At 27.3% G+C, this 72,089-nt stretch overlaps 5 protein-coding genes and 1 long non-coding RNA gene across 7 annotated transcripts; 4 read left to right on the forward strand and 2 right to left on the reverse strand.

The window, feature by feature from the left end:
* Window positions 1-10,399: 10,399 nt before the first annotated feature.
* LOC112697647 (fatty-acid-binding protein 2) lies at window positions 10,400-14,796 on the reverse strand. Its single transcript, XM_025750904.3, has 10 exons — window positions 13,800-14,796; window positions 13,148-13,370; window positions 12,518-12,593; window positions 12,283-12,385; window positions 11,969-12,037; window positions 11,399-11,435; window positions 11,225-11,299; window positions 11,082-11,133; window positions 10,898-10,942; window positions 10,400-10,816 (listed from the first exon to the last, which is right to left on the reverse strand). The coding sequence occupies exons 1-10, from the start codon at window positions 14,315-14,317 to the stop codon at window positions 10,719-10,721; spliced, it is 1,296 nt and encodes a 431-aa protein (XP_025606689.1). The 5' UTR covers window positions 14,318-14,796; the 3' UTR covers window positions 10,400-10,718.
* Window positions 14,797-18,516: 3,720 nt separating this feature from the next.
* LOC112805951 (uncharacterized) lies at window positions 18,517-19,248 on the forward strand. The gene has a single exon (XM_025848267.1). It carries the CDS (start codon window positions 18,517-18,519, stop codon window positions 19,246-19,248), a length of 732 nt encoding a protein of 243 aa, XP_025704052.1.
* Window positions 19,249-26,319: 7,071 nt separating this feature from the next.
* On the forward strand, window positions 26,320-31,542 carry LOC112697648 (conserved oligomeric Golgi complex subunit 8). 2 transcript variants are annotated; one of them, XM_025750906.2, is made up of 13 exons: window positions 26,320-26,623; window positions 26,791-26,943; window positions 27,541-27,689; window positions 27,808-27,885; window positions 28,022-28,115; window positions 28,216-28,290; window positions 28,420-28,716; window positions 29,024-29,091; window positions 29,174-29,228; window positions 29,386-29,524; window positions 30,286-30,470; window positions 30,665-31,017; window positions 31,197-31,542. In XM_025750906.2, exons 1-12 carry the CDS (start codon window positions 26,351-26,353, stop codon window positions 31,001-31,003), a joined length of 1,905 nt encoding a protein of 634 aa, XP_025606691.2. In that variant the 5' UTR covers window positions 26,320-26,350; the 3' UTR covers window positions 31,004-31,017; window positions 31,197-31,542. The 2 variants fall into 2 exon arrangements, with proteins under 2 accessions (XP_025606691.2, XP_025606690.2); XM_025750905.3 differs by lacking the exon at window positions 31,197-31,542 and having other exon boundaries at window positions 30,665-31,188.
* A 7,427-nt stretch (window positions 31,543-38,969) lies between these two features.
* Window positions 38,970-44,246, forward strand: LOC112697649 (uncharacterized). Its single transcript, XM_025750908.3, has 12 exons — window positions 38,970-39,622; window positions 39,718-39,779; window positions 40,227-40,277; window positions 40,388-40,414; window positions 40,539-40,643; window positions 41,376-41,483; window positions 41,640-41,711; window positions 41,825-41,875; window positions 42,256-42,318; window positions 42,408-42,532; window positions 42,917-43,112; window positions 43,305-44,246. The coding sequence occupies exons 1-12, from the start codon at window positions 39,430-39,432 to the stop codon at window positions 44,016-44,018; spliced, it is 1,767 nt and encodes a 588-aa protein (XP_025606693.1). The 5' UTR covers window positions 38,970-39,429; the 3' UTR covers window positions 44,019-44,246.
* A 4,422-nt stretch (window positions 44,247-48,668) lies between these two features.
* LOC112697650 (uncharacterized) lies at window positions 48,669-50,299 on the reverse strand. Its single transcript, XR_003151271.3, has 2 exons — window positions 49,619-50,299; window positions 48,669-49,020 (listed from the first exon to the last, which is right to left on the reverse strand). It is a non-coding gene; the product is annotated as an uncharacterized lncRNA (long non-coding RNA).
* Window positions 50,300-70,097: 19,798 nt separating this feature from the next.
* Window positions 70,098-70,454, forward strand: LOC112697652 (uncharacterized). Its single transcript, XM_025750914.3, has one exon. It carries the CDS (start codon window positions 70,098-70,100, stop codon window positions 70,452-70,454), a length of 357 nt encoding a protein of 118 aa, XP_025606699.1.
* Window positions 70,455-72,089: the final 1,635 nt, after the last annotated feature.

Below are 72,089 nucleotides of genomic sequence, written 5' to 3' on the forward strand. Positions count from 1 at the left end.
TTTAGAGAATCAAATGTATGTGATGCTCCATAAGTTAAATGTCATTTTTCACACAAAAATACACAGCAATCTAATGTAAAAAAATAATAAAAATAATAATAATACTTCAAATAGATTTCTAAAAATTTGGTCATCCAAGAGATTTGCCTCCCAAAAAATAACTAGGTTCTCAGTCCCAAAATTATTAGATATATGTCATATATGTCATCGGTTTAGGTTTAGCTAATTTACATAACACTTTTTCTCTTACGGAAAAGATATTAATATGACATGTCAGGTTTAATGATACGCGTTGTTTCTAGGACACATAAATTTCTGTACACGTGGTCAAAACGACATCGCCTTATGGCTACTCCAAACGATGTTGTTTTGAATGAAACAAATTAATTCCCAACCTTTGGCCTGAAAGTTTTATAAACTTAGAGTTTATCTTTCAACTCTCTTATAACGTAATCCATGACTGATCTCTCTTCTGTGCTTTTGACCAAGACCATTATAGACTGAGAGAAGTTAATTTGTGATGGTGATAGGAGGCAATACGTCGACAACAAGTAAGCATCGTGGTGGGAGATTTGCTAGTGATAGGTTGAGCATTGAAAGCACTACTTTCGGTGGTAATAGGCGTTTTATAAAAGAAGAACACCCTAAGTGCAAGTGCAGGATGTATGCTATAATCACTCGGTCTAAGACAGTAGAGAACTCAAATAGAGTCTTCTTCAAGTGTCCTTACTTCAAGGTATTTATAGATTTTGTTCAATGTGAAGATCTTAATTTTAAAGAAATTTGTTAAGAATTAGATGGTGATTGTTGGATGTGTTATTCTGTCTGCAGAAAAATCAATCACATTGTGATTTTTTGCTAATTTGACGACATTTTTAGTCATGTGAATGACGGCGTAGCAGATCGAAGTGAATTGGCTTGTTTGAATGGTTCTTTGGATGGTGCAGGTTTACATAGTGGTTTAGATGAGAGAGTTAAGGTATTAAAAGAACTGATATTTGAAAAAAAAAAATGACAATGTTGTTAAAAAAAAGTAGAATTTTTATCTTTGTTAGTGGTTTAATGTTAAGGGCATTTGTAGTTGTTTTTTGTTGTAATTTTGGTGGAGTTTAGAATTATAAATTTAGTTGTTATTTCAAATGACCTGATAACTTATAACATATGAAATGACTATAATGATATTTTGGTAAATGTGACATTGTACATATAATCTCAAATTATAAGATAAGAAATACATAAATTAAGGATATACTATTTTGTATGTAAATTAAAAAAAATATATAAAGTATCTAAACCATAGATAATAAAGTATTTTAAAATATAATATCTCATAAAGACATAGAGACCATATAAGTGTATCTTATAAACCTATAGATAATAAAGTATCTTAAAATAGAATATGTTAAACAAATAACTTAAAATCTTAAGCAAGAGCATCTTAAACAACAAAATATGACCATAAATTATTTACCATACAAGGCTAAAAAAGTAGGTTGATTTTCTTGAACAAGTCACACAAGTGTTATTTTAAAAAAAAATGTTTTATTGATAAGTAGTTATTTTTTTTTTAGAGATATTTAGGCCTGGTATAGGAATGAATTTAAAGAATCTGGAAGTTGTGCCACTTGTTGCAGTTATCATTGTCTCTGTAAAGACATCAACTGGTCAATTCAGTCTTACTATAGTTTACTTTGGATGCTTAAAAAGTTGCTGTGGAGGTCTAGCATGCACATTTGCTTCTTTAGTAGGTACATTCTGAGAGTCCAAAACAAAAAGATATCAGGATTTAGTGCTAGGGATAAATGGTGAAATACATTATGCATATACACTTATACTTGCAATATTTACATTTATTCCAATATCTGTTTAAGTGACTCAAACTCCATGTTCAGTTGAAATTGCACCTCCCCAAATTCTGCACTTGAATTAAACTGAAGCTAATCAAACTCATTTCTCCCATCATCACTTAAATCTTTAGGAGTCAAAATTGTTCAAATTCATACTTAAATTCAATGTCTAATTTAGGTAACAACTCCACACCAAGTTTTTCATCAAGTTTAGCAAGCTTATGGACTTTGATGTAGTTTCATTAGCACCAACAGGTGTAGCATTATTTTTGTTGTCACTATGAGGTCTATTAACAATTTCTTCTGTTCCAGCAGACCCTGTATTACTTCTATTGGGCTTAATAGGTCCGTCATTTTTCTTTTTTTGAATAGATGGTCCAACTCTTTCTTGTCTTTTAATGCTTGTCTTTTTTGACTTGTCATTGTCCTTGTCCTTGTCAATTGGTCCATTAGCAAACTTACCAACTTTTGATTTCTTATGTAAGGTCTTCATTGGAGATTTCTTCTTCTCATTACTCTTCCCTTTCTTACCACCTTTGACTGACTCTTCATCTTCACTTGAATCCGAAAAACTATATCCAGAAAGTCGGGACTTCTACAATTCATCTCCTGCATACTCATACCCATCATCACTATTAGAACTCTCAATATCTGCATCATTGTCAACACCATCATTCTCAACACTAACCTCTTGCACATCTACCTCTTTACACTAATATTATCATCATCATTATCAATAAACTTCATATCTTTTATGATTGGATGGTCAAAATAGATCTAGAATTTGTCAATATCCTCGTTTAGCATCTTGTTCTTTTGTAGAGTTCTGATCTCTTTATCTCCATGAATTAGATGAAGACCATATTTTAAATTAGCAGAAGTAAGATCATACCAATACATTGTCTTGTAGTCATGGTAATTCAAGGCCAAAAAAAGTTTCTTCAACTTAAAGAAACATATCAAGTCAATGTATATTGCAAAAAAAAATTTGACTTTTCCATTGACGTACACAAGTACCCCTTGTTGTCTTTAACAAAACTTCTACCGTAGTGAAATACAGGTACCACGCCTTCACTCATCTAAATATCAAAAAACAAAAATCTATCACAACTTAACCAAACAAAAAACACAATACAACATCATCAAAACGAATTCAAATTTTTTAACACCTACATTGTTAACGTTATTATGAAATGGCAATCCCTAAACCATTTTATATCTCTTACTTAAGCTATATAAGCTACATACTATCTTTAATCTACTTTATACATGACATGCACGTTTATCATATTTCACTCTTCACTTCCAATTTAATTCAGAAAAAAGTTTATTAACAATGGCGATATACATGACACACCACTACCAACCAGTTGTCGTCAACTTCGTCAAAACACTGTTACAGATTTCAGTCAACATTAATGGATATGAGGAAGATGAAGAGTTAGCTTGTAAAAAATGGGTAATAATTTTGGGTATCAAGTAATTTTATAAAGAGAAAGGAAAATGATGAATTTTTTTTATAGAAAATCCCCTGTTTAAAATGCTATCGTATTAAATCTTTTATGTTAAAGTTGGAGACTAATTTATCCTATTTAAAATAACATCGTTTAGAATAGTTATAAAATAATATTTTGGCCACATATACAGAAACTAATATGTCTTAAAAATAATATATATCATTGAACCTGATACATTACACTAATCATCTCCATATAAAAAAAAAAGTGTTTTGTAAATTGACTAAACTTAAGCTGAAGACATATATAACATATATTTAATAATCTTAAAAATTAAAGACCTACTTAATTTTTTTTGAAAAACAAATCTGTTAAACCTATTTAAAATATTATTAAAAAATAAAGAAAAGGGTGATGCTATATTCACTCATTTAAAATGACAGAGACTTCAATATTATTGGCTGTGCGACATTTGAATATGAAATGCAGTACAAAGAGTTGGATAGTGATGAGGTGGAAATGAAGTGTGGATTGGGTTTGTGAAATGTGAAGCTTATCCGAACACATAACAAAACTCAATACTCAATTGAATATTGAATTGAAGAAGCAAACATAAGAAGGCCGGTGGGGCCCTTCCCTTGAACTCAACATTCAACGCCCACCTTCCCAATTTTGTAATTTTATTCTTTTATTAAGAATAATAAAATAATATGAGACATTATATCTTAAGAGCAAGTCTTTTAAGGTTAAAAATACAACAAACATTTAAATTGGTCCCAAAATGTTAAATCAGACACTTTAATGTTTAATAAATTTTTACTATTTTAAAACTTTTTAAAATAAATTTTTATCTATAAAAAATTAATTTATCTTATAAAAATATTTGTCAAAAATTTAATTATTTTATAATAAATTTATTAAATATTTATTTATTTGATATATATTAAAAATTTGATAAAAAGACTAATTTATTTGACATGTATAATTTTCAAAAACTTTTAAAATAATAAAAAATATTAAAACTAAAATATTTAATTTAGAGTTTATTAAAACTAATTTAAATATATACTCTTAAAAATATATTGATATTTTAAATATATTTTTCTATGCCTTATGTATCCAATCTCATCAAGCTAAGGAATCCAATAAATATATAAATAAGGGAATGATCTTTCTCTGAATGAGTGAATGAACAATCATACTATCTTGAACCAGATTCAATAGCTGATCGAATTTATTACTTGAAAAATAATTTGTAGCAAACTCCGATAAATTATATTGTGTTCGGTAGTCTGTTGGACTCCTGGCGGAGAAATTGTTGGAGGTGAGGGCCGGAATTTGAGTGTTAAAGTTGAGATGGTGTGGAATTAGCAGTTGGAGTCATCTGTAAAGATATTCCGATATTAAAATAAACGTTTGTATAAGTAGGTGACCAATTTAAATAAAAGTGATGTATATGATGAGAGGGATAAGTTTCTCTCCTTTATTCACTATCTGTTTTAGTGATCTTTTTATTTGAATCTTACCTTTTAAAAATTTTCGTCAACTGTCCGAATCTTCTTTTATAAAGACTGGATTACGTCGAAAACATCTCGTCATACAGACTAGATACAAATCCATTTAATAAATTTCTAATTTTTTATTGAGTTGAGTCAGAATATATTATAAATCTATTTTATTAAAATTAAACGGTAATATATGATAAACTTATTTTGATAATTAAATTTAATCAAATTAGTTTACTAATTTATTAACACCATAAACATCAATTAAAAAAATAAGACACATAAAAAATTAATTAAATTTAATTACAAAAATAATTTATTTTTCCAACATTTTTAAAAACAAAATCTGATTACCTGACCTAACCAATTTCTACTCAAACATGGCTCTATATGTAAAAATATTTTGTTGCGTGAAATGCAAGATAAAAAGGATCTATCTATTTTCTCAATCTAGTAATTACAAGCACATATTATCTCTCTCTCATTTGTGGTAAAAGGAGTGGCACAACTCATAAAGCAATTAAAACCTAGAAATAAAATAGATAAATAGCACTATTTATACGCACATGCCTTAAAATTGAAGTTGTACTCTTTATAGAATTTCAAGGACCACAACCCACTGTATTTATTTATTTAAACACACATTGACATATATAGGCATATAAAAGAATATTATTCATACACAATATTTTTTATATCAGTATAAAAAAATAGTTGTTATTAATTAATTAAAATAATTTAACAAATAAAAATATATATTTAATTATTAAAAAATTAATATAAAAAATATTTATTATTAAAAAATAAATATAAAAAATTATTAGTAATTAATTGTGTATTTTAACGAGACAAGAAAAATAAATATAAACAGGATTACAATTCTCTAAATTCAAATAATATATATATATATATATATATATATTATAAAAATTATAAAATCAATAATAATAAACCCTTCACTCTACTACTTTTTTTTTTTTCATATTAGGATACCTAAATTTAGGGGTGTATATGGGTCGAAGCACACCGGGTTTGGCTTAACTCAAACTCGATTCGAAATATAGACCGAACCTAATTTTTAGATCATAACTCGATCCTAGACTCGATGAAACACACCTTTGGGTCGGGTGAAAATCGGATAAAAATCGGGTGAAAATCGAGTCTTTAGCATGTAAAAATCACCTAATCTCTAACCATTATTTCACAATTCACATAGTAAAATTCACTTAAAAAAATATAACAAGAATCAACCATTCTTTAAAATTAAAGCATAACTGTAATCAATACTAATATTGTCTAATAACACCAAATATTTAAATCAATACAAATAACACAATATTATGTAATAGTCTAAAGTATTATGCATTTTAAACATAAAACATTAACTTATAATCTTATAATAACTAACAACACAAAATATTAAGGTTTACAATATTTAAACTCTACATAAAAATAGCCATCATCCATCACTAATAACATAAAATATTAATTATGTATGATGACTCGAACTATGACTCAGATCCGATCCAAAATAATGACCAGACCTTTTTTTGAAATTTTTACTCGATCCTAAATCCAATAAAATCACACTAAATTAGTCCTTAAAATGTTCAAAACTAAATCGAATCTTCAAGTTGGGTCAGGTCATGGACACTCCTATCCAAATTGATATGAAGAGAGTGAGAATGTGATAGGATAGAAATTAGGAACTTATATAATTCCAATTTCCATCATCACGTGGTGGCGGTGGTGAGGTTTGGGGAAGTCACCATCATATACCACCTTTTGTTTGTTGTTAACCTACACGCAAATGCTTCCTTTCTATTTTATACATTTCTTATTTTATTTGTGAAACATGCTTGAGGAAACCAAAACCATACTAATTATGGATCTACAACTACAATGCATGGCTAGAAAATAATGTATCCTCTCACTTTTTGCTCTTGTTTGATTTTACAAAGTATGATTTCACCTCTTACAACATTTGTTTTACATATTTTCTTTTAGTTTCATTTAAATCTTTATATAAAGTGAAATCTACTTACAAAATAAATTGATATAAAAATTTAAGGGAATCTATTTCTTGTTAATTTATAACTAATTGTTTTATACGGATGTATTTTTTCAAAGATTGAATTTCATTTTGGTTCAAATTGAGTCAATTTTCATAAATTTAATTTATGGATATTCATGATCTATTCTAAATCAATCTTTTTGTTTTAAATCATGTCTAAAATTGACTTAATTTATTTTTTTAGTCAAATTTGGATCAAATTTTAGGTTGGTCCAACTTGACTATCCTACGTTAAATTTTTTGAGAAGTATATTATTCAACAAAATCAATGATAAATTATCCTTTTATATTAGAACTAATAAATTTTAGATTATATAATATTTATATTAAAATATTTTGTTTTGATATACATCTTGTATAATATAATATCTGTTGAATGTTATCTGTAATTACTTTAAATTCATGTACATTGTTTGCACAATGTGTTGACTCGGTTTGACCAAGTCATTTTCTAAATTATTATAAGTGGAGTTTTTGTTTTTTGTGGGGTCTAACTCAACAATTCGAGTTGGCCAATTTTTTTTGGGTCATAGAGTTGGTGTTTCGAAAACGATCCAAGATAACACTTCAGCCAGATTAAAATTTAGCTCAGCCTAACCCCATAAATAACCCTAACAAAAAATTGAGTGGTCAGTTCACTCGTTCACTTCAACATGTGTCGGGATTCGAATTCTGCTTTGTACATGCAGCAATTTATTGGCCAGCAGCAGAACTTTAAATGGAGCTCAGATTCATGACGGATTAGTTTTTAACCTGTGAAAAATAAAAAAATTGACAAAATATAAAATAAACCAATTTGAATTGACTAAGTGGTTTGCTTACTTATCTTTATCTGCTTAAACAAATATCGAGAAATTTAAATCTCACATTATGTATACAACAACTATCTGGAAATTTTTTTTGTCATGCAACTTACACACACTGTCTAAGATATTCTACTTAAAAGTTCATCTTGTACAACTTATGCCATTAGTACAAGACTCCAACCACCAAGGGAAAAAACTCCTTGAAATCTCACATGAAAATTCCTCATTTTTCTTCTTAACCTTTCTTTCTTTGCTTTTTGTTTGGTAAGGACAAAAAATCCTCTATTCATTTTTTTGCTGCAAGTCTTTACTCTCAAACCTATACAAGGCTCAAGCCCATACCAACTTTATCAAGCTTGTACCTGACAAGATGACTTGACAAAACTTACTTTTTTTTTTTTTTTTTTTTTTGGTCAAGGACTTGACAAAACTTACTTAAATTGCTTTTCGTTCAAATAAAAAAAAAAACATACAGAAGTGCTGGACCATAGAAGGGAGGAAAAAGAAAAACAGTTAACAACGATGGAAAGACATGGAATACCAAAAAATAAAAGAGAAATACCAAAAACAAAACGATGGAAAGACATGTAGAAGCTAATTGACCATTTAGCCAATTGATATTAGAATTGGCTTTTCAAAAAAAAAAAAAAAAATTGGTATGATAGGATTTGGCATATCAATTGACATACGAACTCTTTGTTTTTGATATTGGAATGTCAATGGTATTTTTTTTTTAAATGTGAATTATTGGGATGTTATTATTAAATGTGAAACCGTTTAATTAGAAAAGTAAAAATCAGATTGTTGGATTTGTTAGGGGTACAGAAATTAAACCGTCTAATTTGTAAAGATATAGAAATTGGACTGTCTAATTTGTGAGAGGTATAGAATTTATATTAAAAAAAATAAAAAAATTGATTTACAGAAATTGAACCTTTCGATTTATGTACTTTCTACAATTTTAAAAAATACAAAAATTTATAATGTTAAAATATATCACTACTTTTACTTTCATACCCAAAAAAAAACGCCATTGAAATACATGAGTTGAATAATAAAATTGTGAATTCTTAATAATTTTGTTGTGAAATTATAGTCCGACTAAACCAGGCCTAGTGGAGTTAACAGTCAATTAAGAAAAAGGTTGTTGAGCTGAGACATAAAAAAAAAACTGAGTTATTTATATGTTTAAAGCAAATTTAATACTATTCTACGAATTTATTTATTCACTTACTGGGGATAAAATTTAGTCTCCTTTTATTTGTACTATGCATAATAACTAAATGATAGTATATATTTATAGATAATTTTATAGCACACCAAACGTATTTTTAGAATCAATTTACATACATTTTTAGTATAAAAGAATTTTACACAAACAACTAATTATTTGTTGTCACATAACAAAAGTAACTAATTTTTAAATTTATTATTTAAAAAATTATCTAGATACAAAAATTCGATTGAATAACCGTGTAAAATTTTTTATATTGTTAATTCATCAAAATTTAAAAAAACCAAACCAAGACATTAGGTTGGAAAACCTCCAAGTTGGTGTCATAATCAAGCATGTGCATTTTCTAATGTCGTTATTAACCAAATAGGACTACATTCAATGAATCTAGATTTTTAGGGTTTCTACAAATATTTCAATTCCAAAAGGTATGCACCAACTCATGGCAATTAAAACATGCAACAACTTGTCCCTGATAGAGAACAGGTGTTTGTTATGATGCTTAAAAGATATTGCCTAATTGTTAACATAAGTTAAATAATTAATTTTATATTTTAAAGTATAAAAGTTAAAAACTGAGTATTTTAGAACTATTATAAAAGATAATTTAGACAATAATTAGACACTAAACAAAAGACACCATAAAATTGGCCTAGAGAATATAACAACAGCAAATTTCAAGGGAAAAAAATCACGAAAACACACATGATTTTATAGCTTACAAAAGGTTGAAGCTCAACAACAGGCTGGATACTTCATATTTAACATTTTCTAGTTCTAACATTATAATTTCTCAAATCTGTCATAATTGTCATGCTCAATAACGTTCACTTTGGAGCAAAAAATTTTATGTTTTACTATTAAAAAAATGATAATTTTTTTTGTCAATCCAAAAACTACAATTTTTTTTATTTTGTCTGTTACGTATTTTGTACTTTTCTTTTGCAAAACTTGCATAACCCTCCTCTGTTAAATGGAATATAAGACTTATTTTATGTAACTATAATATTCTATTGAGACATAACATTTATGGATAACCTTCTCTTGGCCATTGAACCATAACCGGAGCTTGAGACAATTTATATAGGCCACAATAGTCAGTTGAAATTGAACAGAGATCATAATAAAAGATAAACCATAATACTATATCCCAAGCAAATTTATTTGTAAAATCAATGATATGAATCTTTGAACATATAACAAATATTAAAATTTAAAACAAGGCTTGTATGAAAGCTATACTTGTTTTGATGATTGAAGGCAAGATTATAAATTAACTTACACCATTGAGTAGATGTTTTTGTGAGTCTTATATTTTGGACTATAATGTAAATATGTAATCCATGATAAAAACTAATATGTAATAAGCCATGTAGAATTTTCACACAAATTTATCCTATGGCCTTAAGAAAAAAGCCAAGTAAATCTAGCCGGTTTATCATTAGCAACTTGAGCAAACAAAAATAAAGATTCTGATTCTTATCTAACCTTTTTTTTCCCATTCAATTGCTAAAATATGATTATACATCTGGATGAATATGCGCATCACTTTGATGCACATCAATCATCAATGAATTTTCCAATAACAATTCAACTTTTGCTATGCCAGTGGCTTACAAATCTTGAAAAGATCATGTCAAGGAATGATCATGATCTTTTAAAGACAGATAGAAATCAATTTCATGAAGCCAGTGAGCTTGTGCTTTGTACTTAAGCTATAACCTAAGGATATATGCCACCCATATCCAAATTGTCCATTCTAAAAGCAGGACAATTAGGTAAAATATCAACCATTTCAACACTTCCTAATTATATTTGCAATGTTCCTGCCAATCTCATCTTTTGTTTGCTCACAAACAGGGAAATCTCCAAGGTACATGTCAAAGAAAGCTCCTGAAAATTCAAATATTAGAACCCAGGTTCAGTTTGATACCATACTAAGGAATTATAGAAATTGATTTTGATTTTACTCACTGCACAATTCTTTGCTGTGGACACTTCCAATCTGATTGCCACCAACTGTCCAGATAAAACCAACATTTTTAGCAGCGCAAACACAATTTGTCAACAATCTAGTTACATACATAGATATTATAAAGGAATTGAGCATGAATTCAGTAATACATTTAAAAAAATATTCGTTGAGTGTATTACTCACTTTCAGTTATCAAACGTCCATCAACTGTTCGTCGGAATTCAACTACTGTTCCCTGTAATATTATGATGATACAAATGTAATTTCATGACATAATTAGTACTTTGGGAATGTAATAGAAAGAAATTTAGTCATAGATTACTTACTAACGGTAAAGGAATATCCTGTGTGAAGTGTGAACCAAATGCAGTTATGCAATTGAAGTCTGTTGAGGGATTTGTCTGACCATAAAAAGTGTTAGAAATAGGTTTGGCAGAAGTTAGAAGCCAGAACAAATCCAGTGCAGTGGTAACAAAATGATACTACAAGAGGTAGAGTACCTTAACAAGTCGAGCCCGAAGTGACTTCTCGAAAGCACTGCAATAAAACATACAAATGGTTAACAAAATAAAATAAAATAAAAAAATCAGTTCCTGCTACCTTGCAACTTTATAATCAACTGAGGACCTATTCTTTTCAGTTCCTTTACAAGGTTGAGGTTAAACAAAATTGAATGGATGGTACCGAAAATTACTGAATCCAAATCAACCAAATTACGCTCTTGATGAAAACATGGTTCAGCAACTACTTAGTAGCAATATCAAACTTCTCATTTTGTTGAATAAAGATTAGCCCAGTGGTAAAGTGGAAAATAGAGCTATGTCATTTGAACTTGAGAAACAAGGCAGAATCTGGTTTTAGAATAAATACCACATTTGAAGTTAAGTTCTTTTTCTTTTTCTTTAAAAAAAAAATTAAAGATTAAAAAGGATTAAAGCATAATGGCAGCAGTCAAAATATCCTCTATAGAAGGGGAAAGCACATGCACAAACATGAGGAAAGCCAAATGTCTTTTTGTAAAGATTAAAAACACAAACTTTCACAACTTATAAGAGAAAAATATTACTTACTCTCTCACGCTGTTAATTTTCATTCCTCTGCAATTTATAACAAGCCTGACTGTCATAGTGATATCTTCCCTGCAACCGTAACACGCAAAAAGATCTGTCAAAACTGATACCAAAGCCATTAGTCATGAATGATGAAACCATAAAATTGGCATCCAATAGTTTGCCAAATTTTCCCTTTTGACTATTTACAGATTCCAGAAATTTTGCCATGTGTTTTTCAATAATCATTGTTAATTGCAATCACAGAGATGAGAATTCTTTTATCTGTTAATAAAAATTATGTATATGTAAAATATCACATATGATGTCGAGACCTCAGAAGATCCTGGTAGATATCCTGACGATTATTCAGTTCATCAGTGGAAATTGATGCATATTTTGAGCCCAGTTTCTCACAGAGGGAGTATGGATGAACATCTGTTAAATAAAGACCAGGAGTCTCTCAATAAACAAAGAACTTTGCTAACGACAGGATAAGTATCAAAAACTATTTCTTTTATCTTTTCAAAGGAAAAGGCAAACACATATCAGGCATTCAAGGAAACTTACAGAATCCAAAAGCATAGAGCTTCAGTGACTTGATTCTAACTATTGTCATGTTTTTAGATCCTGTACCAACCAGCACCTGAAACAAATTAAGCTCATTAATTTATTTGAAAATGAAGGTAAGTGTGACCTTAAGATGCCACATGTGCTCATAGGCCAATGGATAAAATCAAATGCTTGAATCATTCAATATATAGTTGGGTTGGATGGTTTTAACAAACTTGTAATGTGTAAATTATGATCCAATCCAAGATCCATTCATTTGCCACCCCAAACTACTTCTACTACAACAACAACAACAACAACAGTCTTTTTCACCTAGATGGGATTGCATAATCATTAATCACATTATTGATCCAAGGTCATGAAAATTCGATATTATGTTTGCTGTCAACTAACAACTTGGGATCGGCTATGAAAAAAATTTGCAACAAAGCGTAACATAGGTAGAATTCATCTGAACAACTAGCTAAGTAATTCCCAACAATATTTATATTTGTTAACCACCTTGAATCTTAGCCATCAATAAGAAAAGAATCTTGCAGTATAATGTTCACTGAAACTCAAACAGGCCTGGTGCGAATAGTTAACATAAAGAGCCAAAAGAATGAGAACAAGAAACCAAACATTAACCTCAGAGTTGAAGCCAGCACTCTGCTCTCCAGCCAACGCATTTTCCAGAATCATAGGAAACTCAATTCCAGTTTTAGGCTCCACTGCAGCTTTTGCTAGATTCAATTCATGAAACAACAAACGGGGACATCCTTGGCGCTCAACCTCCTTAGCCACTTGTTCGGTTCCTCCATGCATTGGCACATCAGGATCCTGCCATGGGCCAGCTAGTACATTTGATGATCTAGCATCAATATCAATGAAAAAAAATTAAAAGAAAACCAAAAGAGCTGCAATTGCAGTAAAATAAAGAATGAGAACTCGGTAAGTAAACATTTAAATTGTTAACAAATTAGATCACATAACAAAATTAGAGTAAACCATTGAATTAGTTCTTGAAATTGGCAACCTATTTCAAATTCATCCCTCGAGGGTTCAACAGTCAAAGGACGGACGAATTTAAAATCAGTTGCCAACTTCTGAACAATAATTACAATCATCAACTACATTAATAATTGATTATGAGTCCTCCATTAACTTACATATGCTGACATTCCATAATTGATTATGAGTCCTCCAAATATCATTTTAAAATGGAAATGGAAAAAAAAATCCAACTAATTGAGGAATTTAATCAAACATCTAAAAGTCATTCTTAGAAGCGACAACGTACAAATTTTGAAGTGGTGGCACCAATGCTGCAGCTAATGAAAGAACAGGGAACGATTGAAACCTCTTAGCTTCTCTCCAAATCAAATCCATCGTTAAACTCGAAACCTTTCCCAAACTCGCAGACGAAAAATTTCTCTTCCTTTTCGACCGAAACCGAAACCCAAACCCGTCATCATTTCCAACGCTAGGCACATTCTTAACCCTAACAGAAGAACCAGTAGTTGCAACACCAGCACCACCACCATTCCCCATTCGAATTCCGCCATAACCGTTATTGGAACCTGCAATGTCCTGCGCCAAATTCGAGACGGAAGCGCCAGTGAACAATAGCAAAAACGCGCCGGCGAACTTCGAAACGCAGCAGAACGCGTCATTCCCGAAGCTTCTAGAATTCTCGAGAAAAGAAAAGATCGTGTTAGAGTTAATGAAATTGTGAACAATAAAAGGATCCACATTGAAGAAGAGTGAATCCGGATACAGAGAATCAGAATCCATTGGGTATAACCAATCGTTCTTCATTGCGGAAACGCAAGGATCGATTTGAAAAAGAAAAAAAAATAAAGGAGGTCCAAGAAAAAAAGGAAAATGAAGAAAACGTTTCTTTTGTGAGAGGGGTTTTTTAGATATTTTAAATTTTTGTAAGGGGGTTTTAAAATTGTGAGGGAGAAACTGGGAATTAAATATGAAAGGAAGCTTTTGGAATGAAAATGCGTGATAAATAAAATGAAAATGGGTTCCGCATTGAAGAGAATCAGAGAGAGAGAATAGAGAATATGCTTTGGGTGGAAAAGAGGAACAAGTCACCGCTCAACGGTGGCCGGTGAGATTCTGCGCTTCCAAACAGAATCTGGGGACACAATTGGAAAACTTGTTTTCTTTTCTTTTCTTCCAAGTGGAATTTTTTTGCTTGTTTCCGACCAGCACCCAATTCTATGTTACATTGATATTCTTTTTTGGTCCCGCCACGCATCTAACATTTTTATGGTACAAATTTAATTAAGTTGGCCTAAATTTCAACAAAAATCACTTATACAATAATTCAATATACATGTAAATCACGCATTTTTTTTCACATTTTTTTTCACGTTTTTTTTATTGTCGTTTTTTTTTGTTATTTTTCTTCCTATTCCTTTTTTTCACTTGTTGCAGCATTTTTTTATTTTATTTTTATTAATAAGAATGAGGAGTTTTAAATTCTAGAAAATTTATTTTAAAAAATAACACTAAAAATTTTTAATCGTAACACAAAAAAAATTAATTTTGATATTAAATTTTTTTAGCTGTAACATAGATTCTAGTAAAAAGAATAAAATAAAAAAAATTATGAGAATGTGAACTAAAATGATGATGATAATGATGAAAAATGAAAATTTTAAATTGTGCATAATTTATTAAAAATAACATTATTAACTTTTTAATTATAATACAAATTCTTGTTAAAATGGTAAAATAAGAAGAATTATGAGAAAGTGAAATAAAAAGAAAAAGATAATGATAACAGAAAAAGAAGAAAAGATTTGAATTGTGTATAATTTATTAGAAAATAATATCGAAATTTTTTAATTGTGACACACAAAGTTTTTTAATGTTGACACCAAAATTTTTTAATCGTGATACGAAAAATTATTTAACCATTTTTTTATCATTTAATTAATTGAGTGGTATTAAACTCATATATAAGATGTTTAGCCATTTCTTATATTTTTGTAACAAATTATTGTATTTTTTATTCTAAAATAAATTTAAAGGTATTTTGTTGATCGAATGAATTAAGATGTTGAATATGTGTAGTTCTTTAAAATTATTTTGTGTTATTTATGAAAAAATTTAGTGTCATTTTTAATAGATTTTTTGTGTCATTAATCTAAAATTTTTTTATTGTTAAACTAATTGTGTAATATTGAACTAAGAAAAAGAAGATGAGTAGAAGATGATTATTATAATGATAGTGAAAAAGGAGGAGAAAGAAGAGAAAAAAGACAAATAAAAAAAATTGTATGTAAAATAAATTTGATAAAAACTGAAGTTGATTTCATATGAAAATAATTGTATGTAAATTTTTACTAATAATTTTATACTATTGATAAAAAAATATTGTTCTATCCATGAAAGTTCCACCGAGTTATAGCAACTCTTTAGAATAGCGGGTTGATTCGTCTATCATCAACTTCAGACACTTACGAAAAAAATTTCGATACTCAAATTAGGGTCGAAATCCTAATAAAGAAGCGACTAGCAAGTAAATAAGAGAGTATGAATGCATAATTCCTTGTTTCTCAATTGTTCTTTTTACGTTATTTCTTCCTCGTTACAAATAGTCAGAATTCATTATATTTGGTAGGACTCAAATTATGTTGATATTCTCGGTAGGTTTCGCCTTTGTTACCATTATTAATTTTATGATTTTGTCATTATCTCGATTTGGTTTGTTATTTGATTTGTGGCTTATAAATCCGAGTTTATAGTAGTTGTGGTCGAAATATAAAGTACGTATTAAGTATTTAAAAGAGTAACTAATTTCTTTAAATAATTATTTACTATTAAAAATAGTTAATGTAATTTGTTAAATTTTATTGATTAATAATAAAAATCATTTCAAAGTAGTTAGTGTTTGTCTATCAAGAAAAAAATATTTTTATTTAATAAACCAATATATTTAAACTTTCATATTGTTATTAATTGTATATTCCTTTAAAAATTCTAATCAATAAAAAACTAAAAAGTGGGCATAAATTAGTCCTCAATTTCTTTTCGGCCTTTTTATTTAATTTTATATTAGTTGTCACTTGGATTAAAGTGAATGATTTGACTTATGGTCTAAAAAAGGTCATTCACTTACAATTATTTGATAAGATAATATAGAACTCTTTTAGGTTGCATGTGCACAATAATTAAGTTGTTTTTCTTTTTTCCCTTTCCGGTGAAAACCAATTTATAATTTGTACAATTATCATACAATAACTAAATAACTAAAATATATTGTTAAAAAATAAAAAAAGGATAATATCATTCTAGAATTTAATACTATTATTCTAATTTAATGATTTTGTGATGAATGAAAATTGTATTAAAAATACTATAACTAATTATTCTTTAAATATTATTTTTATTCAGTTAAAAAAACAAATACTTTTTTAATTTTTTAAATAATTAATATATTAAAGTAAATATTTAAATTAATTAAATAATAATAAATTTTTGAAAAGACTGACAAATTAAATTTTAAAGGATAAACATTTTGTTTATTAAAAAATATGTCTCAAAATGATAAAGTCCATTCCCTTAAGAAAAACCAAATTTAAGAAACTCTGATAATAAGAGATGAAGAATTATTGTGTTTTTTTTTTCTTTTCTTCCAAACAAACTCTCACAGCTATGGATCGGTTGAGTTGTTTAAAGGGGCCACGGTTTGGACACGAAACATGAAATGACAGTTATGCCCTTTTTGGATTTTGGTGCCATCGTTTTTTCCGTGACGTGGCTCTAACGATGGAGACAGCTCCCAAACTATGTTGGTTACTTGCATCGTCGTCGGCGTTTTCTTTCCCTTCGCGTTTTCGTTTGGACAAAAATTGTAACACCCATTTTCGCGGAAACGAGTTGCACAAGAAAAATTGCACTCCACTTTCTCATTGATGCTTCTGATTTTCTTTTATTTTGACTCTTCTTGAGAGTGAACAAAGTTGAATCAAGCCGTTCTAGAGCGAAGAAGTGGTGAAAAAATAACTTATTTTATAATTGTTTTAATTTTTTATTTTAGAAAATCTTTTTCTAATTACTAAATAGATTACTCTTTAGAGAAAAAAAAAACCCTCTGTTTACCTTGCGGAAGATATAATGCGATTCATTAAGAAAATAATAACATATGTATCAAATTGATGAACACGTTTTTAGTTTTTTAATTAAATCAAATTCAAATTTTAAATTATTCACACAATCAAATAATTATAATTCTTAAAGGGTATATTAGTATTTTTTAGTTAAAAATAATTTTGTACATTTAATTTCATTGATCTAAAATCAAAATATTTTTATTTGTTTTTAATTTTTTATATATAATTAATTCTGGACACCTATTTTAACTACTCAACACGAGGAATCTGTATTCATACTCGTACAAGATCATTTTTTTTTTGGATAAATTATATGGATAAATAGATTGAAAATTAATATTAAGTAGATATTTTAAACTGAATTGTGTTACATGCTTGTCTTATTTGTAATTCTATATAAATTAAATTTTAATTATATTTGATTTACACTAAACAAATATAATTTATCTTAAAATAAATCAAGTTTTAATTTAGTTATCTTATCTTTATCTTTAGAAAATTTAAATTAAGTTATTTTATCTTATCTTTTAGTTAGTTTATTAGGAGTCTATTTAAATACTTTTGGTAGAACAATTTACACAATTTTGACAACTAAAATTTTCAATTACTTTATGCATATTTTTTTAGTGTGATTAAATGAGGTGAGTGATTTATTTTCTTGTTATATGAAAAAGGTAATTTTATGTGCTAGTCTCTTTCAATTTTCATTCCTTTAGTCTAAATTCTTTGAAGGTCTAGTAAAAAAATTTCTTATTTAGTCATTCTTGTTTATCTTTTTGTGTCATTCTTTTTCTTATCCCCTTCCAATCCTTCTATTGAGACTTTAATACTTCGAATTTATTAAACTCTCTAATCCCCCAATAACATCTTTATCATTACCTTTCCATGGAATTCACCTCTTCTTCTTTGCAAATCACTCCCAGTGAAGACCCATCCATACCACAAGAGTTTTATTTCGGTGATTGCTTCTCCATCATCTTCAACTGCACCAAAAAATTGATCCAAATTATTGAACGCTCAAACCCAACTCCTGAGGTTCACTTTTCTTCTACTACAACTACAGCCACTGAAGCAATCTTGGTTCCTTCAGGCATCCTATGTAGTTGTACTCCACTCACAAACCTTAGCAGAGAAGACACAATCTTGTTACATGAAATCTTTTCTTCACTACCTGTGTCGCCTGAGGTATTGGACCAAATTTTACCTGACATAGGCGAAACTGCAAGAAGGATTTTAAGCGGTGAAAGGTGTGACTCCAACAGGCGGGAGATGGTTGTGAACTTTCATGTTACCTCCTACATTGTTGTTCAAGATTCTGATATCTATAATGATGATCTCTGTCAAAACTTTTTTGAACGAGTACAATTCGTGAATCCGTTGGAGGGATCGAAAACTGATGAGCAAGATGATGATGTTGAATGCGCGATTTGTTTGGAGAAGTTTGACTATGGTAATAAAGATTCAAGCGTAGAAATTGTTCGTACAAATTGCTGGCATGTTTTTCATGATCGCTGCTTGCTCCGCTGGCTCCGACGCTGTGCCAACTGTCAGTCGCCGTATTCTTGCCCGTTGTGCCGCAGCATCATATTTCCAACTGCACAGATAGATGATGAATAGGTCCATCTTCACCATGCTATATTCCACTTAATTACCAGGCTTACCATACAACATGAAGGAATTTTTTTTTGTGTTCCCTAGGTTCTTGAATTTGTTTTAATTATGTCGCATTATTATCCTAATTGTTAAGAAAAATGTGAATAAATAGTAATTTTGAAAGTATAATTCTAATACTTGTTTTGTTAAATCAGTCTCTGTAAACTAACTTTACACAAACAATAAGAATTGGTTAATTTGTCATGTTATTCTGAATTTTATTAAACTTAGTGTTTTTGAAGATAATTATCGATCGCCTGTGTGATTTTGCACTTGATGGCCTTGTGGATACCTCCTTATGCCTCCCAATGCGGATTCTTGAGTCTTGAGTTTCTACGCAGACGGATCACGGTTGTGTTCATTAGGTATAATCTATTTAGAATTAATCAAGTTGGAATGGTTTAGTCTAATAATTAATTTATTAGTTTTTTTAAATAAATATTAGGAATTTAAATTTTATTTTATATATATAATAAGTTTTTAATTAATGACAAATTTTTAAATAAAATTAAATATCACAGTATAAAATTAATTTTTAATCTACTGAATTGAAAATATAATAAAAAATAATAAAAAATAATTTTTTTCGTAAAAAGAAAAAAGATAATAAAATTTTAGTACACTAAATAGTCTTATTACAACTCTTTTGTTATTTTGTATGAATTTTGGTGTAATATATTCAAATGTCTAATTTTAAAAGAAAAATATAAAGAGATTATGCACATTAAATTAGTTTGACTATCAAATTCGATTCTAAATTCATTAAACAATGAGAAAGTATAGGGAGCCAATAGAATATTTGTACAATAGAGATTTAGGAAGTATTAGAGATAATAACCATTAATGTTACTTCTTTCCATCAGTTGAAATTTTTGAAATGAGTGGTATCATGACATGGTATTAAAACTCTAAATCCGAAAGATCTATCAAAAGTTTGATCCTTGGTGAATTCCAAAATCAATTTAAACTTTTTGAATGAGTAATTTCATGACCTGTTTATTATCCTGATAATATTCATTTTTTAACTCAATAGCCCATTAGACCATTGGCTCTTTAACATTACTCACAAACAATTATTATGTTATACAATGGATATATTATCAATTGGCTAATTATTGACTAATTATATTAGACCATTAATTCTTTAGTAGTACTCACAAACAATTATTAACGTACTCCAATTATTATGTTATACAATAGATATGTTATCAATTGGCCAATTATTAGGTTTCGTTGGGAGTTATAAAGAGATGTTTCTCCATCTTTCCTCAAATCCTCAATTATAAAGGATTGCTTTGAGGATGTTTGGTACTTTGGTTATTCTCAGTATCTAAAATAAAAAGATCCTTTAAAGAAAAAAAAAGTAATATAATAAAATAAAAAATTAATTATTCTTAAATTAAAATAGTATAACACATATTTTATAAAAATTAAAAATTAATAATAATTAATTTTTTATTTTTCTATTTTATTAATTTTCTCATTTTAGAAGATTTAAATTATAAAAATACATATTTAATAATTGTGTTCTAAAATATAAAAAAATAATTATACACAAAAATATAAAATATGTGTATTTTATATTTCTCTAAAATAACAAGTTGTTAACTTTTAGTTTGAGACACAAAATAAACTATATTTTTAAATAATTTTTTTCTTTATTTTCTTAAAATTCTAAACCTACTTTTTACTACTCTTCTCTATTTTTGTTTTTTTATATTTTTATTTTTTCAGTATATGTATACAAGCTAAATCTTGTTATTTTAATTCCTTATAGAATTATGTATGTGAAGTTGTTAATTTTATTTTCATTCTTCAATTAATTTTAATTTTTAAGCCTTGAAATTATTAGAAAGAAAAAAGCAAAAAAGTTGAGAATAATGAAAATAATAATGACACTATTCAAGATAAACTTTTTAAAAATATATGTATATGTTATGTCCATAGTAATTATCAAACACAATTATTTTTTATCATGTATTTGTGTATATCTTAGTCACTCAAAATCATCAAAGAAACATAGATAACAATCAAATTGATTTATGCTAAATAAGACCTGAATAATATATTACAAGCAAAATTAATAACTTATCATCAAAGTGTCTTATAAGTACTCTTATATCATATACCAAAAGTAAAACAGATCACAGATGAGTTTACAATAATTTGAATAACAATTTTATTATTTTCAAATTAACTCTTCTGGTTGAGTTTAGTAAATAATAATATTGATCATATGATGATAAATATTTAGTTGGGTAAAAGTTCATAATATGATTTAATATGTATACTAGTAAAGTAAGCCTAAATGGCTAATCAATCCAAAAGGAGCAATAAAAATAACATATCAGTAACTAATTTGAGTTAGATGAATTATCAGTTTACTTATCTGACAAATAGTATACATATTAAAAAATAGTATGTAATAATCAGAATAAAAAATAATATACAACTCACTTATTTGACAAATAGTATATTGTCAAATTTTTTCCAACTTCCCTATAACAATAGTATGCTATCTTAAGAAGTGCGAAATTCAATTTTGGAAGTATTTTATCGCCTATGTTTTGGCAATAAACCAGAATTTTAAATACCAACAAGCATATTTCTAATATTCATATTTCAACTTTTTTTTCATAGAGCTTATTTGAATATTCTTATTTTTCACCGTTTTACTCCATGTTTTTGTAAAAGAAAATAAAAATTCGATGGGTAAATACAAACTTTTGACCATAATTATCAGAATCGAACCGATAATTAACTCGATAAAATTATTGGGTCACCAGATCACTGAATTCAACCGTTGAGTCACAGGTTGAACCGATTAATTCAGTTATAATTAAATAATTATATAAAATTTAATTTCTTTTTATAATAAAATTTTTTATACAAAATTAAGTTATTTTACTAATTTATTAATTAATTATATTAATCAAATATATGTGAAAAAATAGTTAATATTAATAAATATTATATAATTATCAATAACAAAAATATGGTATGATACTATGATTACTAAAAATATTGTTGTTTATTTTTTAATTTAAAAAATATTTAATAATATTTAATATTTTTAATAATTATGTAAAACTAAAAAATAATTAATTTAAATGAATAAATATAAAATAAAAAAGTAATTAAATTAAATATAAAATTACTCATTAGAATAAAAGAACAAAAGTGTAAGAAGATTTTAAATTTTACATGAGTAAAAGAATTAATAAGATATAATTATTAATTAGGACATGTGGAATAAGTTATAATATATTTATAAAAAGGCATTTATATTATCAAAAAGCATGTTAGTCTAGTGGGTTACAAACTCATTTATTTTCTACGAACGCCAGGTGATATCGTGCCAAATCTTTTAGAATGCACGTGCTGACGTCATCTGATGGATTAATCGGTTCGGTTCAATTTGCGGTTCAGTCCAATTTTTTAAATTTGACTGATTTATTTGTTTGTGCGGTTTAATTATTAATTCAGATCGGTTAAAAATTCGATTTACTGATTTTTCGGTCGAATTCCGAATTTGATAACTATGCTTTTGACACTAAAAAGGACATAAAACACACGTTACTTACCAAAAAAAAAAAACAATTGACAACAAAACTAGTACAAAAATTACTAAAACAAATATGAAAGACAATAAATTCGTGCAAAAACAAACAACCAAACCCAAGCACTAGAAAAAGTAACCCCAATACCCCTTTTTCTCTATAAGTCAAACACTGTCACCCCACTCTTAGTTAAAGATCCAATAAACAATAGTCAACCAAAAAGAGGCACAAATAACTCCTAAAAGACACATAATAAGTTTCTTCATCTTTGTTTAGATAATTTTCGATAGCTAAATTAAGATGGTTTTCTTTTTGTAAGTTGGGTTAATATTAAGAAATCTTTTAGGTTAGGTTAAAACTTAGTGATTGTTGAGTTCAGTGAAAAGTTTAGAGATATTAGATGAATTATATTATGATTCATTAGTATTGATGACAGTAACTTTTTAAAAATTACAGTGAAAAATTTATTATTATTATTATTATAATAAAATTAGGATGTTAATCTTATTACATAAAAACGCTAAATCAAGTAGGGTCATGTTTTTTTTTTATGAATAATGTTACACATTTAAGTTTTTTATTAATCAAATATAATTAAATTGGTTTAATATAACAAAAATTAGATATGACTAATATTATTCTAAATCTTATTGTTTAACATAGTTAGACTTAGTTTATAAAAAAAAATTTAAATGTGTAGCATTATTCTTTTTTTATTTTCTATTATACATAATTTAAAATGAGATAAAATAAAATAAAAAATCACTTTTTAAGACTTAAAAACAAAAGAATTTAAAGTTGTAAAAATATCATAAAGGATCTTTAATTCAACTCCTTTGTAATATTAACTAAAAAGAAAAATTTTACAATCAAATAAAATATCTAACCAGATCTAACCAAATTGTTGTCAAAAATTTTAATTTTGCGTGCTCTCCTCTTCAACCATATTGCTGCTTCTTGACCTTCTATTGCTGCTGCTTCTTCATCTTCTCTTTTTTTTCTTGCATCTTTTTCTTTGGTTAGTATTATTGCCATCATCATCACCACCACATCCTCTTTTTTTCTTTATTTTTTTATTTGAAATTTTTTTTCTCTTTCCTTTTTTTCCTCCATCTTCATCATCATCGTTATTATCATTATCATTATCGTTATTGCCATCATCGTCGTCTTCTTCTTATATATATAACAGTTTAAATCTTAAATGCACCGAAATTCTTTAATGATGATGACATACAAAGAAAACTCAGTTCAAAATAAGATAAGACCAATTGCACCTTATTTAAATTCAGAATACACTGAAATTAAGTCCATAATGCACCAAAATTAAGTCAAGAATGCACCGAAATTATTTAATGATAACTCAATAGGAAGAGGAAAAACCTACATTCATTAAACTTGATTGCAATACAGTACAAACATATTCATTTAAGAAATTAATTATTATTAAAAAATGTTGGTGTTATTTTTTTTTATAAATTCTATATAATTCAAAATTATTTTTTTTCATTCTCCTTTCCCTCTTCTTCCTCCTCTTTCTTTTTCTTCTTCTTCTTATACTTTTTTATGATTTTTTTGTTTCACTATTTTAAAAGAAATAGAACAAAAAAAAACTGAAATATCATACAAGAAAAAAGAATAAAAAAAATAACAAAAATAAAATGCAACAATAATAGTACCAATAGAATAAAGAAAAAAAGGTGTACGAAAAAGAAAAATAACATAATTTCATACATATATTGTACGAATAAATTTTATTAGATTTGAATTAATTTGATTAAATTTAATTGTCAAAAATACTTAGATATATAAGTAAATCTTTACCTAAAAGCTAAAACCTTCACCTATTATGATTATGAATATGAAAACAAGTTTTTAACAAAGAACGTCCAACTTCTATCAAATTAACATTGGAGTTATAATTTTATTGCGATAACTTTTTAACAAAGAACGTCGAACTTTAATTCCACTTAAACATAAATTCATTAAATTGAGTTTAATGGCTCTCATGGCTATGGTAATGATTAATGAAAGGGTATTAGAAAATGGGCAGTGCGATGCTACGGTGGTGAAGAAAGGAAAAAAATTTTTTATATGCGGAAGAAATGTGGAGAAATTTTGGTGAACACGTGTTAACTGATTCTCTAAAGAACATCAATTTTGACTAGAAACAGAAATTGCAGCGTGTGGCAGATAAAAGAGATTAATTAGATAAATATTATTTTGTGTTAATGATTATTATTAAAATTTTGGACTTTTTATTTTGAGTTCAGTAATATTTTTTGCAGTTGGATTATTTTTGTAAAATAAATGAATTGAGATAGTGTTATAACAAATAAAAAATACTTCCTCCATCAAAATAGCGGTATAACTCAATATATGCTTTTTTTATTTTATTTTTTTACATAATGTACTTTCTTCTTTAAATTTTTTTTTGGGACATCTTTATTTTTCGGATGCTTATTTTTTAATTTAAAGGCTTAGTTTATCAAAATTAAATAACATTGTTAATTTAAATTACATCCATTTAAATTTTAAATTAATTTTTCTATAAATGTTAATTATTAAAGTTAGATTAATTAAAAAATAAAAACAAAAATAATTATTAATTTATTATCCATCCCACCCAATCTAATTTACTGGTTTCACCATAATTTTTAGACTATATTTAAAGGAGAAATTAAAATTGAGATATTAACTTTGTGTGATATATTTGGTGTAAAATATAGTTATATCTTAGTTAATATTTTATTTAGTTCAAAATAAATATAGATATAAAATGAGAATACTTATTAAAATATTTTTAGTTATTAAAAAAATATTATTAAAATATAATTTTTTTTCAAAAATTTTAATTTTTGTATCTCAATTTTTTAAGAGTATTAAAGTGATTATAATTTTATGTCTCAATTAAAATTTTAGTTTAATCTCCCAACTCCCAATCCCAATCTCTATCAATATACTTTTAATAGCACTCATGTCAATGCTTGTGTTACTCTCAATGTTGGTTATATTTTTTTATTCTGCCTCCTAAGTCCTTCCAAGTCTCTACTATGTATATAAAAAGATGAATTTTATGATGTTTTTTTATGATGTTTTTACTACTGATGCTTAAATTGTCTAATTTTTATTTTAAAATAAAAAATAAAATATTTAAAATAAAAAATAAATTATATAAAATTTATTAAATATTATTTATTTATTTTTTTAGTAACTTAGGTAAAAAGTAATAAACATTATATAGCATTCACTATATAAATAAAAAGGAAACAAATTCCTTTTCCCATATTACATGGTCCAATTAACTATGCCTAATATCAACATGCTAGTTTTCTCTCTCTCTCAAACTGAATATTTTCAAAAACTTGTTACTCCACCGTTAGGCCCTACACAATACAAAAATAACCCTTAAAAAATCCCAAGCCCACCGTTACAACAAAAAATTCCCATGACCTACAAAAAAGTCCAATCCAAAAACATAACTATCATTAATAATTTAATATAAGCTTATGACCTCGGTGATTATCCCAGCTCACCTCAATCCCTCTCTGCAACACTGCAACCACTGCAGCGGCCAGCGGACGGGCTTTTGTCTGCGCGTGCATCCCCAACGGGTTACTCGAATCTCAATTTCGGAGCTCCAAAAAATGGAGCATCAGTCTCATAGCGCAGAGGAAACGACGTCGTCTTCTCCGATGGCCGCGCTGCTCCCCTTGGCCTCCGACTCGCAGCAACCTTACGTCTCCGAACTCCTCTCCTTCACCCTGGATCGCCTCCACAAGGTTTCATTTCACTTCTCTTTCTCACAGTTAGAGTTTGTTGAATTATCTAATTAAATGTAAAGGATTACTCGGCGTTAAGCTTTTTCTTTTTTCGCACTATTCCAGAATGTAGTGTTGGTGATTATGCGAAGAAGAAGTGTTAATTGTTGTGATGGATGTTTTTTTAGGAACCGGAGCTGCTTCGCGTTGATGCGGAGCGGATCCGGCGGCAAATGCAGGAGGTAGCCGTAACGAATTACCGGTCGTTCATTTCCGCCGCGGATGCATTTATAGCGATTCGTGAGGAAGTCACCTTTATTGACAAGCATCTTGAAGCCATGGTAATTTTTATTTTTAAAATAATTTGGTTTATATTTTTCTTATTGCGTGTTATGTATTGTTCAGATTTTTCAAATGTTAGTTTTGATATCAATTGAGCTTAAATTGTAAGCATTAGCTGATTTCCTTAGTATTGCAAGCGTAGTTATGCTTTTTTGTGCGTTGAGTTGAGAATTTGTTTAGGAGTGATAAAGTCCTAATGCAGTTGGCAAGTATAAGATTAATTTCATCCAATTTGATATAATATTTCTTCATGAGCCGATTGACACATATCTGATTGTTGTGATGACTTTTCCAATTTCGGGAAGGGAATAGAACTTTAGATGCATCTTGGCCAATGTTGCGGGCAACATAGGGGTATGTGTTTGGTTTCTTGAATGTTACACCCCACTGGGTGGGCTGACCACATGGATCAGTTGACGCTACTGGATTGTATAGAAAACTAAGTTCTGGAACTGCGGAATAATTTTGTTCAAATAGAATGTTATGATTATAGAAAAGCAATTGCCATGTTATGCCCTTGTAATTTTGATTGATTTCTTCTTGTATACAATAAAAAACACTTGTGTCGTTTTTCACATCAACCTCCTTTGTTACAGATAAATGAAATCCCAAAGCTGACATCTGGATGCACCGAGTTCATAGAATCTGCAGAACAGATTCTGGAAAAGAGGAAGATGAACCAAACAATGCTAGCCAATCATAGCACTTTGTTAGACTTGCTAGAAATTCCCCAACTTATGGACACGTATGTTGAAATGATACATTCTCCATTGTCATGTTAATGTTTTGCATGGTGCATGAAAACACATCCTTTATGATGACAAGTTGACAACCAAGTCTTATAAATTTCTATGTTTGTCCAGTTGTGTACGAAATGGAAATTATGATGAGGCCCTAGATTTGGAAGCATTTGTTGGTAAACTTTCAACCATGCATCCCAAGTAAGTTTATATGTACCTTCCATATTTGTTAAGCATGTAGTTTTGCTTTTGGATTTTAAGGAAATGTCTTATTTTCTTTGTTCCTTTTTTGAGATGCTTATAGCTTCTTGTTATAATTTTTATTTTTCTTCTGGAGGTTGCCAGTTATTCAAGCATTAGCTGCAGAAGTTAGGTTAACTACCCAATCACTACTTTCTCAGCTTCTTCAGAAACTTCGCTCAAATATTCAGGTTCCTGCCCATGATTTTATTAATGCATGTACAAATGCTGCTTGATTCATCTGGAAAAATGTTTAGACTTTTAGTTTCTTACTAATGTTACCTTTGCTAGTTACCCGAATGCCTCCGCATTATTGGATATTTACGGCGAATAGGAGTATTTAGTGAGTATGGAATGCGCTTGCTGGTGAGACTTCATGCATTTTATTTTTCATACAATATTCTTCTGCCTTTGTCTTTTGTACTTAATTTCCAATACTATTTTAAATTACTATCTTCCTGCTTCTTTTTAACTCAGACAGTTATTTGATGTTAGTTCTTAAGATGCCGTGAAGCTTGGCTTACTGGTATACTTGAGGATTTGGACCAGAGCAATCCATATGAGTACCTAAAAGGGATGATTAACTGTCACAGAATGCATCTTTTTGACGTTGTTAATCAATATCGAGCAATATTTGCTGATGATACTTCAGGAAGTGAGGAAAATTATGATGGTGGGCTTCTTTTTAGTTGGTCAATGCATCAAATTACATCACATCTTCAAACTTTGAAAGTTATGCTTCCAAAAATAACTGAAGGTGGATCTCTCTCAAATATTTTGGATCAGTGCATGGTGAGCTTCTTCTTCCATCATTTTCTACTTGATGTTGAAATCGGAATGAATTGGTATATTTCTGTAGAGTTAGGACCAGATTCCCCCCGCCCCAACACCCCCTGCAGCGTGAACATGCACACACACACACACATACACATACAAACACAAACATTAGACTTAAAAAAAAGAGATAAAAATATTTATTATTGCCTCCTCTGTGATATTCCTGCATAGTATGATGATGATGTTTATACATATATATTTTAACTTTTGCTCCATGCAGAAGTTACATTAACATTACATTGTCTTATTGCTTTTCTCACAGTACTGTGCTATGGGACTTGGATGGGTTGGACTAGATTTTCGAGGCTTGCTCCCATCACTCTTTGAAGAGTAATACATAGTTCTTTTTATGATCTTCTCTAGGTTAAGTCATACTCAAAGCACATCATAATACACTTTGGTTTCTCTACAGGGCTGTTCTTAACTTATTCTCAAAGAATATGAGTACTGCAGTAGAGAACTTTCAGGTAAGTTCAGTGCAGTTAAACTATTTTGCATGTGTGTAAACTAAATTATGTATTTTCCATTTTTCATTAATTCAAATGAGCCAATGGCCTCCATATTATTCTCAGTAAGTAGCCCAATTTCAAGTCATGATCAATCAAGTATTTGATTTGTTTTCAGTTGGTCTTGGATTCGCATCGGTGGGTTCCGCTCCCAGCTGTTGGCTTCCCTGCAAATACTGTTGGTGAAGAAAGTCAGGAGGATATCACTCCACCATCTTATTTGATGGAGCATCCACCTCTTGCTGTTTTTATTAATGGTAAGTCAAGTTATTGTTTCTTGTTAAATTGGAAATTGTTGATGCTTCATCATCTGCCCATATCTACAAATTCATGTTGCAAGTTCATATCAACTGCCTCATTTGAATAAGAGTATAGGATGAAGAGTTCTAATGGGTTCAAAAAGTGTAAATCAACCTTTCTTATTACTAGTGTGAAAATACTCTACACTCTTGTAAAGCCAATCATCTTTATTCCAGTTCAATTCAGACCAACTTTACCCCAATGAATAACTTCTTGCAGAATGGATCCTCACAAAATCAACTGAATAAATTAAGGCATGTATACTGCTGATAAAATTTGAAATTTGTGATATTCCACTAAGATGCTAATTTCATACTGACTGTTTAATTTTTTAAAATTTGCAATTTCTCATCAACAATTGACACAGTAGTTGGATTAATCAAAACCAATTTCTACCGGAAGTTATTGAATGGTGTAATTTCTGTTTTACAATATGGTCAATTGTTGATTGATACCACGTACACTCTCTATCACTGTGTGTATGAATGTGTCTATAAACTTCTGGATCAGATAAAAAATATAAACGGCAATGCATAATGGAAATATTCATGGTTGATATGTGATGTTTGTAGCAAGTTTATTAAATGTGTGCGGTTAATCTTATGATGGGATGATGTTATATGTGCTATTGTGCTTCATCACTTAGTCGTCCTCCTACCCTAGTCAGTCTCATTTATCCTTGGATTCATTTGCACTGCTATCTCTTTGGTGGCTGCAGGTGTATCTGCAGCAATGAATGAGCTGCGTCCATGTGCCCCAATAAGTCTAAAACATGTCCTTGCCCAAGAATTGATTAAGGGATTACGAGCTGTTTCTGATTCATTGTTGCTGTACAATACAACTCGAGTGCTCAGAGCGAACGAATCAGGACTTTTCCTCTCACTCTGCCGGGCATTTATTGAGGTGCTTTATGATTTACATCCATGAGACTGATACTATAAAAATAATAACAAATTAACTAACTTTTGTCCCATTGAGTGGAGTACATACAAAATTATTGTTTATAATTTGAGCTGCTAATCTTCTCTGATGCTCTTTCAATAAATTACTGTAAATATATGTTCTTGATTCCTTGAAATATTTATTTTGATGTATAGGTTGCTTATCCTCATTCTGCAACATGTTTTGGACGTTGTTACCCCGGTGGAGCAACAATTATTATGGATGCTAAGAACTTGTATGACGGAATCAGCCGCCTATTAGAGACATCCTCTGCTGCAAGAGAGCTCCCAAAACCAGTGAACCATGGCAAAGCAAAGGGTGCAGATGAGAATGGCGATGTTCCGGCAGCAGCAGAGAACGGAGAAACCACTACCGCCAAAGAATCCGAAGCCATCAATGCTGATGAGGTGGTGGTGGACAAAGTCCCTGTTCCAGAGACAGAACAAGAACACACCAATACTGAAAAGCCCATGAATGAGAGTGTGACATCTTAGTGATGGATATAAATGTATTTCTGTTCTTCCCTTGTCTGCATTTTATTATTCTTTTGTATCTTCAAGAAAGGATGTCGCTAGTTGTAATTATGTTGTCGAAATTCGTCAAATTTACATAATCTTCTAGTCCATAGAAAGCATTTGTCCTAAGAACGAAGAGAATTTTGACAGAGATTTGTTGCTTATATTGCAGAGTGTTGTTTTCCTACCCTTAAGAACATTGAAATCCCTGACCATGAAAGACACTCTTCCCGATGGGTCTCCAAGCTCCTCAAGGAACAGATGTAATACTATTTCCAGTGCCAAAAATTCTGCCATGAAAATGGAAGAGGTATTCACCCAATCCACCAACACAAATTGACATACTCTAATAGTGTACCTCAAAGTCCTGTGCTCATAATAAGCACATAATTGTATCCTATTTCTAATCCCACTACTTCGCAACTCCCTCTCAATCCTCTTATTTACTAGCCATGCTTGTGCAAAAGAGTGAATCTTTTAAGTTTTATCAGATATAAGTGCATTCTTTCCTCTTCAAATCCTCCACACAACAGCGAAAAACAACACTACTGAATTATACTATTTTTGTTGAAGCATTATCGTAAACCAACCGTGCACCGGCAACAAAAAACTATGTACATATTATGTCTTAAAAAAAAAAACAGATATTTATGTTAGCAGTATAAAATATATAATGAAATATAAAATATATATTAAATATTTGTAAAATAATATATATAAATATACAAAAATATATAGTGGCTAATATTTTATGATGAAAATTTATATGCAATTGTCTTTATATGAAGTTGATAGTTGAGAATCGTATCGTTATGATTTGACGTGTTTGACTAAATTATCATCTAACTGTTCTCAACTAAGTTTTTAAACATAGAAGAGAAATCAGATGGTCTGATTTTTTGTCCTAGGAAATACAAATAAATCAGACAGTCAGATTTGCTTGGAGGGAAAAAATTTTGAAATCTAGAAGTACTCAAATCGAATGGTATGATTTGAGGTTTTTTCTTTTAATTTTGGAAACACTCAAACCTGGATATAAAAAGATTTGAAATAGATAATGACAAATTAGCTGGTTCGATTTGTCTGTGTATATGAACCCCTTTGCCAATTGACCGAACTCTCTTCTTCCCCATCTTCGTCCCTTGCCTCCTCATACTCCTTGTTTTCAGAAATTACAACACTCAAGCTAAGTTTTACACTTTTTAATTTTGAAATGGGTAAAAGAATGGTGTATCACCTCATTATTGGAGAGTATGTTGCTTAACGCTGTTGTAATGTCAGGAAAAAACAAATCGAACAGTCCAATTTGATGGGAGAGTAATCGGACGGTCTGATTTAAGTATACAAATCGAACCGTCTAATTTGTGCCTAGTTCCACATGTCGGCATGCAGCCTCACTCCTCCTTGCTTTTAACTCTCTCTCTCTCTCTCTCTCTCTCTCTATATATATATATATATATATATATATATATATGTGAAGTTTACCCAATATGAGTTGATTAGATTAATGCAGCAAAGAACTAAGATGAATTCTGCAGCAAGATGTTAGGCTTGCTGAGATATGAGTGCAGAGAAGAAGTGATTGAGTAATATTTTATGACTAGAATTTATAGGAATGAATTATATCCATTAACTACACCATAGATCTTCTATATATATAGCTATAAGACTAACTACTTTTTGTTATTGAAACAGAACACTAACTAATGAAACTCTCTCCTATTTGCTTGTTGTTCGTTCCATAATTTTTACTGATTCTTGATTCTCTTCTTTATTTTCTTGACATTCTCTCTTTATGTTCCCCCTCAAACTGAAGGGAAAACTTGAGTAAACCCGAAGTTTGTACTTAAACTTCACTCAGAGAGGCAATGTAAAAGGTTTCGTCAGTATATCAGCAACTTGTTCTTGAGTTGAAATATTAGTTACAAACAATTTGCCTCTGCTGACATGATCCTTAATGAAGTATAGATCAAGTTCAAAATACTTAGACTTGCTGTGCAGAATTGGGTTAGCTGCAAGGAGACAAGCTTTTTGATTATTACGGTAGATGATTAGTGAGGTCTTCAATGTCACATTTAGCTCAAAAAGTAAATTCTGCACCCATACTAATTCAGCTTGAGCTGCTGCCAGGGCTCTATATTCTGCTTCCGTGCTAGACCTTGAGACTGCTTGTTGTTTATTACTTTTTCAAGCTATAAGATTTTATCCAAAATAGACACAATACCCTGTGATAGACTTTCTATCATCAACATCAGCTCCCCAATCTGCATCTGAAAAGGAAAGTAACCTCAAGCCAGTGTTTTTAGAAAATAACAACCCCTAATCCATTGTACCTTTAATGTATCTCAAAATTCTCTTGATTACTTTCTATTGATTGACAGTTGGAGAATGCATAAATTGACAAATTTTGTGTATTGAATAGGCGATATCTGGTTTGGTCAGAGTAAGATATTGAAGAGCTCCCGCAATAGACCTACATCAAACTGTTCTGAATCATTAATATGTAATTTTGTAGATGTAACCATCGGAGTTGGTACAGTATTCGATGTTGACATCTTTGTTTTATCTAACAAATCCTTGATATACTTCCTTTGATGAAGAAAAATCTAATTGTCACCTTGGTATGTAGCTTCCAGTCCAAGAAAATAGTTAAATTTTCCTAAATCTTTATGAGAAAAAATTGTATTGAGCTATTGAATCAAAGTCTGCAATTCATGTGAATTATCTCCTGTGAATAAAATATCATTTACATATGCTAGAAGAAGAGTAATAGAAGTTGCAGTTTTTCTCTGATTTAGTATTTTTAAATCCAAAATGAGAGAGAGTAAAAGCTAGTGTTAGGAACCAGGCCTTGGGTGTCTGTTTAAGACCATATATAGCCTTGTTAAGCTTGCAAACATGTGTGAAATCTTGTTGAATAAACCCCTGTGGCTGCTCCATAAAAACTATTTCATGTAAAATACCATTAAGAAATGCATTATCAAAATCAAATTGTCTCAATTGCCAACCCTTATTAAGAGCTAAAGTGATAACAATCTGAATATTTTGTGGCTCAACTACAGGACTAAATATTTGATCAAAATCAAAATCTTCCCTTTGGTGAAATTCCTTTGCCACCAATCTGGCCTTATATCTAATTATTTGTCCTTGAGGGTTCTTTTTGAGTGCAAACACCCACTTACTTTCTATTATAGTGGAATTAGGTGGTGGACTTGTAAGAGTCCAAGTTTGACATCTTTAAAGAGCCTTGTATTCTTGTTCCATAGCATGAGCCCAGTGGGGATGATTGAGAGCTTTAGTAGCATTCTTAGGTATATGATATAGAAATTCAGGATCATCATCAACATTAGTAATCACAGTTAGTGTAGATTTTATAGGTTTAATTGATTTAGATCTAGTAATTATTTTATGTGTATTAGTTGGAGGAGGGGGTAGGGGTGGGAGTGGGAGAGGTTGAGTTGGTATAATTTGGGAAGGTAGTGACAGTGGTAGTTAAATTTCTATGTTGGAAATAGGAATATGGCCATGAGGAAGATTTTGAGTAATATGCTGCTATTTTGAAGAATTGATAGGTATTGTTTCTGATGTAGTGTGTACTATAGGTGTTAATGTTAAGGATGAGGCTTGTGTCATGTGTGTGGATGAGGATAATATATGAGAGTCAGAAGATGGGAGTTGAGGTTGTGTAATATGGGGGTGATCAATAGAATTAGTGTTAAAAAGGAATATTTATGACCTGGACAAAATCATTGTTAGTAGCCTTTGTTTGAGAAGTATTCTGATTAGTAGGGAACATGATAGAATATGAAAATTTCCTTTATACCCTCTATGTTGACTATCATACCCAAAAATAAACATAATTGAGATCTATAATCCAATTTATGCTTGTTATATGGTTGGAGGTATGGATAACAAGCACAACCAAATACCTTGAGAGTAGTATAATCTGGTTCTTTATGATGCAAAACCTCAAATGGTGAAGAATTGTTCAAGAGAGGAGTTGGTAATCTGTTAATAAGATGTACAGTAGTAATAAAGGCATCTTCCCAAAACTTTAAAGGTAAACCAGCTATGGCCAAAAGAGATAATTCAATTTCTGTGATCTTCTAGTGTTTTCTTTCAACACTACCCTGCTGTTAGTATGTGTAAGGACAAGCTAGTCTATGTGAAATGCCACAATCCAAGAGAAAAGATCTAAAAGCATTTGATAAAAACTCAGAACTATGATCAATTTGTATAGATTTTGTTGTACATCCAGTTTGATTTTCAAGTAGCTTTTTGTAATTTTGAAATGTAACAAGACTCTCATATTTATTAATAAACAAGGAAATACATGTATACTTAGTGCAAGTATCAACAAAACATATGTAATACTTGTATCTATTTCTGGAAATAGATGGGGCTGGTCCCCAATTATCTATATATACCAATTCTAAAGGTGTTAAGTAAACAGAGTTAGAGTCATCAAATGGCATTTGGCCATAGAACAAAACAAATGAGGAAACACATATATGCTATTTTTAGTTATTCCTTGTAGAAGAAAATTCTTGGTAACTTGATCATGAACAAGGTAGTGATTAGGCCAAAACTCAAAGAAAATTGAATTGTCAACTGCAAATTTAGAAACACTGAGAATATTCTGTGAAATTTAAGGAACTATCAAAAGATTATTCAATTTATATGTGAGAACAGTTTTAGAGTCATGTAACAGAGATGAACCTGACTTAGAGATGGCTATACCTTGTCCATTACCTATATAAAGTTGGTCTGAACCTATTTGAGTTTTTGAAGCGTGTAAAAGATTTGAGGGATCAGCAGTGATGTGATGAGAAGCTCCTGAATCAGCATACCATGGTGATTCATTCAACAAAGTTGTTGCTTCAAGATAAGGTCTAGGTTGATGGAATAAGGGTGGAGGTGGAGGAAGATTTGTAGATTGGATGGAAGAGATAACATTTGGAGATTCATAATTTTGGTCAAATCTGAAATAACAATTCCAAGCAGCATGACCTGGTCTATTGCAGATTTGACAAAAGAGCCTTGTATTATTGGAATTGAATCTTCCTCCTCTCTGAGAGAACCTTCCTTCTCTTCCTCTTCTTGTATTCATGCCTCTTTGGAAATTAGAAGCAAAAGAACTTGATGCTTGTGACAGATTAGCTAATGGAATCAAGTGTTGCGGTTTCTCGAATCTTTGGAGCATTTCTTCATAAGCAATGAGAAATGATTCTGTCTCTATGACAGTGATTTGTCCCATCTTAGACATGACAGATGAGATGAATCCTTGGTACTCCTCAGTTAATCCATCAAGGATTGTTTGAATATGATCATCATCCGGATAATGACTATCAATTGCAATTAAGAATCAACAAGAGTGTGAATTTTACCAATGTAATCTTTTGCTGATTTTTCATATTTGACAGATCTCAATTGAGATTTTACACTCTGAATTCGTGCCCTTGATGGTGTTGTAAAGACTTCTTGAAGCTTCTCCCACATATCATAGAAGATTTTGCATTTTACCACTTTGTTTTTGAAATTGGTATTGATAGAAGCAAGAAGCCATGTTTGTAGAGAAAGATCTTGCAACTTCCATTCTTTATAATCTTCAGATTCAATCTTTCCTGGTTAGTGACATCAGTAGGATCAGTGAATTGTTGAGGAACTTTATCCTTGTGAAAATGATCTTCAAGATTTTGAGATTCAACTGTAATGGTGGCTGAATGGTGCCATGGGATGAAATTATTTGCATCCAATTTGTCTGTGATGACTGAAAGGTAGTACTTGGAAGATGATGCAGCGGAATTAAGGATCATAGCCATGGTGTTACCCTTTTGCTCTTGGTACCATGTGAAGTTTACCCAATGAGTTGATTAGATTAATGCAGCAAAGAACTAAGATGAATTGTGCAGCAAGATGTTAGGCTTGCTGAGATATGAGTGCAGAGAAGAAGTGATTGAGTAATATTTTATGACTAGAATTGATAGGAATGAATTATATCCATTAACTACACCATAGATCTTCTATATATATAGCTATAAGACTTTGTTATTGAAACAGAACACTAACTAATGAAACTCTCTCCTATTTGCTTGTTGTACGTTCCATAATTTTTACTCATTCTTGATTCTCTTCTTTATTTTCTTGACATTCTCTCTTTTACAATATATATATATATATATATATATATATATATATATATATATATATATATATATATATATATATATATATATATATATATATATATTCACGGTCCTCACAATGTCAAGAAAACTCAAAATTAAAGATTTTAATTGTCCTGCTCTTTACATTGTTAATTATCTCAGTCATTCTAATTATGTAAGTTATTATTTTTAATTTTTTTTTATTTAGCAAAATTTATTAGTAATAATGTTAGAGATTAGTATTGTTTATAACGATTAAATGATAGTTAACATATTGTAGTTTGAAATGTATTATTGGATTTAGTTAGTAAATATTGTTAATATAGGTTTATACATTAAAAAGTATATTTTAAATGTATTTAGTAATAATTATTAGAAGGTTTAATTATTCAATTGGTCTCTATAATTTCACTACATTTTTAATTAGGTCTCTATACATTTTTTTCTTTTAATTAGATCCCTATACTGCTTTAATTTTGTAATTAAGTCATTCCTAGTGTAAAAAATATTAGAGTTAACTGAATATTTATTCGCAAATTGAAGGTATTTATAATTAAAAACTTAATTAAATCTTTGGCCGCATGTATTTTGGTAAAAATATTATGTTAATTTTAACATTTTTAACATGAAAATGATGTAATTACAAAATTAAAAACAGTGTAGAGACTCAATTAAAAAGAAAAAAAATATAGAAACCTAATTAAAAATTTAATAAAACTATAAGAACTACCCAAATAGTTAAACTTTATTAAAATTATATTTATATATATTTAAATTTTATTAATTATTATTTAACATAGATTTAACATATTTTGAGTAAGTAATAAAAATTAAATATTTTTAAATTTTTGAATATTATTGATTAAGTAATTTATACGTTAACTGTGCATAATGCAATAATTGAATTTAGTGAAAATTAATTAGTTAATTAATTTATTAACAATAAATTTAGTATTAATTTTAAAAAATTGCTTATTATTATTAATAAATTTAGATATTATTTAAAATTTTTAAATATATTATTTAATAAATTATTTATTAATAAGTAAATAATTATTTAATGAATAAATTAATAAATAATTTGATAAATAAATTATTATTAATAATATTAGAGTTATTGAAAATAAGACACTTGTCAAAATATTTGGATATATAATTAGTTAGTTATTCTATGTCATTAATTATTATTATTAGCCTTGTATTATGTGTTATGTATTGAATAGAATAGAAGTAATATAATATGATATTAGTATTATTAAAATTATAATTAATTATAATTTTATTTTATTATTTAGATAATTAATGGTAATTTGTTAAATATAATTAAATTATATTAATGATAATAAATAATTATGTTTTTAAAGTTATAAATTGTGATAAAATAATTAAATATAAATTAATTAATAAAAATTTTAATTATTCAATGTTTATGGATAATTTTGTTACTTACTTAAAATATACTAAATTTATTTTACAGATATTCTTCAATAATAATTTAGTTTCTAACAATAATTAATAAAATTTAAATATATCTAATAAAATATAATTATAATAATAATTATTAAATACATTAAAAATATATTTTTTAATATATAAATCTACGTTAACAATATTCACTAACTAAATCCAATAATATATTTTTAATTACAATATGTTAACTATTATTTAATTATTATAAACAATATTAATATCTAACATTATCATTAGTATTTTTGCTAAAAAATAAAAAAAAAACTAAAAATAATAACATATAATTAAAATAGTTGAAATAATTACCCATGTAAAGCTTAAGATGATCAACATCTTTAATGTTAAGTTTCTTTTGACACTGTGGTGCTGTAGCTTTTTTGAACTTGGAATAAATTGAAAGAAGGTTGAAGAAGAGAGAAGAGAATGAATGTGAATTGTGAATTGTGATTGGGAGAGAAAGAGAGCTTGCACGGATTAAATTAAGGAGGAGTGGGACTCCTTGCATGCACAACACGTGGCATTGGCGCACAAATCGAACGGTCCAATTTGTCTACCTAAATCGGACCGTACGATCTGTTTTTCCCTAATATCACAACAGCGTTAAGCTTTGTAAAGATTTTTCCAGTTTAATTCGGGTAAAACCCCGAGGTGGGAATCTTGATCTAAACCCTGGAGATGAAAAGTTAGAAAATGGCGCGTTGAAATGTTGTTAACTTGTTATAGATAAACACAGTGTTTCTCATTCTTTTTTGCAATTTAAGCAAATAAATGCTTGATCTCAGTTTTGGTGCTAACACAACCTTGTGTATGAGCATAACGACACAAAGAACACTGAGGGCAATGACATCATCATCATCATCATCACATACCCAAGATTCTATGGAGCAACAGAAACCGCAACAAACACAAAGGTTGCAAATTTACCCAAATTCAAATAATGGGGTCACGCCTTTTTGGAGAGGTACTCTTTCTTATAATGCTCTTGCTTGCGACTTCCCGCACAAAAAAGCTTTTTTTTTTTCTTTGGGATTTTGTTTATTGGGTTCTACTTTTCAGAGAAGTATGAAAGAGAAGCCAAGAGGTATTGGGATGTCTTCTACAAGCGCCACAAGGACAAGGTAAAGGGTTGTTCGCTTATTATTGTTTTATTTAGTTGATGATACTTGGTGAATTATTCTTTTTTTAATTAGTATTAATTATAAGTATCTTTTGCCATTGGTTTCATTGTTTTGGGAATTTGGATGTGCAAATGAATGAAGATAAGCTGAAATTTCTAATAATAAAATAAAAAGCTGAGATTTTTGTAGTTTATTGGTGAAAATGATATACTGAATTGGATTCGCAGTAATACCTAAAGACTAGACTAGTCTATTCTATACTCTGTTAATGCAAATGTCTTATTCCTTCACTTTGTATTTGGTTTCCTCTTGTCTGTGGTGTCTATTGACTATTGCTGTAACTGGATGATCACTCTTCCAAGTTTTCCACCCATTATCTGTGTTTCATGTTCAAGGCATTTGCTATAAGTAGTTTTGCTGTAGTGATGATTCAATTTTTTTTTACAGTTTTTTAAGGATAGGCACTACTTGGATAAGGAATGGGGAGATTACTTTTCGGTGAGTGAGGAAATAATATCTTCAATTTTGATTTGGTTTGTTTTCTTTTTAACTTTGATGCTTGCAGTACTGACAATTTAAGCAATTTTTTGCTTGAAAATAATTTTTAGGGAGAAGGAAGAAAAGTGATTTTGGAGGTATATTACTTGCATTTTCTTCTTTCTTGGCGTTTATGAATGGAATTCATTTTCTGTCAAAGTCCTGTTTAGTAGTTCTTTGTATTAGTAAGTTGCTTAATAGTCAGAGCTATTTACTAAACAGGTTGGTTGTGGAGCCGGAAATACTATATTTCCAGTGATAGCATCTTATCCAGATGCTTTTGTTTATGCATGTGATTTCTCGCCACGGGCTATTGAGTTAGTTAAGGTCAGACATCTTTGTTTTGTAAACTTCCTCTCCATTGTAGCAATTTTGCTGTCTGCTTCTTGATTCGTTCCTGATCTGTTGATATAAAAAAAATGTATGGTAATCGGTAATTTAGAGTGGCAAATAGATGGATCATGAATGTTGGATTGGACCATAGAAGATCAATAAAAAAAATAAACCATTATATCATTTTGATTTGTTATAAATTGTTAAAACATCCAACAATATTAAATAGTATTAAACTGAATTCAATGGGTAAATAGTATTAAACTAAATTCAGATATAGATGGTTTTGATGGATGATAGAGTAATGGACGGTGTACCTAATTGCCACCTCTTCTGATATGATTCATTGTGCCGGAAAATGTAAATCCACATCCATACATAGTATTGGAGCATTGGTCTAAACCGTGTTTGACATGAACACCTCCAGGTTAGCAGTATGTAGTTCCCCGTTCGTAACCTCAGTGTCTATTGCTCAGTGATCCGCTAACTCAATCCAATTACCTGTAAGACTTGGGAATTCATATTTCTATTATGGAAAAAGAGTGCATTAACTGCATTTGATATATGTTGATCAAAAACAAATTTGTATCTCCTAAGCTTCTCTCATTTATAAAAAATAAAATAAAATAAAAGGAGAAATATTGCTTATTTTACAGTATTCCAAATCCAACTGAAGCGAAGTTGTTACATTTATTTATGTAATTATATTTTTGTTTGTAATTGTAGACGCATGAAGACTTCAAGGAGTCCCGTGTTAGAGCTTTTGTCTCTGATTTGACAGTTGATGATCTGTGCAAAGAAATTCTTCCATCTTCGGTTGATATTGTTACCATGGTACTTACATTGTGTATTGTAGAATGATTATGGGATCACATTTGCATTTCTTAGATGCTATCTGTCAATTTTTCGGCTTCATTTCACAAGTTTTGTGCTCTTGTTATTGAGAACTATATGTAGATCACTTGTTTAAGTATCTGACTTGGTAAACAGATATTTATGTTATCTGCAGTGTCCCCGGAAAAGATGCCTCTAGTATTGCAAAATGTTAGAAAAATTATCAAGGTAAGAAACTTTAGTATTCAATAATTGGATTTACATTTTCATAAAACTTGCTAGATAACTTGTTCACAGTTCATTTCAAGTGTGTTGAAATTCATGCCTTTCTCCATTTGCAGCCAAATGGATATGTGCTGTTCCGAGATTATGCCACGGGAGATCTTGCCCAGGTTGATTTTTGTTACCATATAATATTCTAAAGAATAGACTAGTGCTCAATTTTTTGTCCAGATAATTTTCCTTCTGATATTGACTTCTCTTTAATAATTGTATGAATCGAAATTTACTTCTTTTTCTTGTTCATATCAAAGTGAATAAAATAAAAGATTGCAACTTTTAGGTTTGATAACTATACCAAGGTGGTTAGAGTAGGATGCATAGAGGTTTGGTTGATACGGTTCGGATGGTTTACAGTATAATATAAGAGAAAAGGAAAAGTTACGAACTATAGTGTGTTGTTCGGGGAATTGTTTAATTCCAAATTTTGATTGACTATTTCTTTTTGTTTGAGCTATGATGATTCATGTGATACATATTTTCTGTTCCATAGGAAAGATTTTCAGGGAAGGATCAAAAGATTAGTGACAACTTCTATGTCAGAGGTGATGGCACTGTAAGGTTTCAGTTCTGGCAATGTTATCTTACAACTTTGATCACCTAAATTTCTTATTTCCTAATGTAATGCTTTATTATTCTATCCAGCGAGCTTACTACTTTTCGAACGAGTTCTTGACGAATTTATTCAGAGAAAATGGTTTTGCTGTTGACAAGCTTCATGTATACTGCAAACAAGTTGAGAACCGTTCGAGAGAATTGATCATGAACCGGTAACTTTTCTTTTGCATAGTTTTATAGATGTGTGTTCCGCGTTCTTTCTTTTTGGAGAAAGGCATGTCACATTCATCCCATTATTTTGGAACTACGTAAATTATCTTAAAATTGTCCCGAGACGGACGATTTTAATTTTTTATCTCTGTATCCTTCTCCAAACATGTTGTCCCCAAGATTTCAGTTTTCTCTGTCTCAGGACAATCATGCAACCTTACCTTAGTGTTGTATATAAGAGTTATAATTTACTTAAGTTATGATCTTCATTTCTTCCCTCTTTTTATCCACTGCCTAAAAGTGAAAAAGCAATTTGGTTTTTCTTTCAATCTTCTCTTGACTGTAATAACCCTTTATAGTTATCCTACCGTGTTTGGTGGTTTCAGGCGTTGGGTCCAAGCTGCATTCCGGTTTACAGGGGATTTGAACTCTTCTTCTAGTAACGAAGCTGAGGGAAATTGTTCTGGTAGTTCTGAAGCGAAGCAAAATAGTTCGAATGGTAGTTTAAATGACACTGCAATTGACTTGTCTGAAGGTGTGGCATTTGACATGTTTGGAGCCTTACCTTCCAGCGATTATGAGGTAACAATTTTTCGCCTTTCATTGATTCTTTTAAGTTCTACCATAAAATTATCATATTCGAAGTCATCATTTTTTTTAATAAATAATTTGATGTATACTATCCGAGGCTGCTTTTAAAAGACGTTTCCATAAATTTTGAATGTCTGATGGCAATTTTGAATGCTAATTTTCCTCCTTGAATTTTCCTTTTAGATTATTGAGATCAAACTTAGAGGTTGGGATTTCAAGATTAGGGTACTTTCAAAACAGTACCAGCATACCTGCAAATCGACGGGCTTAATGCTGTGGGAATCGGCTCGATTGATGGCTTCTGTCCTCGCCAAAAACCCTGATATCGTTTCAGGGAAAAGGGTCTTGGAGTTGGGAAGTGGCTGTGGGGGAATCTGTTCTATGATTGCTGCTAAACATGCCGACCTAGTTGTTGCTACCGATGGGGATGCTCTTGCCCTCGACCTCCTCGCCAAAAATGTCTCATCGAATCTTGAGCCTCCATTGCTAACCAAACTAATTACAAAGAGAATGGAATGGGGAAACAATGATCACATAGAAGCCATAAAAGAAGGGAATAAAATAGGGTTTGATGTCATCATTGGCACAGATGTTACATACATTCCTGAAGCTATATTGCCTTTGTTTGCGAGCGCCAGAGAACTAATTACTTCTGGCGCAAGCAACAAGCATGGTAATGTGCCTGCTCTGATTCTATGCCATATATTCCGTCGCGTAGATGAACCGTCTTTGCTTTCGGCCGCATCACAATTCGGGTTTAGATTAGTAGACAAGTGGCCGGCCGGAGTTCCAAACGAATCGTCTCAAGGCATTATAAGCAAATGGTTTTCAGTTAACGGTTTATTGAATGAACTTCCTAGTACAGCATTAAACATATTGCTTTTCAGATTGGAGTGAAATGAGCTTGAATTGGAGTTGGTTTCTTCTTGATTCTTGTCTTCATTACAATACAAAATGAGATAAGTATCATGCAATTTGCAAAGTTAGATTCGTTTTTTACTACTTAAAAAACAATTTTGGTGCTTAATTATGTTTCAAATTTGATTCTTTTTGTATGTTTCAAATTTGGATATTGATGGGGTATTTTGGAGCATTGTCCTGTGTATGTTGATTTGTTTTTGTTTTGTTTGTCCTTTTTTAAAGTTCATTTTTTTTGTTCCCCACTTAGGGGGGACATTTTTATTTTTATAATTTATAATATGAACATTTTTGTACGGAGAAAGCACGGTTATTAATTTTTTTGGGGGGTTTTCTTTTTTGTTTTAATTAATTTTTTCAAATGAATCATCTGCCAAAGTAGTACCAATAAGCATGAGAGGCTGAGAGCATATATTTATATAAGTTATCTCTGTGAATATAATGGAGGGTTACTTGTGAATTGTAGTCAAAGATTTATTCTCTTAAGAGTTGAGAGATCTTTTGTTTCAAAAGAATTAGTCATTGTTATTATTTATTAAGGATTAATATTATAAGAGTTTAATTTTGATACACTCATAATATAAAATTTTTTACATAATTATTCAATTAAACTTATATATTTAAATAATTTTTTAAATAATTTAAAAATTAATTACTTTTGTTGATGTCAGAATATACTATTTGTTCTTTGTGTAATACTTTTTTATACTTACCGTGTATAAAAATTAGATTCATATTATAAACAACCAAATAACAATTTGCAAACTAATGCATGCCTATGTGGGAATTGCAAGTTAATTTAGACTAATAATAAGTTTCAAGGAATTGAGTCTTTTCTTTCTTTCTCTTAATATCTAATAAACTTGAAATGTAATTTTCTTTAAACCCTAGTATGGCATGACTTATATATGTGATATTTTTACTTATAGGAATTTTATACATTTTGATTGTTATGCATTAAGAGCGTAAAAGAGTTTTATAATATCATATAATCTAGTATTTGTGTATAAATGATTTAGTAGCAAATTTAAATACCTTTGACAACCTAAATTTATTCCGTATGCCAACACAAAGTTGACAAATTAAGTTAGAATTTGTAATAAATTAAGCACTGCCATAGAGTTATTAAGATTTCAAAAGTTTGAAATTAAATTGTTAGATAAAGATTAAATAATTATATATCTGACACAAAAATTCATACAATAGTTTCTTGAGTTTGAAGTATGAATTATGTATATGTTTATTTTTGTTTTATAATGAAATTTCATTTAAAAGAATTGAGGCAACAAAAATTAAACTTTAAACTTTTTTATTATAAATATTTTAATATTATATCATTATCCAAAAAAATTAAGTTATTAAATAAAGACACATAGATAATTATGTATTTTTCTTAGTTCAACCAAACATACATTTAATAATAATATAGAGATTAGAGAGGCATATAAAGTGGCAAATTTTGCTAATGACATTTTTATTTAAATAAGATAATTTTTTTTTTGTTAAATGGATTGGATAGCCCCAATCTTAGGTATTACATTCATGCACTACACAATCACACAACACACACATTATATAGGTATATACTATTAATATAGTTCTATATTCCTTCAGGAGGATTTAAATTCGGTGTAGCTCTATGTGAGACAAACAAAGTTGCCATCTGACTCAGGACTCGGCTGCAAGAAAATAAAATTAAACCAATGGAACTAGCCTCTTCTTCCATAAGGCTGATGAAGCCTCTCCCAAAAAAAAAAAGAAAAAAAAGGGAAAACAAGGACCACTCTAGCAAAAAGACACAACTGAATCCAGCACTTGCACCATCACTTTCTTTTTTCACTCAAATTGAAGCATTATTCCATGCATGTTTTCTTATAAAAAGACTAAAAAGAAGGCTTTAGCTTATATGTTAATTATATTTCCTATAACTATAACAAGTTTATTTTTATCTGCATGCACATATTCTTTATTTGGTTTTATATTTACAAAGGGTACAGCTCACTGCATTTAGAATTTTACCTTTACATTACAATATTATTGTGATGAGTATGTATCAACAAAAAATTCCTTAGTTTAAATATTATGCATTATTAATATTATCATCTTTACTTCCATCTTCAACAATAGCTTAAGTTCCCTAAACCAAAGGTAATTTGGTTAGGTATTATTCTTCATCCATTAGTAAAGTGAATCTTTAGCATTAATTACTTCCTTTTTTTTTGAAGGGAGCCACTCAGATAAAGACGTTTAAAACGTTTTTTTTAAATATTTTTTAATAATTAAAATTTAATATATATAATCGATTAAATTATTTTTTTTAAATTAGGCTAGACAAATTGATTTAACCGAAAAAATGGTTAATCAAATTTTGAACTGGTCTAAATTAATATTATTTTTTATAAAAAATGACTACAATACCCTTATTATAGAGAATGATTAAAATAAATAACTAAAATTTAGGATTCTCAAAATTAATATATATATATATATATATATATATATATAATAGAAATATTTTAGTCATTTTCTATAATAGGGTATTGTAGTCATTTTCTATAAAAAAATAATATTAATTTAGATCAGTTCAAGATTTGATTTACTATTTTTCGGTCAAATCAATTTATCTAGCCTAATTTTAACAAAAATAACACAATTTAATCGATTATATGTGTTAAATTTTAATTATTAAAAAATATCTTTATAAAAAGACGTTTTCAACGTCTGTATCTGAGTGACTTCTTTTTTTCAATTTTTTTGGTGGTTTTTTGTCGGTCTAATTGATACAGTAATTTTGGTGTGGAAAATTGGAGAAACAATATTTTAGTTGATTTTATTTTTCATTAGTTGTAATGTGAAGTTTTTAAAATTTCTATTAAAGTGTTTATTCTATATATTAGATAGATGATATTATAAAATGTTATCATATATATATACTTCAAATTTTAAATTCTATTAAAAGTGCACTAATGTAGAAACCTGTATAATAATAACAAATATTAATTAATAAGAAACTTTGTAATAATTTCTTTAACAAAAGGTAATATTATATATAACATGGAGTAGTGCATGAAATAATAAAAAAACTATTGTTATATATAACTTATAGAGTGGAAGAAGAATATTGAAAATGGAAGAGCTAGCAGTGTGGGAAATACTTAAAGGCAAAAGCACTTTCGCTATATTACAAACTTTAAATTACATAAGATAGTTTAATTCTGAGAAACATAAAAGAAATCCAACATATTTTATAAAAATGTAACTTTGATATAATGATAATGTAAAGCAATTTTACACGTGTATTCAATCATATAATACTACACTAATAAAAATAATTACTTTTTACATTGATTGTGTGAATAATTACTAAAAAAACTGATGTGATTAAATATCTGTGTACTTCAATCACCAAAAAAAAATATTTATGTATTAGAAAAGTATGAGGAGCCAATAAAATATTTATACAATGTATACAATGAAGGTTTAGAGAGTATTAGAGATATAACCATTAGTGCTATCTTTTCCCATCAACTAAAGTTTTTTGAATGAGTAGTATCATGACATGGTATTAGAGCTCTAAATTGAAGTCAAGAGTTTGATCATTGGTGAACCCCAAAATCAGTTTAAATTTTTGGAAAGATGTTTATTATCCCTAATACTCGGATGGTTATTCTAAAACTAAACTCAATTTATATTATTATCTTTCACAACTTCTTTCCATTATTTAGTAATGACAAATTTCATAACCACAATTATATAACCTTTTTTTTGATAAGCCACAATTATATTTTTCATAACTTATTCTAACGTTTAATTATTTTCTTTTAATGACAAATAATAACTCATACTATAACCAATGGTCCCATAATCATCAAAAATATCAAAACACCATTATTAAACTTAAAATTACTCCTATATTACATTTCATTTTCAACACCAAACCCCTTTAAAATATAGTTAGAAGTCTTCTTCTTTATTTATACCAAGTCTTATTCATGCTCAATTTCAGTCCTATCAAATAATGTTGGAATCTTGAACATGTGTATGGCATAGAAAAAAAAATAATTTGGACAAATAGACACTGCACAGATATCTCATGACATGCATAGATCAATCACATTCTTATTAATGAAGATTGATCTGAAACTGAAAGTTACATGCAAGTTGCGTTCAGATTAAATCATAAACAACTAATGTTGGCTTGGTATAAATATTTATGTTTAATTTGAACTTTTTTATATATATATATATTCAATTAAAATTGATAAAAAATGTTTTTCTCGAATTTACTTATATTTTTAGTGAGAAATATATGAAAATTAAAGCAAAATACTTAAAGGGATATAGCCATCAAAATGAAGAATGAGTCAAGGAGATAGAGACAAGAATAAAAGACAGATAAATTGGTAAACTTTATCCAATATATATATATAATTCTAATGCCATTGGATTTACTTGATCCAAATATATAAGCCTATTATATATTGAACATTATTAATATTCGGTTGTTGTTAATTAATTGCATAACATAAAAAATATGTATTAATTAAATTATTATTATAAATATTAAAAATATTTGTGTTAATATTGTAATCAAAGTTATAGCTCAGAATAAATAATACATATATAAAATTTCTGGCAAATATATATTTTGTTCAAATTTATTTGATTCCAGCTAGAATGACATATGACATATACATATAGTAAGCTGCACCATTTTCTTTTTCTTTCCAAAATTAAAATTCTGACAATAAATTTTGACAGATCAGAGACAACAACGTTGTTCTTACAGACACATATATCCAAGAAATTGAAGAAGATGATAGATATGTATATAATAACCCTTTCAACATCCTTCATTCCTGAAAGATACATATAATTGTTAATTAATTTCCATTTCATTGAAGTAGCTTTGCTCCTATCACAACTCATCATCAATTCATATGGGACTATATATATTTCATCAGCAACACTTTCTTGTTACCTGAGAATGATATGAAATATGATAATAATCAGCAAATTGGACTATTTTAAATTCAAAATTCCGTATATATTCTAATTTCTAAATTTCATTCTTTAACATCTTGATTTTTGTTAGCTAAAAAAAATTATAATTATTAATTAGCTAATAACCTTTATGATGTATAAAGATGAAACTACAATTAAGTTATTAACATGGACTAGACAACAATAAAAATGCTTTTTTTTTTAATAAAAAATGCTAATTTATGAATTAATTTTATTGAACTGAAAACCCTAAATCTGGGTGTGAACACAGAATTAGGGGTAAATTCATTTTAAGAAAATGGAAATGGAATATACAACTGTTTGTTAACAGTGGAAACTAGAAACCAAAAAAGGTCACTTCATCATTATTGCAAGTATTTTCCAGATACCCTTATCAATAATCATCAACACACCAGCTTCATTCCATGGTATAATTTTGACTGAATCCACTACCATCCAAATTAATAAATCAAATCAGTTATATGTTATATAGATTGTTACAAATATGTATATATCTACAATATTTCATTTTTAAATTAAAAAAAATATAAATTATAAAAAAGAAGATGACATACCTGAGATGTGAGCTTCATAAGTTAAGCCTAATAAGTTGCTAGCTAGGGTTAGTTAAAGCATAAAGAAGATAATAAAATCCAAAAAACAAAAAAATATATAATATATCTATATATATTGCAGAAATTAAAAAAAATAGAGAGAAATGGTTAAGGGGTGACAGCAAGAGAGTGAGCACATATAGCTTCAAGTATGAAACATCATCATACAAGAAAACACCATGTGTGCTCACTTTCTTCTGTCACCACCCTTTACCGTTAATTAGCAGAGACGAAAATTCAATACCATAATACCCTCTATCACTTGATGAATAATGAGACTAATTAAGCTTCATAATTAACTAAAGCATCACTATTGCTTTTGAAAGTGTTTATGAGGGACAAGTAATTAATTAACCCTTAATTATTTCCTCTCTTCTCCCTACCCAAAAACTGTTCCATTACTATGGAAAATGTTTCATATGTTGTTGTAATGAAGAGAAAGAAGGGATATGAAGGGGTATTTATACAGAAACTGAAAGAGAAATTTGCTTGCATCATGTATGTGGAAGGAATAATTGTATTGTTGGGGTTTATCTTCTATTGGTCATCCCATATTATTTTAATCATTATAATGAAAGTGAAAACAGAAAATAGCATAAAATAAGAGAAAGAAAAAGTGTAGAGACTTTATCTTTAGGGTTTTGTTATCAAGTGGTCCAAAGTTCAAATACACATGTTAAGGTTTGATTTAAAAAAAAAAAAAAAGATATATCCGCTTTTTTATTTTAAAACAATTGTTCGATTTTAAAAGTTATGTAATATTAGTTAAATTTTCACTAATAAATTGGTTAAGTTAATGAGAGAAAAATCAATGAAAAATATAGTAAATAAAAAAAATAAATTAATAATTTTTGTTTGCTTATTTTTTTTTTGGTAACTTTTTGTTTGCTTAATTAAACATACCTAACATTATTTAAATATGTATTCTCAATACGTTCTTTATTATTATTATTATTATTATTATTATTATTATTATTATTATTATTATTATTATTATTATTATTATTATTATTTTGTTAGTGTTGTCTAAAGCCGAATATGGTGACTAATTTTTTGCTAGTTTATAGGTACTTTCATAAAATCACTCCTCGAATATAGAGATTTTAGTTATAATTTTTTTAAAATACCATATTATAAAATTTTTTGTTTAAAAAATTAAGCCGATGATAGGTAGAGACATATGCTTAGACAACTTGATTCATATGAGACAGTTGACCTAGAAATTTTTAAAATTATTTGACATCTAAAATGAAAATCATCAAACTCTCAATATTTAGTTAATTTTTTTTAATAATAATATCATTTTCTTTAAAATCTTGAACTATATTCTCAATTCTCAAGTTATGATGCATGACCGAATACGAAATACGACATGATATAAGACATACAATCATACAAATTTTAAATTTTTATAAAACACATTAACATAATATAGATAAAGTATTTTTAAAAAAATTAGAATGATATTTTAATTTTTTTATTGCTATTCAAATATAAATTAATTTTTAATTGCTATTAATATTTTTAATTATATAAAATATTTAAAATTTATTTTAATAAATAATAATATATTATATTTTTAATTTATTTTAAAAATTAATGTTAAGAATAAAATTGGACACGTGATAATATTTAAATATGTATAAATATATTTGAAAAAAATTATTTTTTATTAAGATATAATTAGACACAAAAAATAAACATATCAAATATCATGTTCAAAATGTGTTTAATATACAAATATAGCAACTCAAGAAAATGAAAAATAGATCTTTTAATTTTTCTTTTATTTTTTTATAAAATATAACTTTTTATTATTTAATATTTTTTTCATATATTTTTTTTGTCCTGCTTAAAAAATATATAACAAAAAATTACACTTTATAAAAAATAAAAAAAATGAAGATCTATTCTCGGGTGTGTGATTCCTAAGCTCTCAAGACACTCGTTGACAACAAATTTCTTGTGTTTTGTTTTTTCAAAGATTTCTACACATCCCAAGCGTTCCATAAGCAACAAGTTCAACTTCTTCAATTCCGATCCTCACACTCATTTATTCATTGCTTGTTACCGATGCTTACAATAAATTAAAAAATCTATTATAATTTATATCCCCTGCTGTCATAATCGCCATCTTCTCCAACACCCATCTTTATGTAAAGCTTATCTGAAACAAAATGCATTATTTTCTTTTTCATAGGTAATAAATGGTGTGTTCATAATTTAATTTTTTTGGAAAAAATTTCTATAATTATTGATTAGGTGTATTAAAAAAAATCTATTATATATTATTAAAATCAAATCTTTTCAATTAATAACATAGGTAACGTGGTATATTCTTAAAGATATTTTAGGATTTATTATTCAATTTATTTAAATATGTTAATTATATATTTATTTGATTTGATTGAGATAAATATCAAATTATTTAATATTTTATTCAATCAAATTAGTTATAACTAATTAATTATATTAATTATTATTTGATTTAATTGAAATAAATAAATTAATTTTATTTTAATTTACATTAATTTTGTATTTTATATATTTTGATTAATAATTTTTAAAATAACATAATTAACTATTTATTTAATTCGATTGAAATAAATATCAATTATTTAATTATATTTATTTGATTATATTAATTATAATTAATTAATTATATTAATTATTTGGTTTGACTGAAATAAATGAATTGATTTTATTTTAATTTATATTAAATTTTTTGTTTTACATATATTTTAATTAATAATTTTTAAAAGTATTATAATTTTTAAATGGTATATTTATAAGATATTATTTATTTATTTATTTAACTTACTTAGTTGAGCTAAAAAATTATAGTTAATTTATTACGATAATATTAGAAAGACAAAAAATAATCAGTCCAAACAGTTTAAATTTGTTTTATTTAATATTTATTTATTTTAGAATACATTAGATAAAACCAAAAGTAGTGAGTTTTGCAAGTTTTTAGCTAATATTTTTTATTACTAAATATTTCTATATTTATTAGATCAATTATTTAATTTAATTAATTCAAATATATGTTATTTGATTTAATTTATTGTCATGTTAATATTTGAGTTGTTGTTTATCAAAAGTTTCTCTTTATTTTCTTCCTTAATCTTAATATTTTATTCACTGTTTATATATTTTTATTTTAATATCAAATCTAATATTTTCATTAATATTATCTTATAATTTATTATCTAATAATTATATGCCTACTGTTAATTATATAGGCATAAATATTTTTTTATTTATTAAAAAAGTAAATATTTATTCTTTTTTTTAGTTTACCTATTTTTATATTTTATAAATTATTCACTATAAGATATTGCACATTTAATTATCCATTCATCTTATCTTTAATAATTTTAGTAGGTAGTTTAACAAAAAAAATATAAAACTGTTTTTAGAAACAAATATAGCTATTTAAACTTAAGAATAGATAAAATATGTTGGTAAGTTTTAATAAGTAACAACGTTGATAATATTATATTAATTTTAAGAATAAATATAATACTAAAATATAAGCAGTTCTAGGTAGATTTTAGCAGCAAAATCAGTTTTTCATAATAATTTCTTTTGCTATGATATTAGAAAAGATAATTTACGTATAAATTTTATCTCAGCTTAGATTATACTGCTCAAACTCATTTTAATTAAGAGTAAAAGAATTTAAAAATTTTATTCATGAATAATGAGAAGATGTCTATAATTAAATTTAACCACTAATATTTTTTTATATTATTCAATCACAAATTATTTAAAGAGACATATTTAAAAAGATAACATTATAATGTAAATATTTTAATTTAATTACAAAATATATATTACTATTAATGGGTAATTATTATACTTTAAAAATAAGTAAAATGATTACTCATTAGTTTTGTTATTTTTAATCTGAAAAATAGCTAAACTTTAAATTTAATTAATTTTATAAATTTTTTATAACAAAAATGACTATACGTGTTTTTATTTAAAAAATTGAAAAAAAAATATTTGATATATTTTTTATACTATTCCGTGTAGAACCCATGTATATATACTAGTTGGAACAAACATTGACCTCCAATTTTTTCATTTTTTTTATAAATATTTTGTTATTCAAATATCAACAAAATATGTTCAGCTTAAAGTATTAATAATTGGTAATTGATTTCCTTCTTGAAATATATCAAACACATCATCAAAGAATACTAAAAATGAAAGGTTCTAATCATTAAAAAATAGCAAAACTTTTATGCTAAACTATCAAGTCCTTTTAAAACATTTATTACTCAATAAAGTCCATCCACAACGCTATTGTTTTAAATAGAGTAATAAACATATTATTCTAAAATTTTTTGGTAAATACTAAATGAGAAATTTCTATAATTTAAAGGTCAAGAATTTGATATTTATTGATCCTAAAAAAAATTCAGCATAAAATCAATAAAAGAAAAGACTATATAAAAAAGGTTTAATTATTTTGCTAGTTTTTATAATTTTACTGAATCTTTAATTAAATTTTTATATTTTTTTTTAATTGAACCCATATACCATATTAAATTTTGTAATTAAGTTTCTATCATTACAAAAATATTAAAATCAATTGAATATTCTGTTAAACAAAATAGAATATTCATTCAAGTGTTAGGCATATTTAATTTGTTTAATAGAATATTCTGTTAATTCCAACGTTTTTATCACGATAGAGACTTAATTACAAAATTTGATATATTATAGAAACTTGATCGAAAAGAAAAAAATATAAAAATCTAATTAAAATTTCAGTAAAATTATAGAAACCGATAAAATAATTAAACCCGAACAAAAAAATTGGGCAAATAAATTAAAGTCAAACAAAAATATTTTTAACATTTTTAAATAAAAAATATTATGTATACATCAAACACTTTTAATATCTGTATAAAACTTAATTGTATATTTAAATTATTTTTAATTAATAAAACAAAAGGAACACATATTTAATTATTAAAAAATATTAATATCAAAATAGTGTTTATTATAAATAATATAGATGTAGCGAGATTATTGTTTTTAAATATAGTTAGATTTTTTTTTATCAAAAATAGGATATTTGAACTCGTAATTTTTTAATTAAATATAAAAAAAATTATATCATTTGAACTATAACTGATTGGTAGTTAGATTTATTCTCCTCGCTTATTTCTTCTATAGGAATTTAATCAAAGTTTTCCTAGTGATATCACTATAGTGATTTATTAGTATTTAGTATGTACTATTATATATTTGGACCACCCTATATTCATTGTATGATATAGATGTATAACAACTGCTTTTATTGTTAAACATGTAATGTCTCCTTAATGTACTTATTGCACGCATTTAAGGATAGAAAAGGTAAACAAAAAATTGTGTGAAAATGATGATCTAATGATTATAAATTATATATCTGAAAATGAGATACCAAAAATAATGTACAAATAATACTACTGTATTTCCCTTTTTTTTTTGTATTTTATCCTTATGGGAGATATTTGAGAAACACTAAGTCGGTAGCCGTATCTGTACCTACGGTTATTCAATATATTCTTATTCGATTGGATTGAGTTGACAATTTTATCCATTCATATTGTATTTTTAATATATAATGTGTATATTTATATATATTTAATAATAAAAATATTATTTTTATATTAAAATTAATTATTAAAATCAGTTATTTTTTATTTATATTTATGTATAAATATATTATTTAATTTATATTTAATGTATATTTTATATTTTAATGTATATTTTATATTAATGATTGATTTTAATAATTAATTTTAGTTTATATATATCATAATTAGTATAATAAATAAGTAAAAATTTGAGCACAAGTTAAATTTAGTGTCACCAAACTAATAAATTAATTTGCTAATAATATATAAATAATATTTAATATTATATAAAATATAAAATAACTAAATATTATGTTTGAATAAAAATAAATTTGATTTATATGATCGAATTAAATAAGATTGGGTTGAAAAGTTTAAAGTGCAAGTTAGATTCAAATTGAAGAATTTAAATCTACCAATAAAATTTGGATGAAACTCAAATTTTACTATCTTACATTCATTATTATCCCGACATACGTTTGCAATTGCAAGCACTAGTTAAGTAGTAATCAAATACCTAATTACAGAATTAAAAGAATTATTTTTGAATATATTGAATAAATTAAATTTAAAAGTTTAAGATTTTCTTTTCTTTTTTAAATGAAACCTAGAAATAGTAGTTATTACTAAAGTGACTTAATTCAATTCAGGTAGGACCAGATTAATTGGATTTTAATAATAAAATCTGGATATTGGTGGTTTATTAAGAGCTAAAAAAATAAAATTATTTTAAAAATATTTTGAGTTCTAAAATAACAATCTTTTCCAAAAGCATTAAAACAAATGCCCTCTAATCTATTCCCTATACTCCCAAGTAATAGATAGGTGATTATTGTATTGTTATATTATATAATTGATTATAGAATTAAACTAAAAGATTAACTGTTTTTTTAGTTAATATCAAATCATTTTTTTTAAAATCATTCTTTTATATTTATATTTATCATTTCACTAAATTCGAGATTTTAAATCAAAAATTTTAAATTCTAAACTCTAAACCCTAATTTAAATTTTAAATCTTTCAAAAAATAAACAATTAATTAATTAAAAGTTAAATTTTTTATACTTATTATAATTAGAAGCAAACTCATTTGGCTGGGCACTTCTTGTAAAATTCTTCAATCAAGAAGGTTATATGCTCACGCATATTTTCAAAGATTAACTTTAGAAGAAAAAAACAAATGTGTTATCTCAATTGATGCTTATTATATGAATGACACGAAGTCAATATATATAGTCCAAAACTTATTAGCTAAGTGCAGGATGCATTATTGTATATAGTCCAATCTTGAAGGGAATATTATTCATGCTTAGCATGTTTATAAACACATAAATATGCTGATGAAGTGATGATTAACAAATTGAAACCTAACACATGGAACTATAATGTAAGGTTCCCTCCTTCCTTTAACAAAAGAGAGAATGGAAAATTAAAATATAATAAACAAAAGGTGGGAATTACATTCATGAAGCTAAGTTAGCCAATTATTGAACGACACCACACAAAATTAAGGCCCCACATTAAGATTTAATGCGGCGGCTAAAGGAGTTTAAAGTATATTTGCTTTATACTTTAAATAAATTATATATATCATTGCACTTAATAAAAACATTAATTATTGAAGGCTTGATGCAAAGTAAATCATTGATGTCAATGTTAGAACCAATCGTTGCAAGTGAGTGGTTTTAGTTTGAGTCTCATATATTCTCTTTTAACTTTTATGTATTATTAGCATAAGGGTGGTTTGGAAACTTTAAAAGTAATTTTTTTTATTTTTGACTTATAAAAAGTAGTAGTGTTAATATTTGGTATAATTTTTAAAATTAAATTGTAATTTTTTTAAAAATTATTTATGAGCTTATAGAGAAGTTAAAAAAATAATTTTTCTCATAATACTTCTATTTTTCATCATATTTCTATAAAATAAACACTTTTAGAGTTAAAAATTCAAATACAAAATAACTTATTTATAAGTTACTTTTAACAGAATCATTTATTGTTTAAGTTATTTTATCAAAAGGAACTTAATTAAATTGATTACCCAAACTAGGCCTAATTCTTTTATACAAATATTTATTTATATATTGTTACATTTGTAAAAATTATATTTTTTACAATTAGTATTTGAATAATTCCATAAAAGGTGAATTTAATTAAATGTTTAAATGATCAATGGATCGAAATTAAATCTAATTTTTTTAAATGCATAACTAATTAAGAATGAAATTACTATTCACACATTCTCGGGCCACCCAATAATGAGTTTTAAAATTCATTATATTTGAAAGGCTTTAATTTAAACGTGGCTTTTTAGATTGAGTGATCTAATTATCTAATATTTCCTTAGAACATTTGGCGTGGAATTTCTTTGATATCCCTTTCATTGAATATTGTAATTTTTTATTCGATAATTTTAGAAACTACAACTAACTTCTTGATTTTTTTTTTTGAAAAAAATAATATTTTTTATTAATAGTAACGATCACTGAAATCTGAATCGTCCTATTTAATTACTTCATCAGTAAATATTCATATGAAATATTTTATTTAATAAAAATTTAAGGGGGAAAATGTTTACACTACTACTATCAAATATAAAGTTAATTTTACAATGATATTACTTCTTTCTTTACCTTTTTTTAATTACATGATAATGTCAGAAAAAATAAGAGATACTTCATAAATAAGAATAAACAAATTCAATAATAAAAGACTTTATTTTAAATTCAATGGATAGACACCGAAGAAATACTGTTTTTTTTTAGTAATTCGTTAACTAGTACTAATATGAAAATAACAAAAAAAAGTAAAAAACTTGTTGCATAAGTAATAACACAAGCATCCAATAATTGATTGTTTAAATAATTAAAAGTAATCACCTCTACATATAGAACGTTAGGGGTCTCTTTGATTTAATTTGTATTTTTTTTATTTTTACTTTTATTTTCAATCTATTCTATTTTTAAATTTTTATAAAATAAAATAAAAATACAAATAAAATTATATTTTTAATTTTCAAATTCTGTTTACATTTTTTAAATTCTAAATACAAAAATCACTAAAAATAAAAACACAAACTAAATATTCTTCAACGGATACTTTTATATTATATATATATCCTCTTTAAACAAAAGAACGTGTATGAAGAAATGACACATTTGATGATTTAACCTCGTGATTTGAGGAACTAATTATACTAATTAATCACCTTTTGCAAGATAGAAGAAGCTCCTATGATTATAGCTATACCCTAAGATGATTTTTATAATATTGCATTAGATCACGCCAACATACATTTTATTGTTTCACGCTTCACCGGCATGCATGAATGTACAAATTTTGAGGTCATATATATATATTGCTATTTATGAGCCTAATCCCCAAATGTTCATAGCAACTATATATGTATATAAATAGGTTTTTTTTTATATATAATTATATTTAGTACTTCTAATAATGATGATATACGAGGTGGGGTACCACAAAGGGCAAGAAAAAACTTTCCCAAAAGGGTAAGGAACCATTAGGGTTACCCTTTTTGGTGTGACAAGAAGGATATTGTTAACATTACTAGTTGATTCCATGTGTTTTAAATGACAAGAAATGACATTGTGATAAAAACAAACAGTTTTATTTTGTGGATTAAAGAAGTGCCACTTGCATCATCATCAACACCAATTATGCTGAGCATCTTCTTTCTACCATTGCCAAATCCTTTAATTCTTTTCCAATCTTTCTAAAATATATATATATATATATATAAATTAAATCTAAATATTTTTTTAGTTGTCCACGATATTTTTCAACGAGCTCCATTTAAGAGTTTGGTGCACATAAAGTGAGATTCGATCTCTCCACACTTATTTAAACAGACGAGTGAGTTAATCACTCGAGCTACTCAAGTTGATTTAAATTAAATTCAAATATAAATGAGTTGATATAATATTTTACACTTTTTTATAAAAGAAATGACTAATTCTTTTTTTCTTTTATTTTTTTAATTAAGGCAAAGGCTTGAATATTGCTGCTAAAAAAAAGAGGTAAATCTTTCTGGACTAGCACGTTCTCCACAGGGATCCTTCCAGATGTGCTACTACCACTTTCGGCAAACCTAATCTGGGCATTCATAATGCCCATCAACTCATATATGATTCCTCCAATAATCCAATTTTTACAACATATTTTAATATATATATTAATAATTTATAATAAATTATTATATAAGTGCAGTGAATGTGTTATATTTGTAAAAAAGTTATATCTAGAGAAATTCAGTTTTCACAATGACCTAGGATATGGAAATATTCAGAGATTAATTCAATTCATGATATTATATATTCAACTTTATCCTTATTACAGGTTAAATCACATTATTGACCCTAAATTTTAGCAATTTTTTTTAATAAACAGAAAAAAAAACAGAAGAGTCCAATATAATGGCTTTATATTATTCCTTATTAGTTACTATTTATAAGACTATGATAGATTGGTTAAATAAATTATATTATATAATAGAAAAAGAATAAGATTCAAATCCAGTAGTGAGACATAGAAAAGATATATATTGAAATGAAAATCCCACATTGGATGGTTGGGGTTGCTTTGCACTTTGCAGTGGCATATGATCAATTGGTTCATAGATGTGGATTCCATAAACCCTAATAATAACAATCCCTTATTATTATTATAGAGTATAGAGTGAGAGAGAGAGAGAAAAAAGGGGCATGTCCTTCGGAATTCGGTACAACCAGACATGTAGTGTGTTGGGAACAGGCCAACAAAGACTATTCAGTCAAACCACACCAGCCTCTCATTCTTTCTTTGCCTTATCACAAAAAAATAAAAAATAAAAAAAAAATAAAAATAAAAATAAAAAATAAAAAATCCATGCCATGATATGGAGATCTTTCTTTTTTTTTTCCTTTACTGAATGATTGGTATTTTGATTAGTTGAATTCGACCTAATTGAGGTTTTATAATTAAAGAGATTAAATTTTTGTATAAAATGTATTTTTTTATTATTTTTAATACTTGAATTCAACATTCTAGTTATTAAAAAGTTGTTTTGTTACCATCTTAACCAATACAATATTAATAGGATGATGGAAATAAAATCAATTAGAAAACCAATTTTTTTAGTAAATATTAGTTAATTTTTTAAAAATATATTTTTCATCTTAAATTATAAATTTGAAATCTTAAACTGTTAATTATTCTAAATTATAAAATTTAAATCTTCTAGAAAAACGAGTCTTACTTTTAGAAATTTTTTTTGATAATTTAAAAAAATTAATTAATATTGACTAATTAAAAATTAGTTTTCTTTAATATAAATAATTATTGCATATTTATTGAATAGTTTAATAAAATATATTTCATGTACTCATAGAGTAATATTCATATTCAAATTCAAATAAAAAATATAAAATCATCAATAGTAAATAATAATGACATACGGTGTATCACAGTATCAATTTATAAATACATAAATTATAATCTTTTAAAAGTATTTTAGGAAAATCCAATAACATCCCTTGTATGGAGTAGTAAGGTCAATTCTATGATTTTTTAAAAAAATATATATTTAAAGAACATTGTATTTTGATTGGTTATTAATAATTTGAGATGAGAGAAGAAAGATGGTGGGGTGGGGTTAGAGGGTTTTGCCAACTAAGGGTGATATGAGGATGCATGTGACTTGAATTTGGAGGCATGTGCTATGATCACACACATGCATTCACACACATCTTTTGCTGTGCACGCCAATCCCATATTGGCTCAGTGTGGCGGTGTAGCAGTGTCTTTCTTATCCCCACCTTTGCACTTCAACTCAAAGAGGACTCATTTCTCTTCATTTTTTTTCTATAATTATTTGGTAAAATATGATTTTTAATTATTTAATATTTATATATATATATATATATATATATTTATTTTATTTAAAAACTATAAAATAAAAAATCATATTTTATTAAATAATTAAAAAAAATTAAAAAGATTTATTCTCAACTCAAATAACTACTATTAGTGTGCTTTCTAGGGTTACCTAGATTTATGCAACCTAAATTTTATATTGGCCAGACTTGGGTGTAATACACATACATGAAGATAGAGAAGTGTCATACGATTTGTATTGGCAATTTAAAGAGAGAAACAAATAATGGAATCCACCCATTTTTGAATTTGATATAAAAAGTAACTCAGACTCTCAATGATCTAATTTATGGGATAAAAAATCCGATTCTTTAATTTTTATTTTAAATAGATTAAAAATTTTGATATATAAAAATCCAATCTTTTGATACTTTTTCTTTCCACAATTTAAACAAAAATATAAAATTATAATATTAAAGTATACCACTTATTTTATTTTCATAAAAAAAATTACCCTTATGTAATGTCAATAATATTTGTCGCATACTTAGTACATGTACTCCATGTTATCATACATGTTTATTAAAATATAGATACAGGAGAATACAAAGCAGTATATATATGGTGTTTATTTATTAAGATGAAAATGATAAAAGACACGATTATACATAAATATCTATTAAAAGTATATATTTTATATTTTTTTAAAATATTAAAACAAATTTTTAATTTGATATACTAATTTTTTTATAATATTTTATTATGTCTAATTTATCAAACACGGTATAAAATTAGTATTTTTTTTATGTTTATATACTCTTGTATATTTATATTTATATCTCATTTATATTAAAATAACAATCAGATACAACCATATATAGATCAAAATAACTCGTTTGTTGTATATCCCTATAAAAACAACCAACTAAATTAATATATAGTTAGAATCTGACTCATCATTGTATTTACCCTAACCGGTTAGGTTAATTCTTTTAGATATATAATATAAATAAAATATATGTAAATTACTATAATGATGCGGTTGATAATTATTATTTAGACATGCAAGTAGGGTGGCTTAAATTTGTTAAGTTGTTAACTAGTTAGTCTAACTCAGCTGGTTAGTTAAATAATTAATTTATTTTGTTATATTAGTTACGGTTACAAGTTAGTTATTTGATTTGTTAGAAGTTAGTACAATGAGGGTGCAGCATGGTGTATGCTAGAAGTTAGATTAAGAAGAACGTGGCTTAATTTGATCCAAAATTATTTACCATTTTTGCATAATTTTGGTTAAATAGTTTGTATATTCATTTCACTTAAAAAATCACGTTTATGATATCTTCAGATGCAAGTTTAGTTTCCTTCACATTAAAATTCTCTTTTAAGAACCCATCTTTGGAGTACAGGTATTAGTCAATTAATTAATAGAAATGTTTAAAATGTAGCAGCAGCTCAATCAGTTTGTTAGAGCCGGAGAACACCTATGGATCGGTAAGGTAAAATATATATAATTATTCATATATCTTATTATTATTATTATTATTATTACATGTGGGTGATGAGTTTGTACAATTTACTCAAAATTATATAAGATGACATTAATTCAGTGAAACCTGAAAAATTAAATAATATAAGAAAGTATTTGTTTTCATAATTTTATTATTTCTTAAGTTTTTTATATGAGTGATTTTGAATGGTATAAAAAGTTTTATAACAAAAAAAATTTAAAATTTGATCCTTGTTATTTAAAAAAAACATAAAATAAACAAAAAAATCTATAAAAATTTTAAATAAATCCAAAAAATATAATTAAAGTGCAATAAAATTATAGTTAAATAGTAAATTTTATAAAGAATTATGTTATTTATAAAAAAATAAGTTATGAAATTAATCATTTATATAAAATATATGTTAAAATATAAAATATTTATTAAAATTATATTAAATAATATATATAATAAATATATAAACATACTTAATAACTAATTTAATAATTGAATTTTGTTGTGTTTATAAAATTCTTGTTTTACAAATTTTTTTATTAAAACTGTATTGTAGCTAAAGAAGAGAAAGTAGAAACAGTTTAATGGTAATGCTGTCAGCCTAACCATAATGCTGTCAGCCTAACAAAAAAAAAGAGACGTATCTAAATAAAATACATTGATCCACTAAATGAGGCCCAAACAGTTAATTGGGCTATACAAGTGTTAATAGGTAGTAGGTACATCCTTTAAAAAAAATCACATATGTACTAAATAAAACACATGAAAAGATGTCACACGATGAGATGAAATCGTCTCCTATACTGAATACAAAATTTTTAGAGTGTGTTTTGCAAACACATTAAAAGATGTTTGAATTTTTTAAAAATTTTAATTTTTAATTTGGCTAATTTTTTTATTCATAAATACAGAAGTGATTTTGTATTTAAAATTACGGCTACAAAAAGCAACCATTTTTAATTTTGTATTTTATTAATAGATTTTCAGTCATCAAAGTTAAACATTTATTTGCCTTTTACTAATTTTATCCTTTATGCATATCATTTTATATACGAGTTTTTTTATTATTTATTATTTTTATTTTATATTAACTGTTTGTTTGACATTATACACTCTTATAATTGTGATTTTATGTATTATTTTTGTTATTATTTTTTATAATATGATTTATTGATCTCATTAGGTAAAGTAAATTAAACAAAAAAATAAATATAGATAATAATAATAATATAAAAAATTATAACGTACTAAAAAAAAGTACTAAAAATACTAAAAATATAGTATATAAAAAATATATTAAAAAACTTTTAGATTTGTTTTAATCACTATCAAAGTAAATATTTAATTTTTTATTATTTTTAGTACTTTCTTTTATAATTGTAATTCTCATATACTATGTTTTAGTGTAATTTTTTATAATATATATTATGATTCCATTAAAAAAAGACAAATTAAATAAAATATTAATCATAAGTAATAATAAAATCATAAATGTTGGATTCTAAAATAATATTAAGAATAAGATTATTGAGAGTACTAGAATTGAATTCAATATAAAAAATTACTAAATTAACATTTTCACGTTAATACTTAAAATTTTAAAAAAATATAACATATTTGATTAAATATTCTTTTATATATATAATTTATATTTTTTTAGTTTTAATTAAAAGTATATTTTGCCAATTTTTATATGTTATTTTTATTTTAGTAAGTAAATATTAATTTTATTATGAAATTAATTAATAAGATCCATAGTTGTAAGAACTGAACCGGTAATCAAACCGCTCAGACTACTGATTTACTGGTTTATTGATTAATCAATAAATCACTGTTGAACCGATCCTATGTAAATAAAAAATATAAAATAGACAACTAATATAAAGATAGATATAAAATTAGTTAATACTATTACACTAATATCTTAATTTGATATAATAAGAATAACAATGCATAATATCCGTCAATTCAATACTAGTATCAAATAAGATAATTTTAATAATAACATTAATATTGAAATAGATAAAGTAAATTAATAGACTTTTAGTAAAGTTTATATTTCTATTAATAATAGTACATAATTAAAAATATAATTAATTCAAAAGATAGAAAATATAAAATTAAAATTAAATTAGATATTTATAAAATTATTTAATTCAAGAGTTACTATATAATTAGTCTTTGTCGTTTAAAATCTTAAGAACGCAATGGTAGAGTGGCAACAAGGAAGCAGCATAACCAATAGGTCCTTTGTTTATATAAAAAATGTTTTAAGTTGATGTCTATTTTAATAATTTTTTTATCTAAAAGCAATTTTGAATAGTATAATTCAAACAACATTTTATTTTACTGTAATCCATTTTGATATAAAGATTGCCAAACATAAATCACCTTAACACAAACTTACTTTTCATTAAAATCAAGTTTGCAAAATCAATTTTATACAAATTTTCCTTTGTAAATTGTAATCCAAACACACACTTAGTCTTTTAGACAGCGTTTGTTTTGAAGTATTGAGACGAAGATTGGGAACTGAGATTTAGTATCATGTTTGTTAGTTTATAGACTAGTATTAAAATTTTAGTATTTTAATATTAAAATTATCACACAAATCAATCCAATTATAGTTAGAGATTATATAATCATCTAGACCAAAAATGCACCCTCAAATTTAGTGGTATATGACATGAAAGTGGAAGCAGAGACGAAGAGAAAGAGAGGAGAAAGAGACACAATTCTAAAATGAAGAATATGCCTAATAAGAAACGACAACAGAGGTGACAAGGCAGGTGCATAGGCGGTGAAGGACACCAAACAGATGATCCTGCGAAGTACCTGGCGGCACAATTGAGAAGCTATGGAGACATTGTAGTGCGCTAGGCTCGACGGGAGAGTCTTCTAAGCCAGCGTAAGCGACAGCGAAGAAGTTGACAGACAACTTGTAAAATTCGACAGGAAAAAAAGGGGTGAAGCTTTGTGAAATTTGACATAGATTGAGAAAGGGATTAGGTTTTATAATCTTATGGTATTTAAGTAATTTGCAACATTTTTAGTATTTCAGTATTAAAATTATCACACAAAATTATCAATCCAATTATAGTTAGAGATTATATAATTGTCTAGACCAAAAATGCACCCTCAAATTCAGTGATATATGACACGAAAGAGGAAGCAGAGACGAAGAGAAAGAGAGGAGAGAAGAGACACAATTCTAAAATGAAGAATAGACCTAAAAAGGAACGACAGCAGAGGTGACAAGGCAGATACAGAGGCAGCGATGGACACCAAACAGATAAGGGTGGCAAGTGGGGAAGCCCGCCCTGCCCCGCCAGAAGCCCCCCTTTGGCGGGCTAGTAGGCTAGCGGGCTAAACCCGCCAAATATCCTCTTTTGTTTTTACTTTTAACTATTAAATAATATATATAAAGGCATAAAAAAATTTCTTCTGTTTTTTACTTTTAACTATTATAATTTTTAAAAGTATAAACAAATTATAATTTTTATATTCACAAATATTGAAGTCTTTGCAATTATAAATATCTAATAAACATAATTATAAACCAAGTTTTCATCCAAAACATAATTATAAATATTATTTCCAAAGCAAAATAAACATAATCCAAAACATAATTATAAATATTGTCTCTAAAACAAAATAAATATAATCCAAAACACTCAATTTTCATCTTCATTCTCTTGTAAGTTGGGTTGAGGGAAGTTGGGTTTTGGCAAAAAAAAATTATAAAAATGCCCTTTGTCAAAAAATACTAAGCCCGGCGGGAAAGCATGCCCCGCGTTGCCAAAGGCAGCCAAAACCCACGGTTTAAGCCGTGCGGGTTAAGGCGAGCTTTTGCTATTTAGCGGTCCCAATTTTTCAATCCGGCCCGACTTTTTTGGCGGGGTACGCGGGCCGAACTGACGTATTTATGCCCATTTGCCACCCCTACAAACAGGCGACACTGTGAAGTACCTGGCGGCACAATTGAGAAGCTATAGAGACGTTGTAGTGCGCTAGGCTCGACGGGAGAATCTTCTAAGCCGGTGTAAGCGACAACGGAGAAGTTGATAGACGACTTGTAAATTTTGACAGGGGAAAAAAGGGGGTGAAGCTTTGTGAAATTTGGCATAAATTGAGAAAATAGGTTTTATAATCTTAGGACTTAGGGTATTTAAGTAATTTGCAACATTTTCAGTATTACAGTATTAAAATTATCACACAAAATTATCAATTCAATTATAGTTAGAGATTATATAATCATCTAGACAAAAAATGTACCTTCAAATTTAGTGATATATGACACGAAAGAGGAAGCAGAGACGAAGAGAAAGAGAAGAGAGAAGAGACACAATTCTAAAATGAAGAATAGACCTAATAAGGAACGACAGCGGAGGTGACAAGGCAGATGCAAAGGCAGCGAAGGACACCAAACAGACGACCCTGCGAAGTACCTTGCGGCACAATTGAGAAGCTATGGAAACGTTGTAGTGCGCTAGACTCGACGGGAGAGTCTTCTAAACCGGCGTAAGCGACAGCGGAGAAGTTGACAGATAACTTGTAAAATTCGACAGGGAAAAAAGGGGTTGAAGCTTTGTGAAATTTGACATAGATTGAGAAAGGGATTAGGTTGTATAATCTTAGGGTATTTAAGTAATTTGCAACATTTTCGGTCTTTACTTTTATTTCAAACCAAATAGGATACCGAGACCTAACTCAATCCTGTACACTTTTACACTAAACACAATATTATTGAGACTCATTTTAGTTTCTCTCTCCCAATCTCAGTCTCAGTTTCTTTTTCAAACGCTACCTTAGTAGAGAGACAGAGACTAAGAGACAGAGACCGAAATAGATTTTAGTATTTTGTTTGGTGTAAAGTGAAAGACAGAAATTGAAACACGAATAAAACTCTAATTTAATTTACACAAAGAATAAAATTGGAATTAATTAATTGAAAGGAGGGTATTTTAGGTATAAAATGTTATTAAAATTTCAGTCTCCATTTCTAAAAATTTTAGTCCCCTATGTCCCTACTTTTTGGAGGTACTGAAATACTAAAATTTTAGGGATAGAGACAGAAATTTTAATATCAGTCTCTGAATCAACAAGCATGATACCAGGTCTCAGTCTTACCATCTGTGTCCCAATACCTCAAAACAAACACTACCTTAGTACTTTTTAAAGGTGGAGACGCATGAACTAAAATTTTTAAAAATAAAAACTGAAATTTTAATAATATTTTTTTAAAAAAATATTCTCATTTAATTTTTTAAATTTTAAATATATCTTTTTATCTCTATATTTTTCTAGCTTAAATCAAACATTATACTAAAATATAACTCAATTATATATTTTATATCAAACATAATTCAAAAATTTGTTTAATTTTTGCTTTTTAATTTTTATTTCTCAATTTTTATCTTTCAATTTCTTTCTGGTTTTCAAATGTCTGTCCAAAAAAAGAAAGATTGTCCAAGTTTGTTTCGCCAGCATGATCTGCCGCCGGATGCCACTGCATGCATGTGTTGATGGGCAATTGTGATGTTTAGGGTTAGATTGAAATGAATTAATTCTGATCTAATGTTTGATATAATATTTAGAGTTGTTTTAAAAAATATAAGAAGTCATGTTTAAAATGAGCAAATACATACAAAATAATAAGATGAAATAAATATACATTACTCTTGTTATGTTTACATTCTTTATAATTTTGATATTAATATTTTTTAATAAATAAATATTTTTTAATTTGATTAATTTAAAAATAATTTAAATACATAATTAATTAATTAATTATAATCGTATTTTATATAGTTATTAAAAATATTTAGTGTATGAATATTATTTTTAATATATTAATATTTTTCACGAATCTATTAGTACTCCAAGTCAATGGCAAAAACGAAGAACATCTTATAAGGAATCGCCGTGGAAAATAATGATTTCCTCCAAGCACGCTGCATAGACAAGAAAATTCTACGGCCAAAGTCAGTAGTATTTGTTGGAATTTAGATGAGAAAATGATTGAAACTTGTCTAGCTATGTGATTAGCTCATTTCATTTTTCTTTTTATTTATTTTGTTTTTCAAATTGTAAGGTGTTTATTAGTGCCGTCAATACTGGACAAATCTCCTTTGAAACTTTGAAAATTTATATTTTTGAAGTGAAACTGCTTCACTCTAAATGAAACCTTTCTTAAATGGAGTTTTTTTTTTTGTTAATAATAATGTCTTTCTCAGTGACTTAAAATTCGTTAAGATTTTTAAAGTGAAAAATTTTAATTGAAAATATAAAAATTTATAAGTTACAAAAGTATTCAGTCTATTTAAAGTTTTTTACTATTGAAAATCTTATGAATATGTTTTAGAGTCCTTATTAACAAATTTTTCTTTATAATTTTCATTACAATTCAGTGTGTCAAAAAAGAAGATAGAGACTCATATTTTCTCTTTCAGCTTTTCAAAAATGTACATAAAATAACGTGATTTTTCTTTTTTATTTCTTTTTTAAAATTATATCTTTATCTTTATTTTCATATTCGAACAAAAATTTGTATCCTTTATATCTATAATCCTATCCCAAAAGTACAGTATCTAAATGCAGCATTAAGCATATGTTTTAATGTATTTGAATCATCTAAAGTTTGAATTTTATTTTAGAGAGTAAAATGTAATATCTCCCCATTGATTTTATAGGTGGGATTAAGAATAAATATAAAAAAAACTATTCAAAAGTAGAAGATCACATTTTACTCTCTAAAGTGAAATTTAAACTTTAGAAGATCCAAATCCTGTTTTAACACTCTTTAAGAAAGATAATAAGAGTGTATTTTATTTATATTTATATTTTTAATGTTTTTTATTTTATCTCTTGTTTTCTTTTTCTTTTTAAACATATTTATGAAAAAATATCAAAAATAAAAAACACAAATGAAACACTCCTTAATTTCTCTTAACTTTAATTTCTTGTTAATAAAACCAAAAAAATTACATATATCAATAAAAATTTAAAAAAAAAATCTAGTAGATCAGCAATTTTATTAAAATTTAATCAATATTTAATTAATAAAAAATATAAATAATATCACACTATTAAATATAATTTTATATTATTAAAAATATTAATAATAACTAATTAATTACTATAAATTATAAAACTTATTGCGCTAATACTCCTCAAAATTCAAAATAAAAGCAAGCCATCTAAGTTCCAACTCCACTAAGGCCCTTAATTGTCTCTATTTTGGACCCCACATTTCCACAATCCCCTCAAAAATTCTCATTACCCCTTTTCATAAAAGAAGCCTTTAGAACCTTAAATAGAAGAAGAGATTAGAATATGCAAAAATACAAAAATTCAATTAATCTTCTTCTTCCTCTACTACTATTTTCTTTCTTTCTTTCTTTCTTAGCCCAATAATTTCCATGGAAAATTACAACAGATCAAGGTCCTATGGAAATAATAATGGGCAAGTAGTAGTGCATATGGAGAGCTACTATGGTGCACCACCACCAACTATGCCTCATGATGATCATGATCTAAGGTCCTATAGTAGTGTTTCATATGCACAAAGTAAAAATCATCAAAGGGGTATTAAGTTGAAGAAAGGGAAGAGTGTTTCAACAAAGTCATGGGGTTTTGGAAGTGATCCTGAGTTTCAAAGGAAGAAGAGAGTTGCAAGCTATAAAATGTATTCTGTTGAAGGAAAAGTCAAAGGTTCTTTTAGGAAAAGCTTCAGATGGCTCAAGTATAAGTACACACAAGTTCTTTATGGATGGTGATGAATCAATGAATGATCTAATTATTGGTAATGTTTGTTATTAATTCTTTTTGTAACGTTTGTATGCTCTAATTATCTGTTTACAAATTTGAATATTCTGTTCATGATGAGTATGAGAATTAATTGTAGATTCATGGATCTTGATATAATTTTATTTGAGGACTGATAAATTTATTTTGTTTCTATATTATGTATTTTCATATATATATATTTTGTGAATAAGATTGATTGATTTTGTAATCACATAAACAGCTTCATTGATTAATAGGGTAATAAGATTTAAATTTGCGACAGATTAGTCTTTCATCTGTCAAACTAAAAAAATCTTATAAATAAAAAATTTTTTGCAAGTGTCCTCTTAAAAATGAATATTTAATAGATTAAATACCACAAATATAAATATATATGTATTCATATAATAAATTAAATTAGTCTAATAATTAGTTTATTAGTCTGTTTAAGTAAATGTTAGAAATTCGAATTCTACTTTATACATGTAACAATTAGTAAAATATTCTTAAATAAAATTTCGATCTCCCACAAATTAATCACTAACGTATGTCAAAAAAATGTATTCACATTATTTAGAATTGAGGGACTTATAATGCAATTTTTGTTGAAGCGGTTTAGGTGTAAATTGTTGTCATTATTTTTTTTTTATACAATATTAGCTAGATTAACCTTCTTGCAGTTGACAAGTGGGAAGAAAATTTTCCTACTTTTAAGAATAATAATAATAATAGTAATAGTAATCTACTAAATATTAAATGTTTTTGTTACTGTATAGTATAGTCTTTAATTTCTATCAATCTAATCCCATTTCCCATCTAAAAGAAAGTCTTTCTGTCATATCAACACAAAAGAATACCATTTCTAGTTTTCTATCTGAGAAATTACTAGATCGGATATTCATGTTATAAAGATTTTACGTGATGATCTAATTGAACCAAAATTTTCTTATCCATTGTGTATATGCTAAATCACCACATTTCTATCTAATAGAAAGTATTTAAATATTTAATAATTAATTAATATAGTCTAAGAGTGAGTATATTCTAGAACATAAAGAGGATAATTTGTTTCTTAAAATTATTGTTGATCATGATTCATGATTATTCAAGAAGCTCCCCACTTGCCATGGCCCATTGATGATGCTTTATTTCAGATCAGAGTACTTATTATAATTTATAATCCATTATCTTCACTCTCAAGGAATCATTGAATATTATATGATGAATTTTTCTTTTTGACAAATAAAAAACAAATATTTTTTTAAAAAAAAAGGGGGTATGGACTAAAAAGTCCTTTTAATATGAAGTGCTAATTTAGTTTACAATAGGACTTAACCTAGCATCATATTGGACATATTCTAATTTAAGGGTGTTAAATTAATAGTGTTGAATTTATCTAGATTTTTATGTATAAAACTATAAAAGTAACAGTAAATCTTACTATTAAATAAACCAAAACAATAGTTAATATCTCAAAAGGATTTTTTAAAATTTTTAACATAAAATTTTCATTCTTTAGTCTCTAGTTAGTTCATTTTAAAACCTTGATTAAATTGCTACAAATTAAAGACTATTATAGATTATAGATAGATGATACTCCCATCCCATGCAATAATTTCTTCTTT

This window comes from Arachis hypogaea, chromosome 16 (assembly GCF_003086295.3).
Source record: "Arachis hypogaea cultivar Tifrunner chromosome 16, arahy.Tifrunner.gnm2.J5K5, whole genome shotgun sequence".
Taxonomy (NCBI): domain Eukaryota; kingdom Viridiplantae; phylum Streptophyta; class Magnoliopsida; order Fabales; family Fabaceae; genus Arachis; species Arachis hypogaea.

Excerpts from the sequence above, each read along its gene's own strand:
- LOC112697649 (XM_025750908.3), top strand. The coding sequence starts at position 39,430 with ATGCTTGATCTCAGTTTTGGTGCTAACACAACCTTGTGTATGAGCATA. Across the intron at positions 39,780-40,226 it reads ACAAGCGCCACAAGGACAAG|TTTTTTAAGGATAGGCACTA; the intron begins GTAAAGGGTTGT and ends TTTTTTTTACAG. Across the intron at positions 41,876-42,255 it reads CCACGGGAGATCTTGCCCAG|GAAAGATTTTCAGGGAAGGA; the intron begins GTTGATTTTTGT and ends TCTGTTCCATAG.
- LOC112805951 (XM_025848267.1), top strand. The coding sequence starts at position 18,517 with ATGGAATTCACCTCTTCTTCTTTGCAAATCACTCCCAGTGAAGACCCA.
- LOC112697648 (XM_025750906.2), top strand. The coding sequence starts at position 26,351 with ATGACCTCGGTGATTATCCCAGCTCACCTCAATCCCTCTCTGCAACAC. Across the intron at positions 27,886-28,021 it reads CTTTCAACCATGCATCCCAA|GTTGCCAGTTATTCAAGCAT; the intron begins GTAAGTTTATAT and ends TTTCTTCTGGAG. Across the intron at positions 29,092-29,173 it reads CTCCCATCACTCTTTGAAGA|GGCTGTTCTTAACTTATTCT; the intron begins GTAATACATAGT and ends GTTTCTCTACAG.
- LOC112697647 (XM_025750904.3), bottom strand. The coding sequence starts at position 14,317 with ATGAAGAACGATTGGTTATACCCAATGGATTCTGATTCTCTGTATCCG. Across the intron at positions 12,594-13,147 it reads GTGCTGGCTTCAACTCTGAG|GTGCTGGTTGGTACAGGATC; the intron begins GTTAATGTTTGG and ends AATTTGTTTCAG. Across the intron at positions 12,386-12,517 it reads GCTCTATGCTTTTGGATTCT|ATGTTCATCCATACTCCCTC; the intron begins GTAAGTTTCCTT and ends TTTATTTAACAG.
- LOC112697652 (XM_025750914.3), top strand. The coding sequence starts at position 70,098 with ATGGAAAATTACAACAGATCAAGGTCCTATGGAAATAATAATGGGCAA.